Here is a 70,699-nt window from a genome sequence, read left to right as displayed (position 1 = left end):
TGATGTTTTATGTAAACAAAGCTTATTGTATGATATGTTACTCCATTGGAGCATTTGATGAGGGCTCCAATGTGGGGTTTTATGGTTATGAGTTTGTGCATGCACATGTTAAGCTTGGTGAATGAAAGAAAAAGTTTAAAGTTTTATGTATTTGTATGATCATGTATGGGATCTAACAGGTATACAGGATATATGTTAGACTTACTACGGGTCCTGGCGGCCTTAAGTCTATCTGGATCCTAGCGCCGGTAGCGGTCCGGTTTTCGGGTCGTTACAGATTGGTATCAGAGCCCTAAGTTCATATGGTCGGACCTATAGTGTGTCGGGCTTATAGAGGTTATAGAAGGGCAAGCACAATAGGAAAATCATGTCCACTAGGGTAGGATGTAGAGTCCCGTCTTGAATAATGATGTGAAATGCCATGGTTTTATGCATGTGCATTGATGATATGCTATGTATGTGATGCGGGTTCATGTGTTTCCATATGGACTATTTGATGCTAATGTTTTATGTGATGTGTGCTGTTTTTCAGTAAGCAAGATGAGAGATACTCGTCGATCTGCACGATTGACTGGAGTCCCACCGGAAAGTGAGGGCACGAATGCCTGTCCTCCTGCATTGCCTAGGGCGATGTCCTGCAGGTTTAGTAGGGAGAGAATGTCAAGGGACCCTAGAAGGTCTTTTGATATGAGCAGAAGAGGAACAGTTCAAGGTGGAGTGTCAGAAGATGTGGGGGATGATATGGATGTGGATCAAAGGAGGGATGGCAGTATTGGTGTTAGCATATCTGAAGAGGGCATGGGAGAGTCTGAAGGAGGCACTCAGGCCTCGGGATTTGTTCAGCCACCCCAGTACCCACCCTTTTCACAGAATCCTAGGTATTCGATGGGAGGTACATCGGATTACCCCAATTTTAACCCTTATCCTTCTTACATGCCATACCCACCGTACCTACAGTACCCTATGTACCCACCCCCATCCTTTTATCCCGGTACAATGAACCCTAACCCAGGGGATGTTGCACCTCCTCCACCACCAGCAGAACCTATGGTCCTAGAAACCCAAGTACCTAAACCTAGCTTATCTGGAGGGAGCAAGGTCAAGATGACCGACTACTTGAAGTTGGATGCTTCTAAGTATGAAATAGGTGATGACCCATTTGAGTACCTCAGGACGGTCAAGATGATTACAGATGAGTTAGGGGCTGATGATAGTAGAGCCATTCAGATGGCTGGGTTCACACTGAAGTGTAAGAAGACCCGTGAGTGGTTTAAAAATTATGTGAACCCGAGGTTGGATAGTCTATCATGGGAGGAGTTTGCTAATGAGTTTGCTAGATGGGCTTTCCCTGATAGCTCAAGGGAGTTGAAGATGATCGAGTTTGAACAGCTAAGACAGACGGAGGAGATGAGTGTAGAAGAATTCACAGATAGGTTCTTGGAGCTGTTGCCTTTTGCAGGGCAAACTTTTGATACAGATCAAAAGAAGGCAAGGAGGTATATAATGAAGCTTCATTCCAGGTATTCCTCCTTGATCCAATCAACAGAAAGGGAGAGCTTCCATGCCATAGTGGATATGGCCCGGAAAATAGAGGCTAGTGCCATCATTCAGGGGACAGTTAAGCAGTCAGTGGCACAACCTTCTGGTTCCAAGACCCTAGGTGGGGGAAGGTTAGACCCTTCTTCTCTACATGCAGCAGCTTCCGGCAGTAAAAAGTGGGATAAAGCTAAGTCCAAAAAGAACAAGTTCTGAAACAAGATAAAGTCAAGTCTGGGTTTAAGAGGTGGCTCGAGCTCAGGTACAAACAATGCAGTAGGTATGAAGTGTGGGAAGCCGCACAAGGGAGTATGTCGGTTTGGGACGACAGCCTGCTTCAGATGTGGGCAGGAGGGACACATGGCACGGGAGTGTCCTAGAGCAGCTTATATGGCACAGTCCCAGTAGACAGCTTCTGGTAGTGTGGCTCAGCCAGTAGCTCCAGCCACGACGCAGGCCAATGGCAGAGGCAGAGGGAGAGGGGCAGCCTCTTCTTCAGCAGGTTTCAGGGGTGAAGGTCCATCAGCTCTAGCGCGGATCTTCACTATGACTCAGCAGGAGGCTAATGCATCAAACACCGTGGTGTCAGGTAATCTCATCATTGGTTGTTCAGATGTGTATGCCTTAATGGACCCTAGTGCATCTCATTATTTTATTACTCCGAGAGCCGTTGAGAGGTTGGGTTTGATGGTCTCTGGGTTAGAGTGTCCCCTATGAGTCAGTGGAATCAAGTGTGACCTGTCAGTGGCAGAGTCAGTCTACCGGTTTAGTCCAGTGTTTGTGGAGAGTAGGTGCCTTCTAGCCGACCTTGTGGTTCTAGATTTGACGGATTTTGATGTCATTCTAGGGATGGATTGGCTATCTACCCATGGCGCTACCTTGGACTGTAGAGATAAGGTAGTCAGGTTCAGAGGTCAGGATGGGTCAGAGGTCATCTTCAGAGGAGACAGAAGGGGCACACCTAGAGGTTTGATATCAGCCCTACAGGCTCGTAGGTTGCTCAGGAGGGGTTATCAGGGTTTTCTAGCTCATGTGAGATAGCTGGATAGTCATGTTAGAGAGCCCGCCTCAGAGCCCGTGGTCAGAGAGTTTTTAGATGTCTTCCCAGACGAGCTGCTAGGTTTACTACCTGTTAGGGAGATAGAGTTTGAAATTGAATTGATGCCTGGAACCAGATCGCTATCCCTCCCTACAGGATGGCACCAGCAGAATTGAAGGAGCTTAAGGAGCAGTTGCAAGAGCTGGTAGATAAGGGCTTCATCCGACCGAGTGCCTCACCTTGGGGTGCTCCAGTGCTGTTTGTGAAAAAGAAGGATGGATCCCTTAGACTTTGTATCGACTACAGACAGTTGAACAAAGTCACTACCAAGAATAAGTACCCGTTGCCAATGATTCACGATCTATTTGACTAGCTAGCAGGAGCGGGTTGTTTCTCCAAGATAGATCTGAGATCCGGGTACCATCAGCTGAGAATAAGAGAAGAAGATGTGCCAAAGACGGCGTTCAGGACCAGATATGGGCACTATGAGTTCCTTGTAATGCCGTTCGGGTTAACCAATGCCCCTGCAGCATTCATGGACCTCATGAATAGAGTTTTTAGTCAATATCTGGATCACTTTGTTATTGTCTTCATTGATGATATCTTAGTGTATTCCAGAAACGCAGAGGAGCATGCCCATCATCTGAGGACAGTTTTGCAGACCCTGAGGGAGCATGGCTTGTATGCCAAGTTCTCCAAGTGTGAATTCTGGTTGAGGAGCATCTCATTCTTGGGGAATGTTGTGTCAGAATAGGGAATCGAAGTGGACCCCAAGAAGGTAGAAGCTGTAGCTAACTGGCCTAGACCCACTACAGTGACAGAAATCAAGAGCTTTTTGGGTTTAGTAGGTTACTACAGGAGGTTCGTTCAGGACTTCTCAAAAATTGCCGCTCCTATGACCAAATTGACTAAGAAGAATCAGAGGTTCGTGTGGTCTGATCAGTGTGAAGAGGGCTTCGAAGAGCTGAAGAAAAGGTTGACGTCGGCACCGGTGTTAGCTCTGCCTACTGGTAATGAAGACTTCACAGTGTTCTGTGATGCGTCCCGTGTGGGACTGGGTTGTGTGTTGATGCAGAATGAAAGGGTGATTGCTTATGCTTCTAGGCAGCTGAAGAAGCATGAGTTGAATTACCCTACACATGACCTAGAAATGGCAGCTGTAATCTTTGCACTCAAGATGTGGAGGCATTACCTTTATGGGGTTAAATGTGAGATCTTCACAGATCATAAAAGCCTGCAGTACATCCTGAGTCAGAGAGAGCTGAACCTGAGACAGAGAAGATGGGTAGAACTGCTTAGTGACTATGTGTAACGACCCGAAAATCGGACCGCTACCGGCGCTAGGATCCAGATCGGCTTAAGGCCGCCGGGACCCGTAGCAAGCCTAACATGTTACCTGTAAACCTGTTTAATCCCATGCATGATCAACAACATACATAAAAATTTAAAACTTTTCTTTCATACATTCTATCATACACCAAACTCAACCTGTGCATGCACTGAACATATACATAATCATAAACTTGACCCCTCTGTGGGATCTCATCAATGCCCTCAATGGGCGATATACATGCTGAGTTGGCTAGACATAGACATCAATAACATTAAGATCATGTTTCAAAAAGGGATTACATTAATCTATGGTCAAGCACACTTCTAACCTCAATATCGTTACATTACATATCTATACATCATAATGCAATCTGTCATGTCCACATTCTAACTATTACATACATGTGACTTCATTACTCTTCTTGACTTCTCTGTCTAACCCGTACCTGCAAACCTGGGGAGTTTGGGAGAGGGGTGAGCTACTAGAGCCCAGTGAGCAGAATAGTAAAGCATTTAAAACATATGATAATATGAAATGCATCACATCACAACTAATCATATCAAGGATGAACTTGTCACCATTTAGCCCTCTACATAATCCAATCATGCCAGGGGCGTAGTGCAGGCCACACCTGGTCTTTCTCTTATACATAACATAACATATCATACATAATCCATGGTGCCGGGGGCGTAGAGCAGGCCACGTCCGGTCTTTCTCTTACATAATGCCAGGGGCATAGTGCAGGCCACACCTGGACTTCCATATCATATCATCATGTCATAACATATGAGGGCTAATGGATCATTCAACATTCATCCACATCAACAACATATTATGCAATGCAACATATTCGTGATTTCTAATGCAAGCATCCTAGAATATCACATGGCATCTGTGATGCATGAACATGCTCAAAACTGATTTATTTATTTAAAAGCATAAGAGTCATTCCACTCACCTCTGGCTAGCTCTGACACTGACTGAAGCAGCTGACTCACTGCTGGGGTCCTCGGTTCCTCGGGTCCGAACCTACATAGGCGGACTCAAATGAGGGACCAACATACTAGAACATAACTCTAAAACATCCCCTAAAAACCCCTTAAAACATCTCAAAACATCCATGCAAGAACATGCAAAGGAAGGCTGGACAGGGCAGGTTCGGCGGCACATTCGGCGGCCGAAAGTCCCTCCAGAGCCGAAACCCAGGCAGGTTCGGCGGCACCTTCGGCGGCCGAAAGTCCCAGACAGAGACGAAAGTCTCTTTTCGAGGGCAACTTCGGCAGCCGAAAGGCCTGCCTCCCAAGCCATGTTCGGCGGCCGAAAGTTCCTTCGGATGCCGAACCTGGTTTCTGCCAAAGGGCAGAAACTTGGCTCCCTTTGCACAAAATCTTCTCCCATCCAATCCAACATGCATATAACTCACCAAATCATGCAAATATACATACATTGGCTCCTAGGGGTTTCAAACTACCTAAAACCCCAACTACAACACACAACAATAACACAATCCAAGCCACATTGCTCAAAACATAACATTAACTCAAAAACCTAACTATGAGCTAAACATGCATTCTATCCCATAGATCTTGCATAAAACTTACTTTAAACATAAAATGAGCTTAAGATCGGCTCTTACCTCTTGAAGATCGAGAGGGAGACGTCCTAAACTCGGAGGTGGGAGATTTTGAGTTCTTGAAACTCAAAGCTCCAAAACTTGCTCAAATCTCTTCAAAACGACATAAACCTTGTTAAAACATGAAAGATTGAAGGAAAATCATCAAAAATGAACCATGGAGGAGCAAGAACTCACCGTGGTCGAAAATGGGGAGAAAACTCACCCGTTTCGGCCATGGAGCTCTTATATAGGGGCTGGCCAGTTCACGTTCGGGGGCCGAACGTGCCCCCACATCTCATGCATGTTCGGCGGCTGAACATGAGATTCGGCGGCCGAACCTGGTTTCTTTCAAACAAAACTTTCGGAGGCCAAAAGTGCTCCCAAAACCTATCCACGTTCGGCGGCCGAACATGACCTTCGGCGGCCGAACCTGGTAAAGGTTCCATGGTCTTTTTAATTTAAAAACTCAAATTCATTCTTACTTAAAAATCATTAAAACATGAAAACATTTGTGAAAACATGATTTCACCCTTCTAGAGGTCTCCGACATCCGAGATTCCACCGAACAGTAGGAATTCCGATACCGGAGTCTAGCCGGGTATTACACTATGATTGCAAGATTCAGTACCATCCGGGTAAGGCGAATGTTGTGGCAGACGCCCTAAGCCGGAAATCACTTGGCAGTTTGTCCCATATTACAGCAGAGAGGAGGCCGGTGGTGAGAGAGTTCTACAAGCTCATTAATGAAGGTTTGCAGTTGGAGTTGTCTGGTACAGGTGCTTTGATAGCCCAGATGAGAGTGACACCCGTGTTTCTAGAGCAGGTGGCTCAGAAACAGCACGAGGACCCAGAGTTAGTGAAGACTGCCAGGACTGTTCAGTCAGGCAAAAATGAAGAGTTCAGATTTGACAGCAAAGGGATCCTCCGCTATGGGAATAGATTGTGTGTACCAGATGACGTGGGTCTGAAGGGAGACATTATGAGGGAAGCTCATAATGCCAGATACAGTGTTCACCCTGGAGCCACCAAAATGTATCAAGACCCAAAGAGAGTTTATTGGTGGCCAGTTATGAAAAGAGAAGTAGCACAGTTTGTGTCAGCCTGCGAAGTATGTCAGAGGGTGAAGCTGGAACATCAGAAGCCGATTGGAATGCTTAACCCACTGCCGATTCCATAGTGGAAATGGGAGAATATAGCTATGGATTTTATGATGGGGTTACCGGCAACGTCCAACAGATTGAACTCCATATGGGTGATTGTGGACAGACTGACCAAATCTGCTCACTTCATCCCCGTCAGGAGTGGCTACTCTGTGGATAAATTGGCGCAGGTGTTTGTTGATGAAGTGGTCAAGTTGCATGGGGCTCCTGTTTCAATAGTGTCTGATAGAGGACCCCAGTTCACCTCCAGGTTTTGGCGGAGTCTGCAGAGTGCTATGGGTACCAGGCTAGATTTCAGCACTGCTTTCCATCCTCAGACGGACGGACAATCAAAGAGGACCATCCAGACAATAGAAGATATGCTCAGAATGTGTGTGCTAGATTTTGGCGGTTCTTGGAGGCAGCATCTACCCTTGGTGGAGTTTGCCTACAACAACAGCTATCATGCTAGCATAGGGATGGCTCTATATGAAGCTTTTTATGGAAGGAAGTGCAGGTCACCTGTCTGCTGGGAGGAAGTTGGAGAAAGGGCCTTGGCAGGGCCTGAGCTAGTAGAGATCACCAGCAGGGTAGTGCCCATAATCAGAGAAAGGATCAGAACTGCTGTGAGCAGGCAAAAGAGTTATGCAGATATCCGCAGAAGGCAAGTAGAGTTTCAGGAGGGGAATTTGGTATTGCTCAAGGTGTCTCCTATGAAAGGGGTGATTCGGTTTAGGAAGAAAGGTAAGCTAGCTCCACGGTACATCGGACCCTTTGAGATCTTGCAAAAGATTGGGAATGTATCGTACAAGTTGGACTTACCTGCTTCAATGGAGAGAATCCATCCGGTTTTCCATGTTTCCATGTTGTGAAAATTCGTGTCAGATCCGAGCAAGTTTCTTAGTGAGCCTGATGTAGAGATCTTAGAAGATCTCACCTATGTTGAGTAGCCAGTACGGATCCTAGACACCTAGACCAGAAAGTTGAGGAACAAGGAAATTTCGATGGTGAAAGTCCTTTGGAATCACCACAACATCGAGGAGTGTACCTAGGAGACACGGGAGTCTATGCTCCAGCAGTACCCTTATCTCTTCTAAGGTGAGTGTTATGTGTTTTTGCATGTATATTTATGTTTTATGCTATCTTGTGCTTGTGCTTGTGCTTGTTTGGTGAACATTCGCGGACGAATGTTCTTAAGGGAGGGAGAATGTAATATCCGGCTAGACCCCCGGTATCGGATTTCCCACCGTTCGGTGGAATCTCGAATGTCGGAAACCTCTAGAAGGGCAAAATCATGTTTTTATAAAATATTTTCATGTATTTTATGGTTTTAAGTTAGAAAGAAATTGAGTTTTGAATGAAAATGACCATAGAGGGAAATCCAGGTTCGGCCGCCGAACCTCATGTTCGGCCGCCGAACATGGTAGAGTTTCGGAGTCACCTTTGGCTTCCGAAGGTAGTCTGGTTAGCCACCTATAAAAGGCTCTATGACCAAAAATGGGCGAGTTTTCTCCCCTATTTTCGGTCCACGGTGAGTCCTTGCCCTCCCATGGTTGGTTTTGATGATTTTCATCAAACCTTTCAAGTTTTAACAAGTGTTAACTTGGTTTTGAAGATTTTTGAAGCTAAGATCAAGTTTTGGAGCTTGGAAACCCAAGGAGCTAGATTTCTCCCATCTCCAAGTTAGGATCGTCTCTCCTCTCGATCTTCAAGAGGCAAGCTTAGATCCTACATTTCTTGTATGTTTTAAACAAGTTTTGAGGGGTTATGGGGTAGAAATGCATGTTTAGGTTAGTTGATTTTTGTTAAGGTTAATGTTGAGTTTATGGATAATGTGTGTTGTATGAGTTGCTATGTGTTTGTGTTGGGGGTTTAGGTTAGTTTGAGACCCCTATATGCTTATTTGCTTGTGTATGCATGTTGTAGAATAGCTAAATGCATGTTTGAATGGTTTGGGAGGCAAAATGTGCATGAGGAGGCTGAGTTCTGCCACCTTGGGAGAACTCAGGTTCGGCAGCCGAAGGACTTTCGGCCGCCGAACCTGCCTGTGGAGGCAAGCCTTTGGCTGCCGAACCTGCTTGTGGAGGCAAGCCTTTGGCTGCCGAACCCTGCCCCCGAAAGTTGGACTTTCGGCGTTGGAGGGGAGTTTCGGCCGCCGAAGGTGCCGCCAAACATGCATGAGTTTCGTCTCTGGAAGGGACTTTCGGCCGCCGAAGGTGCCGCCGAAAGTGGCTGAGTTTCGGCTCTGGAGGGACTTTCGGCCGCCGAACTTGCCGTCGAAAGTGCCCTATTCAGCCTTCCTTTGCATGTTTTCTATGATTGTTTTAAGGTGTTTTAGGGGGTTTTTGGAGAGTTGTTTAGAGTCATGTTCATGTATGTTTGGTCCCTCATTTAAGTCCACCTGTGTAGGTTCGGACCCGAGGAACCGAGGACCCCAGCAGTGAGTTAGCTACTTCAGTGTCTTTTTAGAGCTAGCCTGAGGTGAGTAGAATGACTCTTTATATTGCAAAGTAAATAAATAAATTTTGAGCATGTTCATGCATCACGAATGCTGATATATTAGGTTGGTTGCATTAGAATTCACGAATATGTTGCATTGCATAATATGATGATGTTATGGGTGGATATTGGATGATCCTTTAGTCCTCAACGTGATATGATGTGATATGATATGGTATGATATAGAAGTCCAGGTCGAGGCCCATTCTACGCCCCTGGCACTATGTTAAGAGAAAGACCAAGTCGAGACCCATTCTACGCTCCTGGCATTATTGGAAAATTATGTTATTTTATGTTATGTTATGTTAAGAGAAAGACCAGGACGAGGCCCATTCTACGCCCCTGGCACTATGGGATATGTAGAGGACTATGGGTGACAAGTCCATCCTTAATGTGATTTGGTTGTGATGTGATGTATTTCATGAAAGCATGAATTTTAAATATAATGTTTTACTATTCTTGTAACGACCCGGAAACCGGACCGCTACCGGCGCTAGGATTCAGGTCGGCTTAAGGCCGCCAGAACCCGTAGCAAGCCAAACATACATCCTGTGAACCTGTTTAATCCCATACATGGTCAGCAACATACATAAAAATTAAAAACTTTTCTTTCATTCAAACATTTCTTTGCCAAGCCTAGCCTGTGCATGCACAAACATAACATAAACCTCTCATTGGAGTCCTCATCAAATACTCCAATGGGGTAACATAACATAACATAGGCTTGGATTACATAGGCATCATAAAAAAAACATTATATCTCATACAAGACCATGTGTACAGGGAATACAACAGACTCTAGTCAAGCACATTATCAAACTTACATTACATTACATCTCATACTTTTACATTATCAACAAACCATGTCCACAGCTAAGCTATTACATAAACTTCTCTTACTCTGCTGACTTCTCTATCTACTCTGCACCTGCAAGACTGGGGTTAGGGGAGAGGGGGTGAGCTATAAAGCCCAGTGAGCAGAAACTAAAAACATTTGCTTTAATTCCACCATTTTTAGATATATTATTATTCATTTTATTATTATTATAATTCCTCCATTTTTAGGTATATTATTATTCATTTTATTATTATTATTCAACTTTTTCTTATTCATGCTTTCATGAAATGCAACACATCACAGCTAATCATATAAAGGATGGTATTGTCACCATTAGTCCTCAACATCTCCAAATGCCAGGGGCGTAGAATGGGCCTCACTGGTCTTTCTCTTACATAGCATAACATTCTAAAGTGCCAGGGGCGTAGAATGGGCCTCGCTGGTCTTTCTCTTACATAGTGCCAGGGGCGTAGAATGGGCCTCGCTGGTCTTCCATAATATATCATCATAACATAACATCAGAGGACTATGGATCACCCAACAACCATCCACATCAACATCAATTTATGCAATGCAGCATATTCGTGAATTCTAATGCAAACATCCTGAAATATTGCATGGCATAATGATGCATGGGCAATGCTTTATGATTCATTCATTTATTCATTTACTTTACTTTAAAACTTAAGGGGTTGTTCCACTCACCTGGTGACTGAAGCTTAACAATGAACTCTGAACGACTATCTCACAACCGGGGGTCTCGGTTCCTCGGGTCCGAACCTACACAGGTGGACTCAAATGAGGCACCAAACAACAAGAACATAACTCTAAACATACCCCCAAAAACCTCCTAAAAACACCTCAAAATACTCCTAGGAAGCATGCAAGAAAAGGCTGGACAGGGCACTTTCGGCGGCACCTTCGGCGGCCGGAAGTCCCTCCAGAGCCGAAAGTCAGGCAGGTTCGGCGGCACCTTCGGCGGCCGAAACTCCCAGACAGAGACGAAACTCATGCATGTTCGGCGGCACCTTCGGCGGCCGAAAGTCTCGGACAGAGCCGAAACTCCAACTTTCGGGGGCAAGCTTCGGCAGCCTAAAGCTGCCTCTCAAGCCATGTTCGGCGGCCGAAACTCCCTTCGGCTGCCGAACCTGGTTTCTGCCAAAAGGGCAGAAACTTGGCTCCCTTAAGCATTTTTGCCTCCAAACTCACCAATCATGCATAAACTTGTTCTAAAACATGCATAAACACCATACATCACACCTAGGGGTCTCAAACTATCAAATACCCCAACTACAACACTTCAACACACACAAACAACATACATTGTTCATCAAAACATCAAAACCCATAAACTCATCAACAAACCTAAACATGCATCTCTACCCATAAAACAACTTAAAACTTACTTAAAACATATAAGGAGCTTAAGATCGGCTCTTACCTCTTGAAGATCGAGAGGGAGACGACCTAAACTTGGAGATCCACGAAAATGAGCTCCTGAGTTCCCAAAGCTCCAAAACTTGGTTTAAATGCTCAAAACTTGCAATGTGAGTTTAAAACTCAAGGAAAATGGAAGAGATTTGGAGGAAGAACACAAGATTTGCAAAGGGAAGGTCGAAAGCTTGCTGTGGCCGAAAATGGGAGAAAGCTCGCCCATTTCGGCTAAGTGCCCCTTTTATAGGTGGCTGGCCAGGCCACGTTCGGGGGCCGAATGTGCCTCCGCATCCATGCAATGTTCGGCGGCCGAACTTGACTTTCGGCGGCCGAACCTGGACTTCCCTAACTCATGCTTTCGGGGGCCTAACGTGCCTCCAAAACGCATGCATGTTCGGCGGCCGAATTTGACTTTCGGCGGCCGAACCTGGGTTTTCCTCCAAAGACTTCTCATGCAAAAACTCATTTAATTTTCATACTTAAAACCATGAAATGCTTTAAAACATTTTATGAAAACATGTTTCTACCCTACTAGAGGCTTCCGACATCCGAGATTCCACCGGACGGTAGGAATTCTGATACCGGAGTCTAGCCGGGTATTACATTCTTCCCCCCTTAAGAACATTCGTCCCCGAATGTTCACCAAACAACACATAACATGGCAAACATATAACATACATATATAGCACATCAACACATAGGGATCTAACCTTAAAAGAGATGAGGGTATTGCTGGAGCATAGACTCCCGTGTCTCCCAAGTGCATTCTTTCAAGTTGTGGTGGTTCCACAGGACTTTCACCATCGGGATTTCCTTGTTTCTTAACTTTCTGATCTGGGTGTCTATGATCCGCACTGGCTGTTCAACATAGGTGAGATCCTCTTGGACCTCCACATCAGGCTCATTAAGAACCTTGCTCGGATCTGACACAAACTTCCTCAACATGGAAACATGGAAAACCGGATGGATTCTCTCCATAGAAGCAGGTAAATCCAGCTTGTACGACACATTCCCAATCTTTTGCAAGATTTCAAAGGGTCCGATGTATCGTGGGGCTAGCTTACCTTTCTTCCCGAAGCGAACCACTCCCTTCATTGGAGACACCTTAAGCAATACCAGATCCCCCTCCTGAAACTCTACTAGTCTTCTGCGGATGTCTACATAACTCTTCTGTCTGCTTGCAGCAGTCTTGATTCTCTCTCTGATTATGGGTACCACCCTGCTGGTAATCTCTACTAGCTCAGGCCCTCAAGGCATTCTCTCCAACTTCCTCCCAGCAAACAGGTGATCTGCACTTCCTTCTGTACAAAGCTTCATATGGAGCCATCCCGATGCTAGCATGATGGCTGTTGTTGTAGGCAAACTCCACCAAAGGTAGATGCTGCCTCCAAGAACCGCCAAAGTCCAGCACACACATCCTGAGCATATCCTCTATAGTCTGGATGGTCCTTTCTGACTGTCCATCAGTCTGGGGGTGGAAGGCAGTACTGAAATCCAACCTAGTACCCATGGCATTCTGCAGACTCCGCCAAAACCTGGAGGTGAACTGGGGCCCTCTATCTGACACTATCGAAACAGGAACCCCATGCAGCCTGACAATCTCATCCACATACACCTGCGCCAACTTGTCCACAGAGTAGCCACTCCTGACAGGGATGAAGTGAGCAGATTTGGTGAGTCTGTCCACAATCACCCATATGGAGTCCACTCTGTTGGATGTCGCCGGTAACCCTACTACGAAGTCCATAGCTATGTTTTCCCATTTCCATTCTGGAATTGGTAGCGGGTTAAGCATTCCAGCTGGCTTCTGATGTTCCAGCTTCACCCTCTGACACACTTCGCAGGCTGACACGAACTGTGCCACTTCTTTCTTCATCGCTGGCCACCAATAAACTTTCTTCAAATCTTGATACATCTTGGTGGCTCCGGGGTGAATGCTGTATCTTGCATTATGAGCCTCTCTCATAATGTCTCCTTTTAGCCCTATGTCATCTGGTACACATAATCGACTCCCATAGCGGAGGATCCCCTTGTTGTCGAATCTGAACTCATCATTCTTGCCTGACTGAACCGTCCTGGCAATCTTCACTAACTCGGGGTCCTCATGCTGTTTCTGAGCGACTTGCTCAAGGAACACGGGTGTCACTTTCATCTGAGCCAACAAGGCACCTGTACCCGACAACTCTAACTGTAGCCCTTCTTCGATGAGCTTGTGGAACTCCTTTACTACTGGTCTTCGTTCTGCTGTGATGTGGGATAGACTGCCAAGTGATTTCCGGCTTAAGGCATCAGCTACAACATTAGCCTTACCCGGATGATACTGGATTTTGCAATCGTAGTCACTGAGCAGTTCTACCCATCTTCTCTGTCTCAAATTCAAATCTCTTTGGCTCAGGATGTACTGCAGGCTCTTATGATCTGTAAAGATCTCACATTTTACCCCATAGAGGTAGTGCCTCCACATCTTGAGTGCAAAGATTACTGCTGCCATCTCCAGGTCGTGTGTGGGGTAATTCAACTCATGCTTCTTCAGCTGCCTAGAAGCATAAGCAATCACCCTCTCATTCTGCATCAGTACACAACCCAGTCCCACACGGGACGCATCACAAAAGACTGTAAAGTCCTCATCACTAGATGGCAGAGCTAAAACTGGTGCTGAAGTCAACCTCTTCTTAAGCTCTTCAAAACTCTCTTCGCACTGGTCGGTCCACAGAAACTTCTGATTCTTCCTGGTTAACCTGGTCAGAGGAGCTGCTATCTTTGAGAAGTCCTGAACGAACCTCCTGTAGTAACCTGCCAAACCCAAGAAACTTCTAATCTCTGTCGCTGAAGTGGGTCTAGGCCAGTTAGCCACAGTTTCTGTCTTCTTGGGGTCCACCTCAATACCATTCTCTGACACTACATGCCCCAAGAACGAAATGCTCCTCAGCCAGAATTCACATTTAGAGAACTTGGCATACAAGCCATGTTCCCTCAAAGTCTGCAAGACCAACCGCAGATGATGGGCATGCTCTTCTGTATTCCTGGAATACACTAAGATATCATCTATGAAGACAATAACGAAGTGATCCAGGTATTGGTTAAACACTCTGTTCATGAGATCCATGAATGCTGCAGGGGCGTTTGTTAACCCGAACGGCATTACTAGGAACTCAAAATGCCCATATCTGGTCCTAAATGCTGTCTTTGGCACATCTTCATCTCTGATCCTCAGCTGATGATACCCAGATCTCAGATCTATTTTGGAGAAACAACCTGCTCCTGCTAGCTGGTCGAATAGATCATCGATCCTAGGCAATGGGTACTTGTTCTTGGTAGTAACCTTGTTCAACTGTCTATAGTCGATACAAAGTCTGAGGGATCCATCCTTCTTTTTCACGAACAACACTGGAGCACCCCAAGGTGAGGCACTCGGTCGGATGAAACCCTTGTCTACCAGCTCTTGCAACTGTTCTTTAAGCTCTTTCAGCTCTGCTGGCGCCATCCTGTAGGGAGGGATAGAGATCGGTCTGGTTCCTGGCATCAATTCTATTTCGAACTCTATCTCCCTAGGAGGCGGTAAACCTGGCAGCTCGTCTGGGAAAACATCTAAGAACTCTCTAACCACAGGCACCGAGGCGGGCTCTCTGACATCTCTGTCTAGCTCTCTCACATGAGCTAGATAACCCTGACAACCCCTCCTGAGCAGCTTACGAGCCTGTAGGGCTGATATCAAACCTCTAGGTGTACTCCCCCTGTCTCCTCTAAAGACAACCTCTGACCCATCCTGACATCTGAACTTAACTACCTTGTCTCTGCAATCCAAGGTAGCACCATGGGTAGATAGCCAATCCATCCCTAGAATGACGTCAAAATCTGTCAAGTCTAGAACCACTAGGTCGGCGGATAGGCATCTTCCCTCTATGAAAACTGGACTGTACTGGCAGACTGACTCTGCCACTGACGGGTCACATTTGGGTCCGCTGACCCATAGGGGACACTCTAACCCAGAGACCATCAAACCCAACCTCTCGACTGCTCTCGGAGAAACAAAAGAATGGGATGCACCCGGGTCCATTAAGGCATAAACATCTGAACAACCAATGATGATATTACCTGACACCACGGTGTTGGATGCGTTTGCCTCCTGCTGCGTCATTGTGAAGATCCGTGCTGGAGCTGACGGACCTTCCCCTCTGTAAACTGATGAAGAAGAGGCTGACCCTCTCCCTCGGCCTCTGCCACTAGCCTGTGTTGCGGCTGAAGCTGCTGGCTGTGCTACGCTACCCGAAGTTGTCTGCTGGGGCTGTGCCGTAGGAACTGCTCTCGAACATTCCCAAGACATGTGTCCCTCTTGCCCACACCTGTAGCAGGCTGTCGTCCCAAACCGGCATGCCCCCCTGTGTAGCTTACCACACCTTGTACACACTGCATTATCAGCACCAGAGCTTGAGCCACCTCCTAATCCCAGACCTGATTTGATCTTGCTCCAGAACTTATTCTTCTTTGGTTTCTTAGTGGTACTGCCCCACTTCTTACTAGCTGAACTCAAGGATGAAGGGTCTATCCTTCCCCCACCTGGGGTCTTAGAACCAGAAGGCTGTGCCACTGACTGCTTGACTTTTTCCTCTATTACGGCACTAGCCTCCATTCTCCTGGCCATGTCTATAATGGCATGGAAACTTTCTCTATCAGCTGACTGAATCAAAGAGGAATACCTGGAATTGAGCCTCATGATATACCTCCTCGACTTCTTCGGATCTGTGTCCAGATGTTGCCCAGCAAACGGCAACAACTCTAAGAATCTATCGGTGTACTCATCGACACCCATCTCATCTGTCTGCTTCAGCTGTTCAAACTCAATCATCTTCAGCTCCCTGGAATTGTCAGGGAAAGCCCATCCTGCGAACTCATTCGCAAACTCCTCCCATGACAAACTGTCCACCCTTGGTTTCACATAGTTCTTGAACCACTCTCGTGCCTTCTTGCATTTCAGAGTGAAACCAGCCATCTGAATGGCTCTACTGTCATCAGCCCCTATCTCATCTGTAATTGTTTTGACCTTCTCCAGGTACACAAACGGATCATCACCGGTATCAAACTGGGGAGCACCCAACTTCATATAGTCGGTCATCTTGGCCTTGCTCCCTCCAGATGAGGTAGGTTGAGGTCTTTGGGTTTCTGTAACTGCGGTTTCTGCTGGTGGTGGAGGTGCGGCATCCCCTGGGTTAGGGTTTGCTGTGCCTGGATGGAAGGATGGGGGTGGGTACATAGGGTACTGTGGATACTATGGGTAGAAAGGTGGGTATGGCATGTGAGAAGGGTAAGGATTAAAACTGGGGTAATCCGATGTACCTCCCATCGAATACCCAGGGTATGGTGAAAAAGGTGGGTACTGGGGTGGTGGAACAAACCCCGAGGCTTGAGTGCCTCCCTGAGACTCACCCATGCCCTCTTCTGGCATGCTCACACCAAGACTACCATCCCTCCTCTGGTCCACATCCATCTCTTCTCCCACATCCACTGACCTGCCTCCTTGAACTGTTCCTCTTGCTGATCTGTTTCTACCCAGATCCAGAGACCTTCTAGGGTCTCCCACTGCTCTGTCCCTGTTGGACCTACTTGACATTGCCCTTGGCAATGCTGGAGGACGGGCGCTCGTGCCCTCATCCTCCGGTGGTACTCTAGTCAATCTAGCTGATCGACGAGTTCCTCGCATTCTGTTTACTGAAAAACAGCACAGATAACAAAACATTAGCATCCAATGGTTCATGTGGAAACACATGAACCCACATCATATACATAGCATATCTCATGGCATATCATACTTTCATTCTAGACAGGACTCTACATCCTATCCTAGTGGACATGATTTCCTATTGTGCTTGACTTTCTATCACATCTATGAGCCCGACACTCTAGGTCCGACCATATGAACCTAGGGCTCTGATACCACTCTGTAACGACCCGGAAACCGGACCGCTACCGGCGCTAGGATTCAGGTCGGCTTAAGGCCGCCAGAACCCGTAGCAAGCCAAACATACATCCTGTGAACCTGTTTAATCCCATACATGGTCAGCAACATACATAAAAATTAAAAACTTTTCTTTCATTCAAACATTTCTTTGCCAAGCCTAGCCTGTGCATGCACAAACATAACATAAACCTCTCATTGGAGTCCTCATCAAATACTCCAATGGGGTAACATAACATAACATAGGCTTGGATTACATAGGCATCATAAAAAAAAAACATTATATCTCATACAAGACCATGTGTACAGGGAATACAACAGACTCTAGTCAAGCACATTATCAAACTTACATTACATTACATCTCATACTTTTACATTATCAACAAACCATGTCCACAGCTAAGCTATTACATAAACTTCTCTTACTCTGCTGACTTCTCTATCTACTCTGCACCTGCAAGACTGGGGTTAGGGGAGAGGGGGTGAGCTATAAAGCCCAGTGAGCAGAAACTAAAAACATTTGCTTTAATTCCACCATTTTTAGATATATTATTATTCATTTTATTATTATTATAATTCCTCCATTTTTAGGTATATTATTATTCATTTTATTATTATTATTCAACTTTTTCTTATTCATGCTTTCATGAAATGCAACACATCACAGCTAATCATATAAAGGATGGTATTGTCACCATTAGTCCTCAACATCTCCAAATGCCAGGGGCGTAGAATGGGCCTCACTGGTCTTTCTCTTACATAGCATAACATTCTAAAGTGCCAGGGGCGTAGAATGGGCCTCGCTGGTCTTTCTCTTACATAGTGCCAGGGGCGTAGAATGGGCCTCGCTGGTCTTCCATAACATATCATCATAACATAACATCAGAGGACTATGGATCACCCAACAACCATCCACATCAACATCAATTTATGCAATGCAGCATATTCGTGAATTCTAATGCAAACATCCTGAAATATTGCATGGCATAATGATGCATGGGCAATGCTTTATGATTCATTCATTTATTCATTTACTTTACTTTAAAACTTAAGGGGTTGTTCCACTCACCTGGTGACTGAAGCTTAACAACGAACTCTGAACGACTATCTCACAACCGGGGGTCTCGGTTCCTCGGGTCCGAACCTACACGGGTGGACTCAAATGAGGCACCAAACAACAAGAACATAACTCTAAACATACCCCCAAAAAACCTCCTAAAAACACCTCAAAATACTCCTAGGAAGCATGCAAGAAAAGGCTGGACAGGGCACTTTCGGCGGCACCTTCGGCGGCCGGAAGTCCCTCCAGAGCCGAAAGTCAGGCAGGTTCGGCGGCACCTTCGGCGGCCGAAACTCCCAGACAGAGACGAAACTCATGCATGTTCGGCGGCACCTTCGGCGGCCGAAAGTCTCGGACAGAGCCGAAACTCCAACTTTCGGGGGCAAGCTTCGGCAGCCTAAAGCTGCCTCTCAAGCCATGTTCGGCGGCCGAAACTCCCTTCGGCTGCCGAACCTGGTTTCTGCCAAAAGGGCAGAAACTTGGCTCCCTTAAGCATTTTTGCCTCCAAACTCACCAATCATGCATAAACTTGTTCTAAAACATGCATAAACACCATACATCACACCTAGGGGTCTCAAACTATCAAATACCCCAACTACAACACTTCAACACACACAAACAACATACATTGTTCATCAAAACATCAAAAACCCATAAACTCATCAACAAACCTAAACATGCATCTCTACCCATAAAACAACTTAAAACTTACTTAAAACATATAAGGAGCTTAAGATCGGCTCTTACCTCTTGAAGATCGAGAGGGAGACGACCTAAACTTGGAGATCCACGAAAATGAGCTCCTGAGTTCCCAAAGCTCCAAAACTTGGTTTAAATGCTCAAAACTTGCAATGTGAGTTTAAAACTCAAGGAAAATGGAAGAGATTTGGAGGAAGAACACAAGATTTGCAAAGGGAAGGTCGGAAGCTTGCTGTGGCCGAAAATGGGAGAAAGCTCGCCCATTTCGGCTAAGTGCCCCTTTTATAGGTGGCTGGCCAGGCCACGTTCGGGGGCCGAATGTGCCTCCGCATCCATGCAATGTTCGGCGGCCGAACTTGACTTTCGGCGGCCGAACCTGGACTTCCCTAACTCATGCTTTCGGGGGCCTAACGTGCCTCCAAAACGCATGCATGTTCGGCGGCCGAATTTGACTTTCGGCGGCCGAACCTGGGTTTTCCTCCAAAGACTTCTCATGCAAAAACTCATTTAATTTTCATACTTAAAACTATGAAATGCTTTAAAACATTTTATGAAAACATGTTTCTACCCTACTAGAGGCTTCCGACATCCGAGATTCCACCGGACGGTAGGAATTCCGATACCGGAGTCTAGCCGAGTATTACAATTCTGCTCACTGGGCTCTAGTAGCTCACCCCATTCCCTTAACCCCCAGGTTTGCAGGTACGGGATAGACCAGGAAGTCAGCAAGAGTAAAGATGTAACAGCCCGGACGTGAACCCCGGCACTGTTACTGTTCACGGCCTAGGGCTATCCCTCGCCTGGCCTCTCGCCACCTCGGGCTTTCCACTGGCGTCGTGAACAGCTCTTAACATCCATTCACCCTCATGGGTTCCTGGCAGGATTTGTCCCCTTGGGTTCTTGCATCGAATGCATCCTTCCCCAAGTGGATTTGGCCCAAATTTCCCTTTGGAAATTAGGTCGCCTCCCTCACTGCCGATCTGGATCCTAGCGCCGGTAGCAGTCCGATTTTTGGATCGTTACAAAAGAAGTCATGTTTTGTGTAATAGCTAGATGTGGACATGAAAATAATATAATGTGAAGTATAGTACAGTAATGTAATGTAATGATGTGTATTGAGGTTTAGAGTTGTGCTTGACCCTAGTATGTTGGTTAATCCCTTTTTGCACATGATCTATAAAATGTTTTATTGATGTTTTATGTAAACCAAGCTTATTGTATGATATGTTATCCCATTGGAGCATTTGATGAGGGCTCCAGTGTGGGGTTTTATGGTTATGAGTTTGTGCATGCATAGGTTAAGCTTGGTGAATGAAAGAAAAAGTTTAAAGTTTTATATATTTGTATGATCATGTATGGGATCTAACAGGTATACAGAATGTATGTTAGGCTTGCTACGGGTCCCGGCGGCCTTAAGCCGATCTGGTTCCTAGCGCCGGTAGTGGTCCGGTTTCCGGGTCGTTACAAACAAAGTCATGAAAGAGAGTTTCTACGAGATAAAACTCGAATAAGATTCCAAGATTGACATCGTTGTTGCGATTCTGAAAACTCATAATAACTAGTAAACTTCTATTGAATATTACCTTTCGAAATAACCGAATCAATAAAATTTGAAGAAAAGTCAACCACAGAAATAGACACATGACTATTCCACGTTAACGAAAGGACTCTTCCCAATTTTTTTCTATTGACTAAGAAACAACAATCAAAAAGTAAAAAATTATGAAAAAATTTCATATGAGAAGTAAGAGATTTTATTTTCATAAAAAATAAAATGTCCAGCTTGTAACTAGTAACCAAATCCTTAAATACATTAATTGTTCGAGGATTGTCGAGTCCTCAGCAGTTCCAACACAGGATAATCATTGCTTTCGGCTATCCCGACTTTTAACGGGATGAGCTGCTTCACTGTTGTATGTGAGAAATATATTCTGCATATTCTAAAAATTGATTGGACTGTATGTGAGAAATATCTCCACCATACAAAAATCATAAGTGATGATTGGAATATTTTTGAAACTCTTAATAGGGACAACAACATCTTTTTTTTCATTGATAGTCAATTGACGCTGATCATTTTTCATGGGAAAGTAAAAGAAGAAATTAAATTTATGAAAGAAAAAAAGACGAGAGTATCGAACACAAATGGACTACAGAGGAAACTTGATATTTTAAAAATTTTAGTCAAATACTATATTAACATTCCATTTTAAATGATTCTTATGCTAAAATTTAATTCAATTAAAATAACTTATTATAAACGATTTTATTCAAAATGTAAATTTTAAAAACGATAAACTTAATTTAAATACTTATATCATATAATTAAAAATAAAATAACATATGTTTATATATCTAATTACCCTTACTTATAAATAAATTAATATTAATTTAAAGAAAATTATATATACACCCACACTATAAGGAGAAGAGGATCCAAGCAGTTATCTGAACCTGGGCCTGGGCCTGGGCTGAGCATGGTCTTGGGCTTGAATTCAATTCAGTTCTCCATACCAACATCTGTAGCTTCTTGTAAGTTCGAGAAGAGAAAGAGAAAGAGAGAGAAACGGAGGAGAGGAGCAGCAGAGTATCTATCATCAACAACCAAACTGAAACCTAAATATTGAATTCAATCAGACCAGAGATTGGAGAGAAAATCTTCATTCAGGAATCCATGGAGAAGCCCGCACCTCCATCGTCACCATCCACCTCCATTGATGGCTCCAGAGAACTTCAGTGCGTTGGCAGGCTCGAAATCGTCAGGCCCAAACCCGTCGGTTTTCTATGCGGTTCTATTCCTGTACCTACCGATAAATCTTTCCATGCCTTCAATTCTGCTCTCGTCCCTTCTCGCCAAACGTACCTAACTACTTCCATCCCTTTCTCTATTTTGTGCATAGGTATAATTGTATGTGTGTTTGATTATGTGTTTGTGGTTGTGTAGCGTGACTGCCCCGAGGTATCGGATGCTGCCGACGGAGACCGATTTGAATACGCTTCCGGTGGTTTCCAACTTGCCGGAGAAGGTTCTTCCTATTGGAGCTGTACAGTCTAGGACTACTGGAGGTATTTTGTTTTATGGATAATTACAAAAAATTATACCGTGGTTTAGTAAGTAGGGTAATGTACTTTAACTTGCAAAAAAACTCCTGATAAATTATAATTTGCTCCTTAATATGTAGTGAAAGCTACATTTTAGTCCCTGTATTTTTTAAATTTAGTCCTTCAAGTTTTGTTTGATTAAAATAATCTTTTAATTTAAACTTTATATTTTTAGTTAAAATTAATTCCTATAATTTTGTAAATTGATTCTAATTGTAATTACTAATGATTCCTTATATTTACAAATTAATATATTTGTTTATTAAATTTTAATATCTCATATGTGAAAAACTAAAGTATTGAATAAAAGATTTCCCATTTCCTTTTTTGTCATAATTAAATAAAAAATAAATCATTGAGAAGGGAAAAGTTAGAGAGAGAATTCTTTGAGCTTGAATTTAGATGTATATTATGCTAAACTTCTTGATTTAATTTTTATTTTATTAATTTATTACCAAATATAAAATATTAAATTTAATAAATATAGAGATTAGTTTGTAAAAAATATAAGTACTTATTTGTCAGCAAGTATAGTGATTAGGGATCAATTTGTAAGAATATAGAGATCAATTATAACTAAAGGAACTATTTTATTATAAAATAAAATTTTATAACTAAATTTAGAAATATATGGACTAAATTATAAGGATTAAAATATAATTTGCCCCAATTAAAAATTATTTTTAATTGATTTTTAAATGACACATCGAACATTTTTTAACGGTGTCAGAGAAAAAAGCTCCACTTTGCTAAAGGAATAAAACCATATTTTTCTTTTCATCACAAATTAAATCACAAGACCCTACTTGAAAAAGAAACTAGACCACATGGTAATTTTTTGTAATTATTCCTTTGTTTTATTTCACCTTTAGTTAGTAGGAGAAATAAATTTGCAGTTGTGAGGTTCTTTCAGTTTGAGGATTATGTAACTTATTATATTATATGTAATGCTGGAGGTGCATTGTTTTTTATGTGATTGAATGAAGAGTCCAATTGGGATCGTAGGTTCTTGTGAATGAATTCTCTTCAGTTTATACATTTTGGAAAATGTTTTGACTTCTAAAATACACTCTAAAGGCTAACAACTGCATGTTAAACTTTTGAATTTATATCTAATTATTTGTAAAGTAAGCATATGAAAAATTTTCCATTGCTATTCTATTACTTCATAAGATATATTGTTTGTCATACAGGATAATTGAATATATTAAAAGGAGCTTATTAAAATTCTGGAGTATTGAGGGCTCCAACTGAGTGGATTTGGTTCACCTAGTAGAGATTTTTGGTTTTGAAGCCCTTTATTGAATCTTTCAGATTGCATCAGGTTACTTGTAATGGTTTTACGAGCAGCATTTGAAAGGCTATATGATTCCGATATCTTGTATGGTAATTAGTGTAGTTACAAGGGTTTTCTCTGAAGTGCTCATGTTTCCAAGACAGACACAAATTTAGGACTAATTTTATTATTAATCTAACCCGGACAAGTGAGCTAAGTTAATTTAGGAATTCAGAAAGTGCAGTGTACTTATTGTCATCTCATCATGGGCAAGTGCTGTCAAAAAAATTGGAAGAATCCAGTTGGGAGCCACCCAAGGTTTTGCTCTATGGTCAGTGGTCACTGATTATATATATTCTGTTTGGGGAATTCATTGAGACGTTATTTTTACATTGAGGTTGCTTTCCGCTTTTTTCTAAACTAAAGCTAAATATATCATATGCTTGCAAGATGTTACACATAGTAGAAAATCCAACTTGGAAAATGGGAGGAAAACCTGTTATAGTTGGAGAATTTGTTAGTCAGTGGTTACCAGCTGGAATTAGTGGATTAGCTGGATAAATGCTGCTTAGAGACTTGAAGAAAGATATTCAAGAAAATATCGAGAATCTCCTCCTTCTGTCAATTTCTACTTTGTTTTCACTCTTCTTAAATCTACTTCTCACCCTCTTATCTATTATTCTCGAATTTTTCTGTAACAGAGGGGATTTAAAAGATTTGGAACATGCATTATGCAGAGGGGATTTAAAAGATTCAAAGAGTTCTGGATCAGAAAATGGAAAGTCATTTAGTCGATTCAAGTTGAGACTTCTTGGAGAGAGATGACTGTGAATTGGGATTACCAATACAAGCAGGAAAAAGTGATGACCTTGATAGGAGAAACTGGCACATTCTTGAACGGAAATTGGAGGATGATGAGCCCTTTGTTGGTATTGGAAAAACAGGAAGTGCAAACAGAAAATTGAAACCTCAATGCAAGGTACCCATGGTATGATTCTTGCCTTTGAATCTATTGATGTTTCCAAAAAAAAAGAGAGAGAACTAGAAGCATTTGGGGTTCCATCTAAAAAATCTGGTATGCGCAATTCATTCCCAGAACTGATTCTTTTGTTGCGGGGATTATTGGAGAGGTCCTTGAAGAAGAGAAAAATAAAAGAGAATAAAGATGTTGGGTGTTGCTAGCAAGTTGCAGTATTTTAGGAGCCATAATTGTGAGTTCAGTTCTTGTGATATTCTGATTCTAATGGAAGGTAACTGGGAGATATCAAGCAGGCCAAGAAAGAAATATTTCCCTATTGTGCAGATAGTTGTATTGAAGATACTCAAAAAAATGTCAAAATGGCAAGAAAAACTTTTATCTGGAAGTGGAAACTGCTTAGCTCAGCTGCTGCTCGTGCCAGTTTCTGTTTTCATGCTGTAAAAGCTGAATACTATCGCTAGCTAGTGTCAAGGATTACATGCTTCCTAATGGAGATCAAGAAACCGTCCTTAGGAATCAGTAACAGATCTTACCAGAGCTTACTCAAACGAAATATCTACCAACTGTAGATGGACAAATCTACCATCTGAAGCAACAAGTTATAAGATAGAACCTTCATTCGGGCCAGACTTAAAGGACAAGGATGTGCTAAATGGGAAAGGTATTGTTACATATAGGAGAAAAGTCTAGAAATTGGACGGAAGAGCTGTTATAGCTGGAGAGTTTGTTGATGGGTTACCAGCTGGAATTAGTTGCTAGAGACTTGTAGAGTGACATTCAAGAAAATACCAATAGTCTCATTTATTCTTCTCTAAATTTTTACTATCTTTCCTCTAATTTATCTCTTTCTTCTATTCTTTGCTAGTTGTCCTGTAACAGTGCTGTTAGGGATTCTAAACCCTAACAGATTTCTTATGCAATTGTTAGATTTATAAATTATACTCTTCTTTTTCCTTTTTTTTAGGTTGTTTATGCTAATCAAGAGGCCAAATATGTATCTTCTTGTTGCTTACTTTTCTCTAATCTGTGATGTTGAAAAGTATAATTTGAATGGTCATCTGCTGCAGAATTACCTTGGGAAGGAGATGCCATTTCATCAAATCTTACTAGGAAATGTGAAGCCCTTGCTGTATCTGGTTTGGTGGAGTATGGAGATGAGATAGATGTGATTGCTCCTGCAGACATTCTGAAGCAGATTTTCAAAATGCCATATTCTAAGGCTCGAATATCAATTGCAGTTCGTCGTATTGGACAGACTCTTGTTCTGAATTCAGGGTTTGTGTCTCTGTACCTGTGGCATTATTAGTTGTGTTTTAAATGTTTCAACATCTTGAATAATTCGTGATCTGCAGGCCTGATGTTGAAGAGGGAGAAAAGTTGGTTAGAAGACATAAAAATCAATCAAAATGTGCAGATCAATCTTTATTTCTGAATTTTGCTATGCATTCAGTGAGAATGGAGGCTTGTGATTGCCCACCAACTCATCACTCTTCACCAGGGGGCCAATCAAACTCATCTGTACTTCCGGGGACTGATGCATCACATTTTGGGGGGCAGAAAGATCGTTCTACTGAGAATGATGGGTACAGCCATTGTTCAGAGTATCCACAGGTTAAACAAGAGGGATTATTTTGGGAAAGCAAAAAGAATAGAAGAAATAAAGACCATCATCCTGTAAAAAAGGCTTCGCATGTTGGTGAAAAGCCCAGATGCTCAGTTCAAGAATCTGAAAAGCATAAGAGAGTCAGTAATGATGGATTTTTAAGGGTTCTATTTTGGCAATTTCACAATTTCAGAATGCTCTTAGGCAGTGACTTGCTTCTGTTTAGTAATGAAAAATACGTTGCTGTCAGCTTGCATTTATGGGATGTAACAAGACAGGTAATAGCAAAATTCCATGTTGTGATTACTGCCTTGATGCTTAGCAATTTTTTCATTGCTTCTTCCCCCTGTTTGAACAGGTAACACCGTTGACTTGGCTTGAAGCCTGGCTTGACAATATCATGGCAAGTGTGCCTGAATTGGCTATCTGTTATCATCAAAATGGTGTTGTTCAGGGTTATGAACTACTTAAAACAGATGACATATTTCTTCTGAAAGGTGTATCTGAAGATGGAACGCCTGCTTTTCATCCCCATGTTGTCCAGCAAAATGGCCTCTCTGTAATGAGGTTCCTTCAAGACAACTGCAAGCAAGATCCTGGTGCTTATTGGGTACAAAAATAATTTTATTTACACATTTAATGTCTAATTTGAGATTTTCCTCATAAAATTGTCAAGGAACATTTTCTTAATCATCTTTTTTACAGCTTTATAAAAGTGCAGGTGAAGAAGTTATTCAGCTTTTTGATCTTTCTGTTATTCCCAAGAACCATGCCTCCAAGAGTTGTGATGATAGTTCAAGCTCGCTGCCTTCTTTATTAAATAGAGGGAGAAGTAGTTCATTGTTTTCATTGGGAACACTTCTTTATCGAATTGGTCATAGGCTTTCCCTTTCCATGGTATGACTATAAGAGCCTACCCTGTTTAGTGATACTCTAATACATCGCTATGTTGCCTGTGCTAATTCTTAATTTTTCTGACACAGGCACCGAGTAATAGAGCTAAGTGTGCAAGGTTCTTCAGAAAATGTTTGGAATACTTGGACGAGCCAGATCAACTTGTATGTAGAATGAGTAGTTCACTAAGGGATTTTTAAAATTTTCCTGCTCCCTTAAGTCATTCTTTGTTGTGGTTCTTGATATTTGTGACGAATGTTGTATAAACAGGTTGTCCGTGCATTTGCTCATGAACAATATGCAAGACTCCTTTTGAGTCATGATGAAGAGTTGGAATTGAATTTAACATCTGAATCACTTCCAAGAGAATGTGAAGTGACTACTCCAGTAGAACCCCTGGACTCTTGTAGTTTCTCTGAGCCTGTTGTTTCTGAAAATTTCTCCTCACCAGTTTTAGAAGACAGATTGAATGAAGATGGAAAAAGCTTTAATAATGTAATATCAGAAATGTCAGTTAAGATGGCATTGGAATCAAATGCATCAACCTGCAGAAAGTTGATAGCTTTGAGTGAGGCAGAATCTTTTGATTCAGAAGGATCTCAGACCAGTTCCAGCGATCAGAATAATTTTGCAGTGTGTAAAATGTCCCCAGCATCTTCGTGTGTGGTTCAAACTATTGCTGATCCACTGTCCTCTAAGTTAGCTGCAGTACATCATGTTTCTCAAGCTATCAAGTCTCTCAGATGGATGCGCCAACTACAAGGTGCTGAATCAGAGTTAGTTGAACAGGTAAGTGGTACTTATGATAGGCCACCCTCATCCATAAACTTTGCTGTCTGTGCATGTGGTGATGCTGATTGTATAGAAGTTTGTGATATTCGAGAATGGTTACCAACATCAAAAATAGACCACAAATTGTGGAAGCTTGTTCTTTTGCTTGGAGAATCTTATTTGGCACTGGGACAAGCTTATAAGGAAGATGGCCAGTTGCATCAAGCTTTGAAAGTAGTAGAATTAGCATGTTCTGTATATGGATCAATGCCACAACATTTGGAGGCTACAAGGTTTGTCTCCTCAATTATTAAATATTCATCCCTGACAAAGCGCAATGACAAGAATGAGAAGACGATATCATATATTGGTGATACAAAGGAAATGAAATCCAGTTCCAGTGATCACAGTTTTGCTTTTGAGCGTTTTTCTTCCTCTTACCTCTTTTGGGCGAAGGCATGGACATTGGTTGGAGACATTTATGTGGAGTTCCATTTCATAAAGGGTAAAGAGCTCTCAACACAAGCAGACAGGAATCCTTCTGCCAAAGAATTGAGAATGTCATCTGAGGTTGTGAAGGAAGTTCAAAGGCTAAAGAAGAGGTTGGGTCAGTATATTCAGAATTGCAGTTCATGTTCTTTAGTAAACTGCAGCTGCCAGAGCGATAGAGCTAGCAGTGGGAGCAGTGCCAGCAGTAGCAGTGGAGATAAGCACTCTGTAGTTTATGGCCGGAAGCATGGTAAAAGATCTCACTTAAGGAGTACCAGTTCCTCCCTCTATGGAGACTCTGATGATAGCCGCAGTCATCAGAGAGTACAGAATAGGTGTTCTAACGGTGAATATCTCCAGCATGATAGAAATGGCAATACTTCAATAGCACCATCTGGAATAGCAGTGGATAAATTTGGAGTAAATTTCACAGCAACTGCTAATTGTAACAGTGGAGTGGAAGTGCATGAAGAAGGGTTCATGGTGCCATTTCAAAGTGAAACCTCTTCAAAAGAAATGCCAAAAATGAAGAATGGTGGGATATTTAAGTATCTTAGAGATTTTGTTGCGGGAGATGCAGAACACAATCTTTCTACTGCTCTAAGTTGTTATGAAGAAGCCAGACAAGCGCTGAATGGAATTTCTATAGGCTCAGCTGAACTACAATCTGTAACTAAAAAGATAGGGTGGGTTTGCAATGAACTGGGTCGAAATAGGCTTGGAAGAAAAGAGTTGTTAAAAGCAGAACTTGCATTTGCTGACGCCATATCTGCATTTAGAGAAGTTTCTGATCACACCAACATCATATTAATCAATTGTAATTTAGGCCATGGCAGACGAGCATTGGCTGAAGAGATGGTATCGAAGTTCGAAAGTTTGAAAGCCCACTCAATCTCCCACAATGCATGCAAACAAGCTTTGCAAACTGCAAAAGTGGAATACTGTGAATCACTTAAATTTTATGGGGCAGCAAAATCAGAACTGATTACTATTGCAGGAGAGGACAATGTGGAGTCAAAGAACCTGATGAATGAAGTACGTACACAATATGCCCATACATATCTGAGACTTGGCATGCTTTTGGCTAGAGAAGATACTACTGCAGAAGTTTATGAAAATGGAGCCTTGGAAGATGTGGGTGTTGTTCATATTAGTCCTAGTGACAAAAGAACTAGGACAGTATTAAGAAAGCATGAGATTTCAGCCAATGATGCCATTAGGGAGGCGTTGTCTGTGTATGAATCTTTGGGTGAATTGCGCAAGCAGGAGGCCGCATATGCTTACTTTCAGCTGGCTTGCTACCAAAGGGACTGCTGTTTAAAATTTTTGGAGTCGGATCATAAGAACTTGCCTAAAGGTGAAAATAGTATTATCCAGCGGGTGAAGCAATATGCTTCCTTGGCCGAGAGGAACTGGCAAAAAGCACTAGAATTTTATGGACCAAAGACACATCCCATCATGTATCTAACTATTCTCACAGAAAGATCAGCTCTTTCACTAAGCCTCTCTGGTGTCTTACACTCAAATGCGGTATGTTCTTCGAACCGACTTCTTATTTAGTGGCAATGTAGTGTTGTCATCTTTCTTTTCAAACTTGATGGATCAATGTTTGTATGTTTTTAGCAAAGATGATAGGTTGATTTTCTTTAAGCATATAATGTTTATATTTATTAGAAATAATAGACAAGGTTGCCAAACTTTAGTGTCTTCTGATAATCCAAGACTCAGTTATCATTATCTGAACTTGCTAGGTCGAACATATAATTATAGAAGCTAGATGGAGGAATAAAATAATCTCAAATTGTATATTAAGCATTTAAGTAAATAATACTCATTTCATATCTGTGGTATTCAGTAAATCAGAAAATTAAATACTGAAAATTTAAACAGCATTGGAGAAGATAAATATGAAAATTTTAAATTGTAAAGTTGTTTGGTATATGCTCAATCTAGTCAATTAATTTGATAAATGTGACTATTTATTGGAAGTCAAAAATTTTGACTTACTATTTTAAGAGAATCTTGATTTAATTGAAATTTAAGTGATACGTAGATATGAATTATCATACTAATTTAAAGTAAAAGAAGTTCTGAAATTTTTAATTTTAAATGCTTGATTATGTTATCAAATACCTCCTCAGAGTTGAAGAGTACCTAATAGATCATAAAGTGGTGAAACAATTGGCAGGTTTATTCTTGTGCTACTTGCAACTGCAAGAATCATAATTTGCATGTACTTAAAGAATATTCTACTGATGAGTAACTATTGTTCCAGATGCTTGAATCTTCTCTATCTCGCATGCTTGAGGGACGCTATGTATCTGAAGCAATTTCAGCTTCTTTTTCAAGTGACAATCCTGAGGTACATGCCAAATTTTGGGGTCATTTACAGATGCTCCTAAAGAAAATGTTGGCTTCAATGCTTTCTGCATATACAAATAGATCTTCGACTGCTGTCCAGTCAACCGCAGCTTCTAATAGGCCAGATACTGGGAAGCTCAGGGAGCTCTACAAGATGTCCTTGAAATCTACTGATTTTAATCAGTTACATACTATGAACGCTTTATGGACAGCATAATTCCACACTTGCACCTATACTTTTGTAGATTCCATCCTGTACTTTTTGCATCTATAACAGAAGGCAATTGAGCATTGCTGTGTTGAAGACTGCTTGCAGCCTTTTGTTGTCGACCAACTCTTGACCTTGTATGGAGTAGCCAGGATACACTTGAGCTGATGGATGGATTTGAAAATTTCACAAACGCCCCATTTTACTAGTTGGAACTTAGAAGATCGTGGTTATTTTTTAGGACATATAGTTTGGAAAGAATTGTTGATGGATCTTATCCAGGTATTATGTCGTTCGTCTCCCTTTTTGTCTCCCTAGATTAAATGGCTTCAACCTGTGAACTTGTATTCACTTACTATGTTGTTTGCTGATATTTTCCTACTATTTATTGGAAAGGATCATGGGTATTCTCAAGCCCTATGTTGTCTCCACATGTAGAGAAGATGCAAACTCTGGAATAGACTGAAAACCATTTGCAATTCATAGCTTGAAAGTAATCTGCAAATCACAAAAATCCCTGGTTCTCTACTTTGGGCTTGGAAAGAGACATACCATTAAGGGAATTCGACTCTGGAATTTGGGCGCTAATAGAGGGGCAATTCTAGTCGGTTGCGGGTCAGGAGAGCATCAGTAGAGTTCAATGTCTGGAAGGCTACAAAGGTAACATGTAAAAAAGTTATCTAGCTTTCCTTGATGCTTCATTTTCTTTATTTCAAGCAACCAGTCTTGATCCTGGGATTGTAACTTAGAGAAAGTTGGAAGCTCAATGCTATCAATTCCACCGTCACGGCAGAGCCGGAGAGAAGAAGTAATAGTCGGATTGTAACTTAGAGAAAGTTGGAAGCTCAATGCAGTGCATGCATGCATGCTAAAAAAAAAAATTAAAATCGCACAAACACCGACATGCAAAATCAAACAGATGATCCAATCGGGACAAAGTGAAGCACACCATCTACAAAAACAACGCAGAGGTTCTGCAATTCCACCCCAATAAAATGAAAAGTATATACTTCTAACAGGGTTAGATCCGGTGAGCTCATTCGGAGCAGTATCACCAAATGCAGCAGCGCGCTAGATACAACAGAGCTCGTTAAGAGAAGTAATACGTTTTAAACGCAGCAATGCGATTTCAAGTTATCAACATCAACGATTTTAGAAGGAATGATTGTACTTTTAAATAATAATAATAATAAACATTTTTGAGATTTTGTTTTTTAATTTAGACACTTGGATCTAATAAAAAAATTTGAAAAAGCAGTGGACCATTTTATCGACGTACTTTTAAAAAATATGGTACACAAAAAGCTATAAAAATATCATACTTTTAGCTTCTTTTTATTTTATAAAAACATTTTTTTCTCAAAAATATTTTCTTTTATATTTTTTAAATTTAAAACTCAAAAATTAACTAAAACAAATATTTTTATTCAATAAAAAATTATGTCATTTTTAATAATAATAATAATAATAATAATAATAATAATAATAATAGAAGTAATAATCTATTTCTTTCAAAAGAGAAATTATTTTCAGACTTTATTAATTTTATGAATATTATTATATATAAATTTATTAATATGCTTTATTTTTTAAATTACAAATAAATAATAAGAAATAAACTATTTATTTGTGTAAAAGATATTTTATATATTTATATATAAGTCTTTTTCAACGGAGTCATTTACCAATTCGAATTTATTATTTTATTTAACAACATTGGTTAAAGAAATAAACATTGTAAATTACTCGCCAGAAATGGACCAAATGGACAAAATATAATAAAAAGAATAAAAGACAAAGACAACCGAGCGGCAACGGAAGAAGAGCAAGAGAGCAGGCCAAGCTTGAGCATCAAAACGCGGAGTTTCCAAAACAGAAAACACTCTCTTCCATCGTTACAATAAATTTACTTCATCGTTAAGTTTCAACAAATTCTACCGACAAGTCTCTCGTCTCTATCTCTATTCCCTTCCTTAAATATCCTTCTCCTTTATAAATACTCCGCCCTTCCCATCGATATGCGTACTATCAGAACCTCCTCTTCTTCGTCGTCGTCGTCGGTGAGTTTCCTTTTGCTTGCGATTCTTCTAATCAGAATGGCTGAATCCGTCACTCCTCCCGCGGTTGACTCGTCCAAAGCGGCGGTTCATATTGTGTACACTGAAAGACCACAGGATGAGGAGCCTGAGGCCTATCATATCCGAACCCTAGCCTCAGTTCTCGGCAGGTATTTGCTCAATCCATCAATCTATAAATTTATTGATTTGGTTATTAAGTTGTCAAATTTTGTTATGTGTATATTGAATTGTGTTGTATTCACTTTTTTTTATAATTGAATTGAAGTAATGAAGCTGCAAAGGAGGCTTTGGTGTACAGCTACAAGACCGCTGCGAGTGGTTTCTCTGCTAGGCTAACCCCCGAGCAGGTTGAGCAAATCTCAAGTAAGTTTCTTCTTTTCTAATTCTTATTATTATGGTTATTATTATCATCATTTCGCTATTTCAATTTCCCATTTTCCAGCTTCTTTTTGCCTGATTATTTATCACAGAGTGACTGTCGAGCTATGTTTATGAAATCGTAATCATTTTATTGGAGTCTTCCTATGTGTATGATTTAGAGAAAATTCCTATTTAGTCCTGTGTTACTGTGGAATTTCACTGGTGAAAAAATCATTAAAATGTCACTATGTTTTAAATAAATAAAAATCTACTGTCTAGCTCTGTTAATTTTGTAATTAAGTATTTTATTATTAGTCCTATAATTTTAAAAAATTTATTAGGTAGCCCCTTAAATTTTTTAAAAGTTTACAAGTTTACAGAATAGTATTTAACTGAGGGAAAAAGTTAAAAATGTTTAGTTTCTTCTTATCCTATGGGCTAACTAGTAATTTTTTCTATTATCTATATTTTCGTTTATTATTGAACTTTTTTTATTTGCTATCCAAAAAAGAAAAAAAAAAGCTTTATAGCAAAGTAAGAGTAGGATCAATAAAATAATGAATAGAAAATTTGATAGATGATGAAGAAACTATCAAACATGCCAGCAAATATGGTACCATTGGGTTCTTACAGAAGGCAGTGTTCCTTTTCTGAGATTTTCTTTTTCTTAAAAATGAAAAAGTGTCTTCCTATAGAAATTCATATCTGCAGCTTTTCTGAATTTGTGCTGCTAGGAGATCTTATAGCATGTAAGCATGTTTTAATGGGGTGAAAAAAAAGGTATGATTTGTGCCTTTTTTTTTTTTTTTTTTTCGCCATATGAAATGGCTTGCTATCTGATTTGCATGTTACGAAGAAGTTTTGATAAAAACAGAATGAGCTTCACACTGATGCAATGTTAATGCATCCCTCCACTAAAACCCCATAAATTGATAGGAACCATTTTAAATGAATATGCTTTCCTCTAATGCACATTATACTTCTGATGTAATTGATTTATTAAAAAATTGTGATTGCATATTTTTGAAAAAAAATTACCAATTTTCCTCCTTTGTTTTCATAGAAAAATAATAACTGAAGATTTTGTGTATATTTGTTCTATCAATTGCAGAACAACCTGGCGTTCTTCAAGTTGTCCCCAGCAGGACACTTCAGCTGCATTCAGGACCTGGGAGGCTGCACTGAATCACATAAGAACTCTCTAATACTCTGTTGTGACTGAATAAATATTTTATCAATTAGTATTCCTGTGCATAAACAAATTTGTGTTGAGCTTGTGTTCCTTCTGCAATGTATTGGATTCTAAGAAAGCTTTGGATCTAAATTTCATATGTAATTTACAAATGCATCAATATTATAATGGTTCCCTTCTACCCCTTTCAGTGTGCATATACTTGTTTTCAAACGCTTCTACATGTATTATGGTCCATATATTTGGTGGTTTAGAGGGTTAGGTTTTATGCCTTATGCTATGCCCTCTGCATTTTCTAATGTTGATTTGAAAAGTTTTTTTATTTTTGGTCGTAATTTTGAGCCCTTAATTCCATTTGTGCTCTGATGAAGCTAATCAACTCTTTTGCAAGATTTTATAAGAGAAAAAGAAACTAGTAAAAATGTGGAAAAAGAAAATCCCGTTGAAGACTATAAGGGTTTTATACTTTCTTTTTAACTCTTTCCCTCCTAAAGATATCAAGTTGGTCAATTGGTCGAAAATTTTGGTTAAATTAGTTCGATATGTGTATAACAGCGACGAATTTTATTTTATTGCAATAATCATGAATATTTTATATTAGAAGTGTTATTTAACTAAAAATATTTAAGAATAATATATGTTATACAATCTTCTAAACAAGCAAAATGCATCTATTATTAAAGTTGTAAAATTAATATTATTTTTCTATTTAAAATTAATTTTATTTTTAATTTTTATATTTATATTTTTAAAAATTATCAAAATTAAATCTAAAATATAAACGTTATATATCAATTTGACATCCGAGTCTTTTCTGACCAATTGTCTAATAAAGTTTGGTTACTAGCAATTTGGTAGGCAAACAAACGCCGAAGCTCAGTTAAATGGGAAGAGATCTTCCTAGAAGTTTAACTTCTTTTTCTTTTTCTTTTTCTTTTTAATTATTTTAACTTTGCAAAATGTGCAGGTCTATGTGATAATGTAGAAAAATGCTAAAAATGTCTTAAGAAAAGACTACAAATAGATTTAACTTGACCAATTCTAAGAATTATATTTTTCTTTTTCCTTTTTTCTTTTTAACTTGAAAATGATCGATAAAGTATTTTCTTGCACATTTGGTTAAATTACTTGCCCACTATTTTTTACTATCATTTTTTGTTATATATATATATATATATAAACTATTAAAAAAAGGAAAAGCATATTATAAACCATAGGTAATTATAATAGAGAAAGTAATAAATACCCACATCAAAATTATCATGTAAATAGATAAATAATTATGGTAAAATATATATTTGTATATTTATGTTTTAGTATTTTTATTTATAAGAAACCTAATTTTTATTGTAATTTAATAAACACTTAAACTTTAAAAAATATTACTTTTAAAAATAATTTTTTTTAAAAAAATATATATTTTAAACCTTTAAAGTTTAAAAAAATTTATTTTTAAATATAATTTTAAAATTATAAATTTAGTAAAATTATATTTAAAAATAATAACTTTTTAAAATTTAAGTGATTATTAATCGCAACTGAAATTGAAATTGAGGTGTATTATGCAATTATGCATTCTAATTAATAATTATAGTAAAAAAAATAATGAATATAATAATAATAATATATAAAAAAAAGAAAATAAATAATAGATAAAGTGATTCAAGATGAGTTTTAAACTTTAATTCAGTACAGGAAAAAGGGTTATAGTTGAAAAAGAAATCATTTTTGTTAGGGATGTTATCCAGCTAATCAATAATTCATGTGATTAATACTGATGCAGAAAATATAAAGTTTTACATTTCTTTAATATACAAGACTTTTTCTTCAATGGAATTGACCCTAAATTTAACTTAATTATAAAAAAAATATAATATACTTTATAATTTTTAATATCTAATAATAATATCCTAAAAATTTTAATATATTTTTTAATATTTTAATATCACAAGTACCCTATAATTTTATTTTATCAACTCTATAATTAATAGATAAAAAAATATAATCTATGTTCAAAGTTAAAATATAATTGTATATAATTTAAAAAGTAAAGATTTTTTATAATTATATTATTTCTATCCTTTTTCACTTTTATATATAATATATATTTTACAAATTGTATTTATAAATTATAGATCAATAAATTAATGATTGTATATTTACATTATATATGTTATGAGAAATTACAAAAACAGTACCCTATAATTTTATAAATAATAATTATTTATTATTATTTTAATTAAAATATATTTATTTAAAAAATTAAAACAATATAATTCTAAATTATATAAAAAATTAAGGACATTTTGATAATTCTATTATTTCTCTCATTTAAATTATAGACTTAATAAATATACATTTGTACCGCAACTCATAAACTTAATCTGATGATAAAGTGTATTTAAATAAATATGAGAAATTTTAAATTTATCCTGTATTTTTTTATATTAGCTCACATTTAAATTAAAATGATAATTTATTGAGCATTTAAATATATAAAAATTATAAAAATTAATACAAATTAATCATTTCCTTATGGTTTATATAAAAAAACAAAACGACTGCACTCAATATTTTATTAATTAAATTTTAAATTTTTTGATAATATAAATTAAATTATTATAATTTTTATAAATTTAGATATTAAATAAATTATAATTTTAATTTGATTAATTTCAGAAGTGTAAGTATATTTTCAGCTTTATAGGATTATCTAAATGATTTGATATAATAGGGTTCGTTCAATAAATAGACAGATATGATTAACAATAACGACCGCACGTGCACACGTGCGTAACACACTAGATGACACGTATGGGCGGTCCTGCATGTTAATCCGAAGCTCTCTGTCTGGGGAGAAAAAAGAAATTATTATTTATTATAAAGAAACAAAAGAAAAGAAGAGGAAAAGAGAAAAATCCGAAAAGAATTACAGATCCTTGAAAAATGGAAGAGAGAAACAGTTAGATTCATCCAATCAAACACCCAGAAAATCATTTCAGAGATCTTGCAGAAATGAAGAAACATCATCCTTCATCATCATCTTCAACCAAGCCTGCACATACAGTTCTTCCATATCAAACCTCAAGACTCAGGGACCATTACCACATTGGCAAGAAACTAGGCCAAGGTCAATTTGGCACTACATATCTATGTATCAACAAGGCTACAAGCAAGCAATATGCTTGCAAATCAATCCCAAAAAGAAAGCTTCTTTGCAAAGAAGACTATGAGGATGTATGGAGAGAGATCCAGATCATGCACCATCTTTCTGAGCACCCACATGTGGTGCAAATCAAGGGGACCTATGAGGATTCCATGTTTGTGCACTTGGTCATGGAGTTGTGTGCAGGTGGTGAGCTTTTTGATAGGATTGTGGCAAAGGGTCATTACAGTGAGAAGGAGGCTGCTAAATTGATCAAAACTATTGTTGGGGTGGTCGAGGCTTGCCATTCTTTGGGGGTTATGCATAGGGATCTTAAGCCTGAGAATTTCTTGTTCGATACTCCTGGTGATGATGCCAAGCTTAGGGCTACAGATTTTGGGCTTTCTGTTTTTTATAAGCCAGGTTGGTTTTTGTTCTTCCCTTTGATTTTGAAGAAATGATGGCTTTTGCTTCTCATTAGATTGGATCTTGGACATGGGATTTCTTGGATTTTGTTGATGATTGACCGTTTGCAGGATTCACAACCTGTTGGTATTTTGATTGATTAAAATAATGGATGATATTTGGGCCTTTTCGTTGCTTTTCTTGTTTGTGTTTGGCTCTTTATTTTCTTTATTTTCCTAGTTTTGTTCGAGTAGATTACTTAGATTCATTTGCTTAGAGGTCATGAACCTTTTGAGTCATATTCAGATCCAATTGGCTAATGATCGTTTGGTGGGATTTCGATTTGTTCAAGATTGCCTGTCACTGGTTGCTTTCTTTCATTTTTATAATTTTATTCCAACTTTAATTAATTTTGATTGTTTTCTGGTTATGTTTCTCTTTCCTTTTTTATTCCTCCTTAGAAAATGATTTCCTTAATCAAAATTTGATTAAAATTGGTAGAATTTAAAATGAATTCTATTTGATTATATAAAAGATATCATTGGGAGAGAAATTTATAGGATATCAAATTGGGAATTCATTTACAAATAAATTTTACATTGCTAGGATTTCTGATCAAACTTAAGCGATAATGGCTGAAAATATCTCGATTTGTAGAGGTGTATCACTGCAACGGTGTCGTTTGCTGAACTCTCGTTGATTGGTTCTTTGCTAAGTATTAACTGTTGGTTACTCTTGCCCTCTGTACTTTTTCTCCCTGCAGGTCAATATTTCTCTGATGTAGTTGGGAGTCCATATTATGTTGCACCTGAGGTTTTGCTCAAGCTTTATGGACCTGAAGTAGATGTTTGGAGTGCAGGTGTTATTCTTTACATCTTGTTAAGTGGAGTTCCACCTTTCTGGGCAGGTTGAAACTGTTAATTTTCTCGTACTCTCGTCTATTATACATATGCAGCTATGTTTTGATCCCTTGTTCTTTGGTTTTTGTTCAATTTGAAATTTATTTTTCTTGTTTCTCTTTGTTGCAGAAACTGAATCAGGAATTTTCAGGCAGATTTTAAAAGGCAAAATAGATTTTGAGAGTGAACCATGGCCTAATATCTCAGAAAATGCAAAAGATTTGATACGAAAGATGCTTGAGAGGGACCCAAGGAGGAGGATTTCTGCTCATGAAGTCTTATGTTAGTTGCTCCGTTTTTATTATAATGGGAACTTAGTTATGTAGTTATTATCATAGAGGTTATAGCAATGTGCTACTCTTGTTAAAATATTTGTAAATTCACAACAATGGAGTTGGTTTATGCATCAGGTAATCCCTGGATTGTGGATGACAGAGTTGCGCCTGACAAACCTCTGGATTCTGCAGTGTTGACACGACTGAAGAAATTCTCAGCAATGCATAAACTTAAAAAGATGGCTTTGCGTGTAAGTTTTATCCATATTTCCTATTATTATTTTCTGCAACTATGGATGTTTTTGACAGAAATATGACAGTCAACTTACTGACCCTGTGTTCAAGATTGTTGAGTTATAATTGCATCATCTTATTCTTGCATGAGAATTTATGATGTTGAGCTAATACCATGAACTTTAGAAATGAACAATATTGGCTTCCTGAACGAGTCTTATTGGGAGACAGTAAAGATAAAGGGAGACAGTAAAGATAAAGTTTGGTCCATAATGTTTTTATTTTGATTCTAGGAATCAAATCTGTGGAGTTGTGATCATAACTTGTGATCCTTAAATCACTAGCTTTTGAAGCTACCCTATTTTTAAGCTTATTAATTATAGGTTATCCCTCAAAAGTGGTTCCCTGAATGACACAATCTTTATCTCAAACAAATCAATCATTAAGTAGCTTTCTGTGATGTGAAGGGAACGAGTATAGAAAAAAGAGAAACTACAACTTTTTATTTTATTTTTGGATGGAAGTTGTAAAATAAGTCTCATTATTCTGTATTTCTAAGATTGATTTTCCCTGACGCTAATCATTTTAACTACTGGTGCCTTTTCTTCGACAAAAAAAAAAAAAAAAAGAAAAACTGGTGAGGGGTATTGCGTTTGGACGTAACTTCATTTGGAAAGAAAGTATGAAATACCATCAACTTTGCCTCATTTTAGATGTATTCATTGATTCAACAGACATGCATTTTACATAATCTATTAAACCAGCTTATCTTTTTTAATTACTTCCTCTATCTCATAATTTTTGTCTACTGTACTTTTTCACACATAAAAAACAATTTTTTTTTTACCAACTTTCCAATTTTACCCATCTTAAAGACCTGAAATTTTATTAAATAGAGATGTTTTAAATACTCATTTAGAAAAATAAAAAATAATGAGAAGTTGTGTTGGAAATAATATAAAATTAAATAGGATTATAATAGTCAATTTATATGTTAACCATAATATAAAAAAAAGGTGGACAATAATTTTGGAACAACTAAAAAAAGAAAGATAAATAAAAATTATGGGACGGAGAGAGTACATGCTTGAAAAGAAGTTGTAATACTTGGTACCTCTCTTATTCACATGGTGCTCTTTTTATGGTAATAAATAGCATAAAATTTCTGTTTATTCATGATATAGAGCATTCAGTTCTTGCAACGATAAAATCATTTCGCAGGTCATAGCAGAAAGACTTTCTGAAGAAGAAATTGGTGGCTTGAAAGAGTTGTTTAAAATGATTGATACAGATAATAGTGGGACAATAACGTTTGAGGAACTTAAAGTGGGTTTGAAGAGAGTGGGTTCTGAATTGACGGAATGTGAAATCAAGGATCTAATGGAAGCGGTAAGTTATTTATTTGCAACCATAGATAGAAAGAATGGCTCTTTTTAATATGCCTAGTAAATGAGATTTTTTTTTTTTTTTTTATGTTGTTATGTTGGTTGATTTGGATGTTTCTCGCATGGGGACTTCTACAGGCTGATATTGACAACAGTGGAACAATAGATTACGGAGAATTTCTTGCTGCTACTTTGCACTTAAATAAGATGGAGAGGGAAGAGAATTTAGTTGCAGCCTTTGCCTATTTTGACAAGGATGGTAGCGGCTACATCACAGTTGATGAGCTTCAACAGGCTTGCAAAGACTTTGGTTTAGATGATGTCCAGCTGGATGAAATGGTCAAAGAAATTGATCAGGACAATGTAAGTCTGTTTGCGGGTATATATTGGGTCACATCAAATGTTTCATTTATATCCATTTATTTTCAGATATTTGTGTTTGTTCATCCCATAGAATTATGGCTCGTCATTTTTCTGCGTGGATGACTAATTGCCAATCCTCATGCTGGCTAAACCTGCTACTACATGTGGAGAAACACTAAGCTTGAAGTTAATTTTGGTTTTCCATGGTTTGATATGATTCCGAATCTGGAGAAGAAAAAAAGGGACTCATGTTGTTCTAACAAATTGATAAGATTTTTGAACTGGCCATTTACTGCTAACGTTTGCAGGCAGATATTTTGGATAACTCGACGTCTGCTTCTTTTGATTTGCTTCAATGTTTTCAGGAACGCGTATGCTTTCTATTAGAAATGAAATGTTTAAGGAATCAATGATATACATAATCTACCTATTTCAAATCGGATCAAGTCTTAACTTCAACCTGTGAATGTTATTTTTCCAGGATGGACGAATAGATTATGCAGAGTTCACTACAATGATGAGAAAGGAAGATGAAGAAATAGGAAGGAGCAGAACAATGAGAAGCAATCTAAACTTCAATCTAGCTGATGCCTTGGGAGTCAATGAGCCGACCCCGTCTGCTAACTGAAGGCGTTCTTTTGTATATTTAAGCGAAATGCAGCAATGACGAAAAGAATGCTACAGCTAAGTTAAAGCTATCTTCTGCTGAATAGGAATGATTCTATTATTCTTAGTTTTGATAATGAAGTTCTATAAAAGCTGATTTATGCTCTTATTAGAGTTCAACAATAACATCTTACCAACCCCAGATTTCGGACAGTAACGATTCATCTATGATATATACCTTGAGGTTTAACTGCAGAGATGAATATGTGACTATGACAGAAGCAGCAAGTTCAATGAAGTAAATTAAGTGTAGATGCTAACGTTGTCGATTTTCTAGCAATGGGGCCATGGTATTCTTGTAGGTTTAGTGCTTTGAAATGAATGGTCATTGTCAAATTTTGTTCATAATAAATAGCTTGTGTTATACAGTGTTATATATTATATATATTTTGAATTGGGTATTATTATTGATTCTTCACTTTCTGGAAAATTCATGGATCCAGGCCACAAAATTTGGTTGCTCTTGCATGTGAAGATAAATAGACTTTTAAAACCTTTGGAAATTAAATATTTAAATTGGTTCAATAAATAAATTGATAAAAAATTTCAACTAATTGAATGATTGTTGAGACAAGGTTCAGCATTTTTGAATCATCAAACTCGAGATAAAGATCTTTGTTAGTGTGTAGACGGATTTTTATATCTCTAATGTTAATTCAATCTCAAAGAAAAAAAGGTTTTCAAATTGCATGAGCAATAGATTTTATATGTAAATGTGACACTTATGCTTTAAAATTTTCTTGCCAAGCTACAAGAAAGACATTTCTGGAAGAATGAAAAGGAAAAAGGAAAGAACTTAAGCGGAGGGAGTTGACGGTATGGGATGAGAATAAGAAAGGCGATATGAGATCTGTTTCGCAAAGACGATATTCAAGCTTGAACATGCCTTCAAGCAATCCATTATTAATAATGAAAGAATATGCAGTAGAGGATAAACAAGATAAAATTAACTGAAGAGATAACATTAGTGTTAAACCTGTTTTACCTATATCATAAGCTTTTATTCACGTCGAGCTTTGGAGCTATAAATCCATTATGATCTTTTTGTATCAAGTCCGTAAATGCTTCTTTGTATCAAGTTTTTTTTGTTCCTTAACAATATAAGTGGCATCAATCCCAAATATATGCACAAGATTCCTATACTGCATAGTGCATACTCGAGCAGTGATACAATGAAACCCTTGCTCATTTAACAATGCACTCAGGGAAGAAAAGGGGAAGAGAAAAAAAATCTCAATGTCTTCAGTTCACCACATCAGCCTTTGCAGATTGTTACCATCCAATTCCCAGTAAACTAAATTCAAAAGGAGACCAAAGTATCAAATGCTGTTATTTTTTAGAACTAAAACACTGTTAATTGTTACATGATCACAGCAATGCCAACCAACACTGCTGTCATGGAGGATTCTGTCTGACGAGTAAGAGTATCAACATACTTTTCCTAGCTGATTTCTTGCTCCCAACTATCTAAATAATCCGTATTGGGAGATCAATGAATTAACATTAATATTAAATATTGTATATATTAAGTTATTACTAATAACAAAAAAAAAAATTATATATCTATTTTCACTTTTGCCGTCACATGGGAGAAGTAATCAACCCGTGGTTATCACAAGGGAAGGTGGTGATCAGCCTCCATGGCTCTGTTCTTTCTCAGATCCTCCAATTAGCTCAAAGTTTTAGATGCCTCAGAAGAGAGGCCTCACCACCACGGCCTTCACTCGTATATCCGCTTTCTTTTAAGGAGGGTAGGAAATATGATAATGGAGCCGATGAGGAAGAGCATCGACAAAGTTTTAAAATCGTAAAGATCCTTGACTGACTTGAGATCCCCAAGGGCAAGGCCGGCCTGATTATCATAACAACACACAAGACGAAAGTGCAATTATTAGTACAGTTACATACACAACACAGTACTTCATCCAGTTATTAATTCAAGCATGCCAAGGGCCCAACAGCCATATATGGAAATCCTTCTTAACTGGAAATCCTAAGGCTTTACAACCTTGCCTCAGAAGTCCAGAAATCTGGATCATGCAGATCATTTCTTATGCAGAGAAACAGAAAACAAGAATTTGAGCTTGATAGTGCATGAGACTATCGAAAATGCACAATTATATATCATTTGTAGGAACTGTTTCCAGGAATATAATAGAGCAACTGTATGGCATATTGATCGAGTAAAATCCCACTTGTTAGGGAGAAAAAAAACAGTCTAGTACTTTATTCTGAATATTAACATGGTCCTTAACCATGATATGATGCACATAGCAAACATCTTTTTTGGGAAAAGGCTGTTGTAAGCCCCTACACTAAAGGCTAAGGCTCAAATGAGCACCCATAAAAATTTTGTGGCCAATTAAACCTCTTTTTCTCAAACAGAACTCAAATTACATCCATAAATGAATGCCATTCATTACATTGTTATTGAAATAAGTAGGTTTGTGGGATCCAAAAAATAAATCAGATATTAGTAAAATAGAAATCCCAGATTTTCCATCACTTTCTTGGTATCCAAACATTTCATCAACAACAGACCACCCATTTTTCTCCCCCACTAAATAAAATTTTTCAAAAACTAAAGCAAAGAAAAGAGAGAGACAGAAGGAAAAAAGAAAAGATAAACCTTAGGCTCTCATATACAACAATGACATTCATCCTGCAAAAGATTATGAACAAACCATTATTCCCTACACTTAGCCTAGAAGATTATGAACATCCTACTTAGCCTATGTTTGCTTAGTCTTTCATGTTTACTCTTATTTGATGCACATCCCACTTAACCTAGAAGATCAATCCAAGATTTAGATTTGATTATTCTGCCTCGTTTTAAAATTATGATTTATTATCTTCTTGACTACCCTTATTATGAATTAAGGATATCTCATAATAGAATTAGTTAAAAGACAATACTTTGGACATTTTATTAATAGGATTAGTCTTTATTGATTGCCTGTACTGCAGTTAGCTGGTTGAAAGAAAAATGAAAATGTATGTTCTGCCTATTATTCTCTCTGTCTTCTTTGTCTTCTTCCTATTTTCTTCTATTATTCTTTTAGTCCTCCTCTATTTTTCCTTCTTTTCCTCTACCGAATGTCCCATCTCTTCCATATATTTTATTCTACATCACAGATCATGGTCAACAAATTCCTATCAAGGACAGCTTTTTGCCATCATCTCTGTTTCCTAAGCTGGCACAAGATGTTTGTAAATACCATTCACAGAGAACACATTTAAATGACTTTTTAGGATATTTTTATTTTCTCATGCTAACATGCACGGGAGGTCACTAATCTGTACCTAGCCAATACCTAATCAAGATCTACAAGGAACTTTCTCTTACAGTCTTGCTACTACAAACTAACCACTATTAACCCAAATCTCCAAGGAAGTAATATGAGATGCACCAAAAAGATTGGTCAAACCAACCAACATATAGAATGACAATTAATAATTACAATCTTTAGTTAGTACGTCTCTGAACTATCAAGCAATCAAATAATATTTTGAATAATGTGTGAGAGAGATGCAACAGATTTTTTAGAAAAATAATAAAAATTCAAAGAAAGGACAGTTAACCAATTAAGTATCTGGATGAAAAGCAATAAGAACTTTCTAAGAAAATCCTAAAAGAAGCAAATGAGAAACTTACCCTGACAGTAATGTAGGAGGCTGGAATAAGTCCAAGCAAAGTAGCCAAAAAGAAAACATGAAATGGTATGTCAACAATTGGAGATGCCAAATTGATGAAAAGGTTTGGCAAGGTTGGAGTTACTCTCAAAAAAAGCATGTAATTCAGCAGCTTTTCCCTACGCTTAGCTATCTGGGTGGGAAAAAGATGCAATGGCAGCATTAAAAGAAATGATAGGAAAAAAGAATAAGAAAACTGATTTAATAATATTTGTCAATGCTGAAGAGATTTTAAGGAAATAATACCTCAGCCTGAAAAACCCTCAACTTCTCAGGCCACAACCAATTAACTATAGGTCTGCCAATCAACTTGGACAAGAAAAAACAGGAAGAGGCCCCAGCAGTGGCATTGAAGACAACTAAGAAAAGGCCTCTAACAACACCAAAAAGAGCTCCGGCAAGCAATGACATGAAAATTGTTCCTGGAATCATAAAAGTCTGCATGAAGATATATGTAGAGCAGTAACCCAGGATGAACTGAGCTGGGTAATCTTTTGCATATGTAGCAAGATTTTCTCTGAAAAAAATAAGGGTCATAGCAGTCAGGGAAAGCACAATGCATTTGAAACAAGAATAAAAATAAACTAAAATTCAATAATGCTTTGATGCTAAACAGGTCAAATATATAATACCAAAATATATAAAAAAAAACTACAAAAGTCAAGAATTTTCATAATTGCATGCCAATAAGGTGAGATTTCTATAATTAAATGCCCTCCACTTCAGAGGCAATCTAAAACAATTGACCAGAAACAAAGTTTATAACAATTTGTGAAAGCATGACTAATCAAACTGACTTCTAGACAAAAATTAACCACTACTTCACTGAATCAATGCAATTGGGCAATCCACCATAAGCCCTTCTTCCTAACAGAAACATAAATTTCTAAAGCTAGATGCTATCCCAGATCAACATAAAATATATCCCAATATGACATTATATCACAAAAGTTGAACAATCCCTTCTAAAAGTAACATATGCTCAACCTTTTTCCACAAAAATACAACACTAGAATAATCAATCTAAGTTCTAATTCTCAGCACATGCAGCATCCAGAAATTACGATAATACAACACTATCACAATTATCACAAACAGTATTGCAACTCTTACGCAACATCTCTTGCATATTTGAATATCCTGTTTTACGATAATACCTTATGGTCAACGATCAACCCCTGATGAAAATCAGCATATTTTTCCACATAACCCAGAAAATTAATCCACTAAACTAAGGTCTCTTAATATATTAATGAATTTTCCATGGGTTTTAGTTGAAATTTAAAACATCACAAGCTTAACTACAAACACCTTAAATCAAAATCTTGATGAAAATCAGCATATTTTCCACATAACACAGAAAATTAATCCATGAAACTAATGTCTCTTAATAAATTGATGAATTCTCCATGCGTTTTTAGTTAAAATTTAAAACATCACAAGCTTAACTACAAACACCTTAAATCAAAATCTTGATGGAACCCAACTAAAGCAATGCTACCCACATATGAGCTTGGCAATTCACACAAGGCTAAACAACAGAATCCAGAAATTTTTGTAGAAGTTGAAGAATAAATAAATAAATAAAGAGACAGCAAAACACATACTTGAGCAAGCGAAGATCTGAAACGGTGCGGGGAAGCTTGAGGTTTACATAAACAGAAGTGGGCATTGTCAAGTAAATGCAAAACAAACCGGAGGAGAAGACAAAGAAGACCCCAAGAGCGGCAGCAAATTCCCATCTAGTAAAAGGGAACCTCTCCAGCTTGAGCTTCTTAGAGGAAGGCGAATCATCCTCCTTAGCATTCTCTTCGTCCTTCATTATTGGCCTATTGTTTCCTATATCTCCGATCAGAATCCTCGCTGCAGCCATCAAACTCTAATAGCGAGCTACAGAGTATAGTTTATTCTAAACGATTCAACGATTGCTCATTCCCTAATTATAATTTGCTTGAAAAATAATCAATTTAAAACAGAACTAGTAAAGAATTCAGATTTAAGAAATTTGGGATTCAGAAACTTTTGGGTTCTATTTATTTCTTGATTTTTCAGGGGAATACATTGAACCCTAGGCTAAAGGAAAGGGAGGAAGAAGAAAAGGAGATGTTTTTATCAGGGATTTTTTTTTTCTTTTCCTCCTTCAGGCTGTGGATTTGTTACACAAGTAACTGATAACGTGACCTAAATTTACTCTTATCATATTTATTTTCTTTATGTCATCATCAGATTTTGCTGCATGGAAAATTTTGTCACACACATCGAGGAATTTGATGAGGATTTTTGATAGGGAATTCATTTCAAAGTTTTCAAAATCAAGTATTTGAGGTTTGTATTTAAAACATCATAAATCATTTTTTCCTTTTTGAAATTTTTTAAAGAAATTTTTTTAACATTTTAAATATTTAGAAAAATTAGTCAATTAAAATATTTTTTATTAAAAAATTATATTAAGATAATAGACTATTGCAGATCTCACAATTAAAATATTATAATTGAAAATTTTATTAAATAGATTTTAAAATTTTTTAAATTTATTCTGATATATTTACTAAATTAAAACTGTAAATACATAAAAATTACTTATAATTTTTTCCAAGTTCATGTATCCTAACACATCTCCATGTACCATTCCCCATGGTATGTTGAAATTTCTATTTATTTTATAAAAAATATTTTTTATAAATATATGTTAAGTATTTACAGTAATAAATAAAATTATCAATAAAAATATTATTTTAATTAATTTACTTTTTCTTAAAGAAAGTTCTCTTTTTCAAAAGAGAACATTCTTATATTTACTTTAAAAATCTTATTAATATAACTAAATTTCTAATACATGAATTTTTTTATCATATTTTATTATTTAATATTGTTATTATATAGTGAAAAATAAGTTTTTTTAAAAAAATATTTTAAATAAAAAATATTTACATTAATTACTTTTTTGAAATAAATGAAACCTAATTTTTTTATAAATTTCCATAAAATCTCTCATTCTACAAAAAAAGAGTGCATCAGATATAAAATCTTTATTTATTTAAAAAATGAATTTAATAATTATTAAATTAAATATTAGTATATAGATTTATGGAAAATTAATTAAAATATATATTATAAATACGAAAATATAGTATATATATATATATATATATAATTAAACCACCCATTACTAAAACTCTAAAACTCTATTTGTTTGTAGAAAATAATTTGTATTTACAGAAATTAATTTATATTTGAAAAATATATTTTATGATTTTTTTTCCAACAAGTTAATTTATCTTTCATTACATAATTTTAATTTAAAAAATAAAATTTATTACTAAATATATATATAAAAGTCTTAATAAAAATTTTAATATATAAAAAATGCTCATTTTTAAAATGATTCGCTTTTATCTTTAATAAAAAAAATTTTCGATTGACTTATAGTTAGTAAACTCAACCTATACTATTCTAAAAAAAATATTCATAATTATTAGAGCAAGATAAAGAGAATAGTATTGCAATCAATCCAAAGGGAAGAATGCTCCTTATATTAAAAAAAATATATTTTTTCAATTTTATAATTTTTATCTATTTTTTCTTTTTTTTATTATATTAAAATTATTATTATTATTTATATTATAATAACATATAAATTAACTATTATAATTCTATTTTATTTTATTTTATTTTTAATGACAAACAATTTACAATTATGAAAAATTAAACATAATTAGACACAAGTAATTAAGAAAGGTGAATTAAAAGCTTCACCCTTTGATGACTCAAACTTGTGGGGAAGATATTCAGTTTCCGTATGAATTCTCCCCTCTTTATCACAACAAATTCATATATCTTCTTCCTCTTCTTCTTCATCGTCTTCTACATGATAATGATCAACATGGAAACTTAGCTTCTACTACAGAACTTATTATTCTATGATATGGGTATGCAACTGGTGTGCTCTCTTGTTATTATTATGAATCAGGAAAGCAACCAAGAAAATGGCTGATTTCGTAGCTCTGGGGCATGGATGGCATTGAATCATTTACTTGTGATGCAAGTAAACTATCTAAGTTTTTCCAGTCAATGAACTGGGTACTGTTGGTATTATTGCTCCTTTCTTTATCGAAATCTTCACTAGAAACGCCATTGATATTGTGGAGAACTTCTCTGGTTGCAAAGCTTGTTGAAAGTGTACTAGGGCTATCTAGTTGTGGAAGATTAATGAGCTTGTTATTCTCTAAAAATGGATGGCTGGAAACCACCTGATCTGCTGGGTCCGAGCCAAAGGGCTGCTGCTGCTGCTGTTGATGAAAACTTGCAGTTTGATTCGTTTGAATGGGCATATGTGTAGTAGCTACTGTATCTGAAAATGCTTGAGGACTAATATTGGCAGAAAAAGCAGGATTATTATTCCAAGCTTCATTATAATTTGGCCTTTGGCTAGGGATTGGTTTCTTGAATGCTCGACAGACCACCCATCCTTCTTCCTGCAATTTTCATCCAAATTTATTTAGTTTTGTTACACCGCTTACTGACAAGTAAGCTTTTCCCTACTGTTGAGACTTGCTGATTTATAGAAGTATTCTTTTATACAGTAGGGCCATAGTTGTACTTCATGAAACTGTTGAGACTTGCTGATTTATAAAAGTAGGACAGTGTGCTCTAGTCCTATGTTAATTTTTCTCCTTTTAGTGCTCCTTTTTGGCTTGTCTGAAAGGAATTAGAATGACTCTGTGTTGGCAATAGGACAAACTACTCAAAATTTCAAAGAGCTTGAAGCTCTAAAAAGCCAACCAAGTCAAGGTGGAATAATAACAGCATGCAAATAGCTATTAATTTTCATTTTCTTTCTAAAGAACCTTTAGCATGCCACCTTTCTTTTTCTTGTCCTTTTCTTTTTAATTTTGGAAAAAAAAAAAATTCAATCAATGGAACTTGCCTGAGGGGGTCCATGCTCAGATGTTTGGAGTCGATATTCATGCACGATCCAGTCAGTTTTCCTTCCATTGGGTGCACGGCCCTTGTAAAAAACCAGGGTCTTTCTCATTCCTATAATTTTGTTCTTTGAAAGCACGGCCTTGTCCCTTCCGGTTGCCTTCCAAAATCCGGTAGCCGTAGCTCTGTTAGTTCGTGTTCCTGTCGGATACTTCCTGTCCTTGTGGCTGAAGAAGTACCACTCGTTTTGTTCATCATACCCTAGCTTGCATCTTGCTGTAAGAAATCAGAAAGATGTATTCATGTCAATTAGTTTCACTGCAACCAATATCAGAATAAGTAGCAAAAATTCACTTCGACTGAGATTCAAACTCAATATCTCTAATATTGCTAAAACCCAATTGGTAGGTCGATTGCCATTAATTATTTTTTCTTGCTCCCTACCTATGTATAGCTAATAAAGTCAATTTCTATTAGGTCAATCCCACTACTCTTAAGAGTTTTGTCTTCTGCATTCTGAATTTAAAAGTTCAAATGGATAATGATTTATCTAATAGTAAAATTCTATATGTCTGAATACATAGGGTGTGCACTGAGAACTTAGCCTAGGAGGTGGGTGCAAGTGCACAATAGATAGGAAAGGAACACAATAGAAGAGCAATGTGAACACTGAGATAGGAGAGGAACACAATAGAAGAGCAATGTGAACACTGAGAACTTAGCCTAGGAGGTGGGTGCAAGTGCAGCAGCAATAGTGGGCATTCATAATCTCACAGCTAAAGGACAAATTAATGGCAGCCATTGACAAAGAAAAAGAAGGAAAAAGAAAAAAAGAAAAGAGGAAAAGCACTTTTAATTACCTTGAATATCCCATGGCTCTATCTTGTAGAGATCAATGTCAATGATAACGTCTAAATCAATCTTCAGTGAGTTAATCTTTCTCTTGAGGTAGTAACCCACAAGTTCTTCCTCTGTTGGGAAAAATCTAAAGCCTGGTGGGACGCAAGATTCCATCTCCATTGACGATAAATCTTCAGTTTCCTGAGTGATATGACAGAAATGGAATTTGCTTTATTTATGTATATGCATGTCACAATCTCAATGCAAGTTGATGAAGTGAAAGGGAATTAAATTTAGTTATTTAATCTAAGATTATTTCTCATCAGACAAAAGACAAGCTTAAAGGCTCTTTTAGCGTATGCCTAAAATCAAAGGAAGCATTTAAAAGAAAGAAAAAGGATATTGTGACTCTTGAATGTAATGAAATGGCAAGCCAGGGTTGCCCTAGGAGGATATATATATATATGTAATTTGTCATGATTAATTTATAAAAATCTAAATTTGCTCATCAACTATGATGATGATGACACTTTGTCCTGAACTGAAAGTGGTCCTGCATGATTTTCAGCTACAAAATGTTGAGGTCATTTTAGAAATAAAAATGGCAGACCATTTGTGGGAACCCACCAAACAAAACATAGATTTTTTAGCTAAACAGCATATTATTTTTTGCCCTTTTAGTTGCATGAACTTTGGCAAAGTTTATTCTACACAAAAGGTGGCCGGAAAGCTTGACTTTGCTGGCACAAGCATGTTAATGTTCCTTTGAGTGCAGTGCACTCTCTCTCTCTCTCTCTCTCTCTTCATGTCTTAATTTGGTGGTGGAAAACATTTTCACACACCCACCACTGCCGCCGGCACCACCACCACCTCCCCTACGTCTTGCTACCGAACCCAAATCAAATGTTCAATGACTTAGATTCAATAATACTGAAAAGTTAAAAACCAAAAAAAAAAAAATCGATATTGATGTTTTTGAGAAACTGGATTGATCACTCATGTATTATCTCATGTCAAAGAATTTTTCTTAAAAGATCCAGCTTTATATACCAACTTAATTAATTAATAACCTCTATATGAAGAAAACAACTCAAACATTGAACAAGAAGGAAAATCAAGAATGGAAGCTTATGAAGACTTGTTATGAGAAAAATAGATAGACATAACATTGCATGCACGAATGATACTCACAGTCAGCTTGTGCTTGAACTGATAGAAGATCAGAGAAAGAAGACGACGATGAAGAAAGAAACAAAAGACTTTGTTGATAATTGTGAATGCTTATAGTAAAGAAAGAGAGCTTTTAAATGTGAAGGAGCTAGATGTAGGATCAGACATTAATGTATATATATATATACACAGAGAGAGAGAGAGAGAGAGAGATACATGTTCCAGAAAAAGTTACTGATTGCGCGTGGGGTGGCAGATGGATGAAAGGTTTGTTTGGACGGCGTGACACCAAATTTTCACGCCACCACCCACCGCTTCTGCCCCTAAGACTTATAATTCATTTAATTTACAGCTTAACTCTTAATAGCTCTAAGATCATTTATATATATATAAATCATTAAATTCCAGCATAGAAAAATTATAAATATATTTACTGTATGTACACTAAATTAATTTTATAGCCATATAGAATTTTATTATAATAAATAATTATGATGATGAATCTGTTGTATTAAGTAAGATTTTTTTTTCATACTTATTTTAAAATTTATAAGCGTATATTAGCATAATTTCATAAAAAAATAAACCTAAGTTTTCGATCGTTGAGATATGATCCCGTTAAAATAAAAATTCAAAATTCTTGAACTTAGAAAAAAAAATATGAATGGAGAAGGAGAAGAAGAAGAAGAAAGAAAACGTGGGTGAAATGTATCTGTTGCAAAGACAAGGATACATTGATATGATTCTCAATGGCTCCTCTCTTGTGTTCTCTCCCACAATCCAGCTTCCTTTGTCTGGATCTGTGTTGGTCCGCCGCCCTCCGCCACTTGGCACCTCTCTTTTTTCGACACCTGTGATCCATGTCAGAAACCCTACCTGTCCACATCCAAAGCTAATCATTCTGTACTGTTCTTTTAAACCAGGGGGTTTATTTGTTTAATCTGCTTTACCCTTTTTCTAGCCTTGCAAAGCAATGGATAATATATATTAATTTGATGAATTCTTTTTTAATTATCAGTACAATTAGCTAGAGACTTCTTAGATCTAACTATATATAAATGGGTTTCTCAAATTCTTTAGTAATTTTCCAAAAAAAAATGTTTAGTAATTAATTCATAATAATTATACATGATGATCTGATATCCAGAAAATAGGGTTTTACAAGAGTTTTGTGAACTTAGAAAAAATTTAAAATTAGAGGAGATGATTTCCTCCTTTTTATCCTCTTTCTTTCCCTTCACGCGAGATGCTTTTTCCACTATAAAACCACTTACATCTTGGTGTAGGTTCGTACATACGGATAACCTAGGATCTTTCCTGTGTCAGGCAAGCATTTAATTTCCTTTGGCGTGCGAGTGGGCAGGACTGCAAAATGACTGGATCCACAGTCTTTTTTCCTTGTGACCGGATTTGAGGGAAAAGGCCCGGAACCTAAGAAAGGGTTGGCTTTAAGGTTGAAATGGGCCGAGCCGATTTGATTGAGTGAAATGGGGATTGCCTCAGAAGTCTAGTGGAGAATGGAGTACAATGCCTAAGAAAATCCTAGAAGACTCAAGCCCAACACAGAGAAAGCCAACCTAACCCAACTAACCAACCCATTTCACTCTGCCCACCGACGATCTTTCAAACCTAAACCATTGCTATGCAAATTGAAAAGGAAAGAAAATCTCCATACCAACCACAATAGAAGCAACGATCTGACACATGCCAAGAAAACAAAATGCATAAAGAGAAGTAAGCAAATAAGACTTGTAAAAAGTCAAAACCCCCGGACAGAGGAAGCCATCACCATTCAAACCAAATCCAACAGGATGAGCATAGGTCTTTGGAATAGAGAACCATGTAGAGAGACAATACAACAGAGCTCAAGGTTGAGAAAACCTAAAATTAAAAGAAGCCCTTTGGTAGATAAGCCAGTGCATTACTTTGATAAAATTTAGGGTATATTTATATTGAAATTACAGAGAAAATACTTTTTTAATACAAGATAATATTTAAAGAATAAATTAAAATTAATAAATTTTAGTTTTTAAATATAATAAAATAATAAAGGAGCTTTTTTATTAATATTTTTTTTCATCTTGCTGCTTTTTAATTTCCTGAAAAATCAGTTTTAGCCCTCAAACCGTACTCAACCGTCCCAGCACCCTATCATTTTTCAATTGATAATATTTTTAAAATTAATTTGGTATCGTAAAATGAAATTTATTAATAATTTTTTTATATTATAATATTTACATTATTAAAAAATTTAATATTTAATAAATTTAAAAAAATTACTATTTAGTCCTGATATGAAAAAACTTATTATTTAATCTCTCTATTTTTAAAAATACATTAGAATGTCCTTCACATTTTTAAAAGTCTATTAATTAATTTTTCTGTTAATTTTGTCATTAAAAATTCTATTATTTGTTTCCTATAATTTTGAAAATTTTATTAATTAATTTTTTAAACTTTTAAAAAATCTACTAATTAGTTCCTTCGAAATTACTACATAATTCCTTCGAAATTACTACATAATTCCTAATATAGAAAAACTTATTAGTTAGTTCCTCTATTTTAAAAAATAGATTAAAATATCTTCACATTTTTTTTAAAGCAAAACTATTGATTGTATTAATAAAATTTCTTCAAACAAAGAGAGATATTATCTCAAACAGAGAGACAATTATACCTAATAAATTCTCTAATCAAAGTATGAGCAGTTAAAATAACATTGCGACGAATCCATCTAATAGAAATATCAGTTCTAGAGTCTAACAAAAATTTACAATCATTTAAAATCAAATTATTTTATAAGATAATTTGGCAAAAATACTTCTCAAGTCTCTTCATATTAATAGCATTTTAAATTTTTTAGAGATATTTAATAGTTAAAACTAATAGAGAGATTAATTAGTAAATTTTTTAACACGTTAAAAATATATATTTTTTAAAATTAAGGAACTGATTAATATGATTCTTTATGCTATAAGTATTAAATAATAATTTTTTCATTTAAAATTAGTATAATTATAAAATTAATAAAAAAATCTCTCATAATATATATAAAAAATAATTTTCTCATTTAAAATTAGTATGATTACAAGGTTAATAAAAAAAAATTTCCCTTATAAAGGAGACAAATTAAAATCATAGGTCGAGATTATTTATTATTTTCCACTTGCAGTTTAAGAATAGGCCGGCCATGTTTTACGGTCGTAATTAATATATTTATATGGAAGTTGACAGAAAAAAAGTAATTATAACAATGTTGAATAAATTAAAATATATTAACGTGGAATATTATTTAGCTATTAATTAATCCATTAATGTGAATTGTGATTACATTTGAAACCACCTTGGTTTATAATTATATGAATTAAAAATTTTAAATCATAGGTCCAAAACCATTTGCTGCTCTTAAAATAATATTATTTTAATTAGATATTTAAAAAATTTGGTATATAAAAATATTATTTTAATTAAAAAATTAAGTTATTTTTTTAAAAAATATTTTTTTAAAATAAATTATTTTTCGACCATCAAATATATAAATTTATTAATGCGTTTTATTTTTATTGCGAATGAAAAATAAAAAAATAATTTATTTTCTTGAAAAATAAAAAAAAATATTTTTCAAAGATAAGCTGTGCCTAAAAGCACAATCTTGAAAATTAAAGAAAGAGGAAAGAGGATATAAACTTAATTTATTAAATCTAAGGTTGATATGATAATGACTTGCTGTCTCCCACGATTAATGTTATGATTTTTTTTTGGAAATAGAGATCGAAATTAAAGGAGTAGAATATGAAATTTTTAAAATTTATTTAAATATATTTATTATCAAATTAAGTATGTGAGTTTAATTAGGGATGAGCATTCAGTCAGTTCGGTTCAAAACCGAATCGAACCGAATAAATTGAAAATTAAAATTTTAGTGTTTATAAAAATCAAATCAAACCGATTTTGATCAGAAACCGAATCGAACCGAACCGGTATGATTCGATTTGATTCAGTTCGATTTGATCGGATTCGATTTTTAATAATTTTTTAATTTTTTACACTTTATTTTTAATATTTTAAAATTTAATTAAAATATTTTAATCTTATTTAATTTCTCTATATTATTAAAAAAATATATTATTATCACTAATCGGTTCAGTTCAGCTTTTTCTGATTAAAATCGAATCGAACTGAAATAATCGAAATTTCTGAAATTAAAAATCGAACTGAACCGAAATATATAAAAAACTAAACTAAATTTTTAAATTAATTCAATTCGATCGATTTTTTCAGTTTGAACTAAATACTGCTCACCCCTACTATCAATGTTATGTTATCTCCTTTATTTCTCTTTCTTTCATTTTTTTTATCATTTTTTTTTCAATTCATTATATTTTATTTTATTTTATTTGGAACAACTTTTATATTTTATTTTCTGTATGAAAAATGAACCGTGAAGTAGCAATTTTTTTTCTCTTTATTATTTTATAAGTTTCATTCCATTTTTTATTTTATATCTATTTTTCTTTTTCTTTGTTTAAACGCTAGACAACTTTGTCACTTCCTTTTTTTTAAAAAAACAAATATAAAAAAAGTGCAATCATTGCACAAAGTATTTATTTATTTATTTATATTTTTTTTAATAAATCCAATCCATATAAATTAAAATACTTTACTATTTACTATTTAATTTTTATGATATTAAATTTTTTTTATTTTTAATTTTAAAAAATATATCAAAATATTTATGAAATATTAAAAAAATATATTAATTAATCCTTTCAATTTAATTATTAAATATTTTAATATTTAATTTGAGTAATAAAAAAATACATTAAATAATTCTTCAATTTGTAAAAATATAAACCAAATATTTTATTTTTATTTAAAATATTTATTTTTTTAATAATTAATAATTAAAAATAATGGAGATATTAATTAATAAATTTTTTAAAATTTTAAAAAAATATTTGAATATATTTTTTAAATTTTATTGACTAATTATTGAATTTTCCTATATTATATCAAATAATAATTTTTCAATAAATGGCTAAAATTAATGAAAGAACTGTCTAATAAACTTTTTAAAACTCTAGAAATATTTTAAAATATTTTTTAAAATTAAAAAATTAACTAATAATTTTTTTTTATATTACGAGAATTAAATAGTAAATTTTTTTATTATGATATCATATATTGTATGGAAATAATTTAATAATAATATTATTATTATTATTAACTATTTATAAAATTATTTATACTTATATTTTATTATTAAATATTATATTTCAAGAAACATTTTATTACCTATTTTTTTATAAAAATTTTTAAATTTATTTTTGTACAAACAATTTTTAGAAAACAACTTTTAAAAAGTAAACAATTTTTTTTTAATTTTAAAAAATAAACAACATATATCCTATAATGTTATTAATGTAAAAAAAACAATAGCATAAAACAAATCATGAGCTGTCATTATAAGATACGATAATATGGACTCTATGAGCCGATATACGGTCAACACTCGTGAAAAAAAATCCGGATATCATAGCATCCGATTGCTCATCAAGACTCATCCTCTCCTTAAAGAGATCAAGTTTTCATATACAATTACCGTTAATAGGTACAATCCAGCAGATCTCTATTACACCTGTAATCATGAGATCCCTTCTCAATTAGCCGGTGGAATCTCTTATCAATTAGCTAGCACAAGGCAGACTTTTAGAAAATATTATAGTTAACTCCATTCTTTTACAATATAAAAACTAATGATCACAGAGATAAAAATACATAATTATTATACAACTACTCTTAAGTTCTAAACGATTTCTTATACTCGCCCTATTTTTTAGTTTACTGACTTGAGCGTCATAGTGGCTGTTGTAGGCACCAAATACCTCACATTCTCTTTCTTGCAGGATTGGTCAATCACAATACAACTCTATTTTAGCCACATCATTTGGTTCCGTTGTCGGAACTCCATTGAATTCTCTTTGTTCATTTAGATTAAAACTGGTCTCTTATCTACTTTCTCTTAAAAAGAAATATCTTTTTTCTCTATCTCGAAATGGTTAGCAATTCACGTGCAGCTGCAAAGATTGTTGCTACCAATGAGGACGTTATCATTTCTTTCACTCTTGGTAGTGAATAAAACACACCCTCTATGGTCAACGAAGCAAATCTCAACAATTTGAGCAATGAGCAAATACTCTAATATATCAAAAAGTTACAAGTTACTCTCAAGCAATACAAAACTCAGAGGGAGGCATCTTTCATGGCTCCCAGGGGAAGGCAGGAAGCATCCGTTGATATCTCAAGGACTAGGACTGTAATACCCGGCTAGACTCCGGTATCGGAATTCCTACCGTCCGGCGGAATTTCGGATGTCGGGAACTTCTAGAAGGGTAAAGACATGTTATATGAAATGTTTTCATGTTTTTAATGGTTTTAAAGTATGAAACTAATTGAGTTTTTGCATGAAAATAGCATTGGAGGAAAACCCAGGTTCGGCCGCCGAAAGTCAAGTTCGGCCGCCGAACATGCATGCGTTTTGGAGGCACGTTAGGCCCCCGAAAGCATGAGTTAGGGAAGTTCAGGTTCGGCCGCCGAAAGTCAAGTTCGGCCGCCGAACATTTGCATGGATGCGGAGGCACATTCGGCCCCCGAACGTGGTCTGGACAGCCACCTATAAAAGGGTCCCTTAGCCGAAAATGGGCGAGCTTTTTCTCCCCATTTCGGCCAAGGTGAGCATTCCGCCATCCTTCCCCAATCTTGAGTTTTTCCTTCCTTTTTCCATGATCTTTACAAGTTTATAACTTTGGTTTTGAAGATCTTTGAGCTTAAAACGAGTTTTGGAGCTTGGAGACCAAAAGTTGGAACTTCTCCCATCTCCAAGTTTAGATCTCCTCAACCCTCGATCTTCAAGAGGTAAGAGCCGATCTTAAGCTCCTCATGTGTTTTAAGTAAGTTTTAAGTGATTTTATGGGGTAGAATGACATGTTTAGGGTTGTATGAGTTTTTAAGCAAATGTTAGGTTTTAAGTGATTTATGAACAATGTATGATGTTTGAGTATGCTTGAAGTGTTGTAGTTGGGGTATTTGATGTTTTGAGGCCCCTAGGAACTTGTATGCATGATTTGGGTGAAGTATATGCATGATGTGAGAGTTGGGAGGCATTTGTGCATAGAGGAGCCAAAGTTTCTGCCCTTTGGCAGAAACCAGGTTCGGCAGCCGAAGGCACTTTCGGCCGCCGAACATGGCTGGGGAGGCAGGCCTTTCGGCTGCCGAAGTTGCCCCCGAAAAGAGACTTTCGTCTCTGTCTGGGACTTTCGGCCGCCGAAGGTGCCGCCGAACCTACCTGAGTTTCGTCTCTGTCCAGGACTTTCGGCCGCCGAAGGTGCCGCCGAAAGTGCCCTGTCCAGCCTTTTCTTGCATGCTTCCTAGGAGTGTTTTGAAGTGTTTTTAGGAGGTTTTTGGGGGTATGTTTAGAGCTACGTTCTTGTTGTTTGGTGCCTCATTTGAGTCCGCCTGTGTAGGTTCGGACCCGAGGAACCGAGACCCCCGGTTGTGAGATAGTCGTTCCGAGTTCGTTGTTACAGCTTCAGTCACCAGGTGAGTGGAACAACTTCTTAAGTTTTAAAGTAAATGAATAAATGAATGAATCATAAAGCATTGCCCATGCATCATTATGCCATGTAATATTTCAGGATGTTTGCATTAGAACTCACGAATATGCTGCATTGCATAAATTGATGTTGATGTGGATGAATGTTGAGTGATCCATTAGCCCTCGTATGTTATGTCATGATATGATGATGATACGGTATGGAAGTCCAGGAAGACCCATTCTACGTCCCTGGCACTATGTAAGAGAAAGACCAGGACCCATTCTACGTTCTGGCACTAATGGAAATGTAGAGGGCTATTGATGACAAATTCATCCTTTTATGTGATTAGCTGTGATGTGTTGCATTCCATGAAAGCATGAATAAGAAAAAGTTATATAATAATATACTTAAAAATGGAGGAATCATAATAATAATAAAATGAATAATAATATACCTAAAAAGGGTGGAATTAAAGCAAATATTTTTAGTTTCTGCTCATTGGGCTCTATAGCTCACCCCCTCTCCCCTAACCCCAGTCTTGCAGGTGCAGAGTAGATAGAGAAGTCAGCAGAGTAAGAGAAGTTTATGTAATAGCTTAGCTGTGGACATGGTTTGTTGATAATGTATAAGTATGAGATGTAATGTAATGTAAGTTTGATAATGTGCTTGACTAGAGTCTGTTGTATTCCCTATACACATGGTCTTGTATGAGATATAATGTTTTTATGATGATTATGTAATCCAAGCCTATGTTATGTTATGTTACCCCATTGGAATATTTGATGAGGATTCCAATGAGAGGTTTATGTTATGTTTGTGCATGCACAGGATAGGCTTGGCAAAGAAATGTTTGAATGAATGAAAGATAAGTTTTACTTTTTATGTATGTTGTTGACCATGTATGGGATTAAACAGGTTCACAGGACGTATGTTTGGCTTGCTACGGGTCCCGGCGGCCTTAAGCCGATCTAGATCCTAGCGCCGGTGGCGGCCTGATTTTCGGGTCGTTACAAGGACAGAGGCGATCTAGACATGATCCAAAGGGAAGGCCGAGTTCAAAAAAAGAAGAGTCATCAGACGATACTCCGAAGGACGTCAACTAGAAGCTGGTATACACTGTTCAAAGGTATCAGAAGGAGCAGGAAGAGGACTTGGTCTGGATGATGCCTCGCCTCTTTCAGAAGAGATCTTGGCAGAGACATTCTCGCTGAGTTCAAACTCCCAAGTCTCAAAAAGTATGACGGGACAGCAGATTCCAAGAGTCACTTGGCGATATTTAGAACGATCATGCAACTTCAGGATGTAAACGACTTCATGTTGTGCCGAATGTTTCCATCAACACTCACAGTTTTGGCTCAGAAATAGTACCAACATCTGAGCCTAAGTTTAATTCAGAACTTTATGCAATTCACTATGTTATTTAAGTCAAGGTTTATTACTTGTATACCTCCTAAAAAGCTCTTCTCTGACTTGTGGAAGATCCGCCAGGGAGAGGGAGAGTCTTTAAGGAGTTTTATCTCATAGTTAATGCAGAAGCAGTACAAGTGGAGGAATTAAATCATGAGATAGCATGCAAAGCATTGAAGAAAGGAACACACAATGTCAAGTTCATGGATTCCCTAATCAAAATCCATCTACTATGTTCCAAAAGCTAATTGATAAAGCCTAGAAGTACATCATGCTAGATAACGAAGTCCAAGCGTTGAGAGAGGACAAAAGGATGAGTCAAAAGCAAAACCAAAAGCTGAACAAGCAAGGATACAAAGGAGACCAAAGAAGTTATCTAGCCTCCCGAGAAAGGGATGACCAAAGTAAGTATAAGAATTATACTCCAGTGAATGACTCACGAACACGTATTCTAATGTGGATTCTAAAAAACAACAAGGAGGTAAGATGGCCTCCCAAGCTCAATCTTAAGAAAGCCAAAAAATGAGATAAGACCAAGTACTGCCTTTTTAGAAAGATTACAGACATACAATGGAAGAATGCCGGTAGCTTAAAGTTGAGATCGAAAGGTTAATAAGGAATGACACACTTTGAAAGTTTTCCAGAAAGAATAGAGAAGAGAGAAGGCCCGAACTCGAGATAACAACTCGTGAAACTATCCCTTACTGTGAACCTATAGGTGTAATACCCGGCTAGAGTCCGGCACCAGAATTCCTAGAGTCCGGCACCGGAATTCCTATCGTCCGGAAAAATCTCAGGTGTCGAAACCCTCTAGTATGATCACCAGGCTTAACATTGTATGAGTTTAACCCGTCTAGAGCAAGCTCTAGTAAGGGGTTCTTTAGTACAGAGAGAGTGCATGCACAGGTTAAGCCTTGGTACACAGTAAAGTTTTATATTTTTACAGAAAATGTTTGATCATGTATGGGATTTTACAGGTACACAGAGAGTATAGCAGGCTTGCTACGGGTCCCAGCGACCTTAAGTCGACCTGGATCCTAGCGCCGATAGCGGTCCGATTTTCGGGTCGTTACAATAGGGGTTATTCATATAAGTTCAGAAAGACCCAACGATGGTAAGAGAAAATAAATGAATCGTAGAAGATGTCCCTAATGTTCAACAGAAGAGTCAGATCATGTATCTCTAATGTAGGAGACTTAGCCCTTAAAAGAACAGATGTAACAGCCGGTAATGTCGGGTCTAGTACGTTGAACAAAAACTGAAAAAGACCATTTAGAGTTCCGAAGGTTATTCGCTCAAAATCTTATAAGCTAGCCAAATTAGATAGACCAGTAATTCTCCACTCCTGAAATATTTATAATCTGAGAAAATTTTATCAATAACAGTTAATGATGTATTTTTTATATGTTGTGTTATTCAATGACAAGGAACGCTAGGGTTGCCTTCTTCAAAAAGATTAAAGAGCATTCATTAAAGGTCACAAGGTGGGAATCCATCAAGTCATAATCTGAGTGTTAGTCTTGCTAAAAAGACATCTTATGCTAAGGCCACAAGGTGGGAATCTATTAAGCCATGACCGAGTGTTAGTCCCGATAAACAAAAGTTTCAAGGCCACAAGGTGGGAATTCGTTGGGTACATGACAGGGTGTTAGTCTTGATAAATAAAAGTTTCCAAGTCACAAGGCGAGAATTCGCCAAGCACATGACCAGGTATTAGTTTCGATAAATGAAAGTCTCAAGGCCACAAGGTGGAAATCCATTAGGCCATAATTCGAGTGTTAGTCCGGATAAATAAAAGTTTCAAGTCATAAGGCGGGTATCCTCCAGGCGAGCCACAAGACGATAATCTATCAAGCACATGACTAGGTGTTAGTCTCGATAAACAAAGTTCAAGGTTAAAAGGTGGATATATGCCAAGTAAGCTACCAGGCAAAAATTTGCTAGGCACATGACCGGGTGTTAGTCCTGCTTCACAGGAAGTCTCTAAGGCGCTTTATGCCATGACCACAAGGTGGGTATCTGCCAGACCATGCAATTGGGTGCTAATTTCGCTTCACAAAAAGTTTAAAAGGTATTTTATGCAAATGCCATAAGGCAGGTATTCGCTAGGCTTATAATCTGAGTGTAAATCCCATTTCACAAAAAGTTTCTAAGACTTTGTATGCACAAGCTACAAGGTGAGAGTTAGCCAGACCACATAACTGAGTGTTAGTCCCGCTTAGCAAAGAGTTTCTAAGGCATTGTATGCTCAGGCCATAAGGCGAGTGTTAGCTAGGCCACACAATCGAGTGTTAGTCCCATTGCACAAAAAGTTCCATTGTATGCCCAGGCGATAAGGCGAGTGTTAGCCAGGCTATGCAACCGGGTGCTAGTCTTATTTCACAAAAAGTTTTTAAGGCATTATATGTCCAGACCACAAGGCAGGTATTCGTGAATAAACATGACCGGGTATTAGCCTCGTTCGCAAATAAGACTTTTAGGCATTCTATGCCCACGTTACAAGGCGGATATTTTTCAGGCCGCGAGACTAAGTGTTAGTCCCATTTCTCTAAGCAATTTCATGCCTAGAATACAAGGTGGGTATCTGGGTGCTGGTCCAACTCTGCAAAATTTTTCAAATTATTTATTTTATAGCCACTAGTTAGGCCAGTGACCGGATCCCATGTCCGGTTAGCAAGCCTACTTTAATCATTTGTTGGCAGAGGCAATGTTTATCAGGTTCTTTAGTTGGGTGTTAATCTTTTAGCTCATTCTTTTTAATGATTATTTAAGTCTTGTTTGAAAGAGGGTTACAGATAAATACCGATTATACAAGCACTTTGGTAAAAATAATGGTAAGACACGAGAGGAGATATTATTGGGAGGAGGATATCTTCAGTTTCCTCCTCCCAGTCTCTGTTACATTTATATTCGCTATGTCTATTACATTTTCTGCAGAGACTCGATCGTTGTCTTCAATCCTCTCCTTTTCTTGCTCGTCCTCACCCTCCTCCTCTGAGAATATGTCATCTATCCAAGTAAAGTCCTCAAAAGAAAACTGCTTCACCAGCTCCTTCTTGACCGAGTCTTGGCCCTCGATAAACATCTCCTCTCCCGAGGCCACCCTCTCTTGAAGTTCTGCTTCTAGTTCAGCAATCCTGGTTGAGGCGGTCCAGTTCTCCTCAACCTAAGACTACAGCTCCTGGACTTAGCACTGAAGCATGGCCACTTTATCCTCAACCGTCTTTGCTCGATTCTCGAGGACTGATTTTGAAGTGTTTGTCTAGTCCAGGTCCGCCTGGAGCTTGTCCATAAACTCCAACGTCTCTTTCATTGTCCCCTCCACTTCATCAATCCGAGCCTTCAGCCTCAAGCACTCTTCTTGTAGGAGACCTTTATCTGTCTCTTGAGCCCCAAGTTCTCGCCTCAGAGCCTTATTTTGATCCTTGGCTATATGTGCACAAAGGACACTCTCCATGACAGAGTGCATGATGTTGTCGAAGAGGTTGTCCATCTCGACCATGTGTAGGCAATGACAATCCCCAAGCCTTAAAGCATACTTCATTATGAGGATTGATAGGCAAGATTCCTCAAGAAGAGAGGTCATCCGAGTCAGCACCAGCGCCAGGTGTTGAATGATATGAGGCCATTAGGATTTGACACCAGCATTCTCAACTGACGGCTCAATAGAGACTGGAGCTGCTGTAGAGTCACCCCTTGTAGATGAGTCGAGCCGAATAGGGGCTAATCCCTCTGTTACAGGAGAGGGTGGACAAGGAGGAAGCATGGTTATCTCCTCAATACGACGAGCCCATTTACGAGGAGGACTAGTCGTTCCAGCAACTGCTTTGCCCTTTCGAGCAGCTCGTGTTGCCGCGGAAAACTTATTCCTTGATTCGGCCATATTTGCATAAAACAAAAAGTGAGTAAGGCAGTCAGTTTCAAAAATAAAGGAGGAAGAAAAAAAAATACCCTACACGCTAGCATGTGACGTGCTTTCCCAAATGCTCGGAAGGCTGAGTGAGTGAGAAGCCTAAGCCTGACCAGTCTGAGCATGGCTTTGCCAGGACAGAAAAGCGTTCATCACTGTGATGGTGATATTGACCCTCTGTGTTGAGGCCATCCTCTGGAGGAAGTCCAAAGACTCCTCCTCGTCCCGCCGTGGCTGGATCCCATCCTTCCAAAACTCTATGTATACATTTCAGTCAGTTTGGAGCTGCCCAAAACCCTCAGATACTCGGTGATGTAGGATGAAAATTTTATTTTTTAGCATTTGAGGGATGAGAATATCCAGCCAAAAAGGGTTTGACGTTTTCTCCCGTTGAAGTACTAGAACCCTTCATTCTTTCGGGTTTCTAGCCGGTAAAATTGGGAGAATAAAGCAACACTCGGCTCCATGCTATTATTGAAACAAAGAAAGCGAAAAGTCACGAAGATCCTCCATTTGTTTGGGTGCAGTTGGGTGACTGCTAGCTTAGTAAAATAAAGGACTTCAATGAAGAACGAGTCGATCGAAAATCGAAGACCCGCCTTCAGCTGCTCCTCGTAGACCATGATAGTATCCTCCATAAGAAGCTGGTCATCCACACGTACACTCGGAGATGGAGTGAAGACACAGAAGATTTCTTAAGAGATGTGGTATTGATCGTGTAAGAGGTCTACATCTCTCTCAGATAGTACAGAAGGGTTTTCATTAACCATAATGCTTTCATTCTCATAGACCACTCTTAGCGAAACGATAGGAGTAGAAGCGTGAATGGAGCTGCCGGAGGAGGAGCCTGAGGCTGGACTTCCAACAGAAGTAGAAGATTCACTATTATAAAACTGAAAGTGAATATGAGTTATCTTAAGTGTGCGAATAAGAGAAGTGGTCGAGACTTTTCTAATGTACAGAATATAGTTGTAAGCGAAAATAGTATCTGGAGGAGAAGAAGGGTTTTATATGACAGTTTTGATGATAGGTTTTGAATGTGGCTCGAAGAACAGTACAGTCATCATTTATGTGTAGGAGCAGGCAAAGTGACGTGAGTAGGAAAAGACCAATCTAAATGAGCCACATGCCCCTGATCGGGAAGATAATTGTCACCTTCGAATTTGAAGAATTAAAAACTAGCGGGGGACTTCTGATGTAATACAACAATCGCCCAAAATAAGGTATGAACTGTCACCATAAGATATGGTTACGTGGCAAAAGTTTTATGAGCTGATACACGGTCTCACCCATGGAAAGAAAGCTCCGAACACCGTAGCATCCAGTTTTTCATCAAGACTCGCCCTCTCATTAGAGTTTTCATATAAAGTTACTGTTAGCAAACACAATTCAACAAATCCCCATTACGCCTATAATCATGGGATTCTTAATCAATTAGCCGGTGAGATTCCTTATCAATTAGCTAGTATAAGGCGAATTTTTATAATATACTATAGTTAATTCCATATTTTTATAATATAAAAGGTTATGATCATATAAATACGCAATTATTACACAATTACACTTAAATTTTAAGCGATTTCTTATACTCGCTCTTAAGCGATTTCTTATACTCGCTCTTGACTTAAGCGTTGGAATTTGACACCAACCACCTCACATTTTCTTTTTATTGTAAAATTGATCAAATATGGCACATCAGATACCAAATGCATTCTTAGCACTTCTTAGAAACCAAAAGTTACTTAATTAAGTTACTCATAATAAAATAAGTATTTTTTTAATAATATTATTGTATTTTAATACTGATTAAAAGTTATGTTTCTAATATTAATTATTAAGTATTTTAAATATTAACGTAACAAACTCTTTTATTAATAAATTATGAAAATATTTCATATTTTAGTTTTGAGATATTTAAATTTTTAAATTAAAAGTAAGTCCTTAATAACTAGAGAAAAATAAATTAAAATTTGAAAATTAATTTTTATTTAAGTTTAATTTGCATTGATTAATTTAATAAAATATTAATGAAATGAATAAAAAGAAATATAAAATAGTAATTAAGTTATTAATAAATTTATTAAATTAAAATTTTATTTAAGACAAAATAATTTTATTATTAATTAATTTTTAATTTCTTTTAACATATAATGGAATATCCAAAATAATTATTTTAATTAAAATAATAAATTTTTATCATTACTTAATTAGTTACTTGAAAAATAAATTTTTATTAAATTAAATTTATTATTATTATCTAATTAGTTACCAAAATAATTATTTTAATTAAAAATAAAATAATTTTATTATTATATTAAGTCAGAATTTATTTAATATTTAAATAAAAATACATAAAATTAATTATTAAAAAATATAAATCAAACTTATTTAGTTATCGAGAAGAATACAAAAATTAGTTAGACTTATTTCAAAAACATATGTAAATGAATTTATATTAATTGATACTAAAACCTCGAGATTTAGTTGTAGTTTCGATTTTAATTTTAATTTTGCTTTTATTCAATATAAAATTCAATAATCTAAAATTTTAAAGTATTTTTACTTTTTTTAATGGAAAATTTATGATTTTGATTCAAAATCAAATGGATGGATTTCAATCTAAATTTCAATATGATTAAGTCATATTCAAACCAATACCTAATTGGATTGATTCCGATATGATTTTAATCCAATCCCAATTCCAATCCAGTCATGACCCAGCCCATCTTGAATTAAGATATAAAATATTGTTCAAAATCTAATTTTTTTTATAAATAAATTTAATATATTTATTTTTTAATATAAGAAGTGCGTGCATGGCATTGAAGACAAACATGTATATATAGGCTCCATTGGATTGACGTCCTCTTCATCTTCTGTTCTGTTCATCTGTCAAACTCTAGCCAGGTGAGATACTACTCTGATTTCGCCGTTCCTTCTTTTTTTCTTTGATATTTCAGGGGTATTGAATATGCTGCTATTGATCTACTGGTGGATAATTAGGGTTTTTTATTTGGTTTGGATGTTTTGTGGATATTTGTAATCTATTAATTAGTTGATCATCGATCGTGAAGGTCTTTTAATTTAATTTATCCCCTTTTTGTTAAACCCTTATTTTGAGTTTATGAGATATGTAATTTTTATCATTGTGACTGAATTAGGGTTTGTTCTTGCTGATATGTATGCATGTTTTGCAAATTCTTTTCATAATATCATGTAATCCTTAGATCATTTATATTTTTTACAGAGAAGATGTGAAGATTTTGAAAAAAGAAATGGGATTAGGATTATTGTCTATTTATCATAAACCCAAAATTGTTGTTCATGTATCGTTTTCTCCAATTAATTCATCATTGGGGTTGGGTATTAATATTGATTAGAAAGGGTTTTAATTGTACAATCATATTAATTTTTTTTGTCATGAATCTCTTTCCAGAAGTGATTTTTTATGAACTTTTAGAGAGTTTGGGATGGCTTCAAAGCGAATTAACAAGGAATTGAAGGACTTGCAGAAGGACCCTCCAGTTTCCTGCAGTGCAGGTTTTGTGTTTACTCTTTCCTTGCAAACCGAAACAAGGGCGTCGAGGGCCATGAATTAAGTTAAATTTTGCAGGTCCTGCTGGAGATGACATGTTTCATTGGCAAGCAACGATCATGGGTCCAGCAGATAGCCCTTATGCTGGAGGTGTTTTCATGGTATCCATACACTTTCCTCCTGATTATCCATTCAAGCCTCCCAAGGTAACAAATCCAATTGATTTTTTTACATTTCAAGGACAATCTCTGGTTTCTCTGAAATGCTTGTTTGGACATGAATTGTTGTTTTCCAACAAAAATATACAGAGGAGGTTTTATTTTTTTTGACAGGTTTCCTTCAAGACAAAAGTTTATCACCCAAACATCAATAGTAATGGCAGTATCTGCCTTGACATTCTCAAGGAACAATGGAGTCCTGCACTTACAGTTTCAAAGGTGCTGATTTTGCTTGTTTAGCCGTCTTTAACCTTATATTCTATGCGTTATCTGAGTTTTATATTTGGTCGTCAATCTACCTCAATCCTCCTCCTTTTTCCTGGCTTGGGACCAGCAATATTTTGCTAAAGCTTAAAACAGGCGAAGTTATTGACATTGATTTGGAAAATTTTATCTATCACTAAGCTATATATTGCTAATGTTGCAGTGTATTTTTGCAGGTGTTACTGTCCATATGTTCACTGCTGACAGATCCAAACCCTGATGATCCTTTGGTGCCTGAGATTGCTCATGTGTACAAGACTGATAAAGCCAAGTATGAGACTACAGCTCGATCCTGGACACAGAAATATGCTATGGGCTAGTAGCACTTTATTTTCTTATGGTATAGTTGTTGGGGATACAAGGGCGGATCTTATAGTTTTTCCATTTGATAGCATATGCAAGCTAGACATTTAAATAATACCTGAGACGTTAGCTATTTAATTGGACATTGTCTTTAAGAGTTATAAGTCCAATAGATTCTTGAATTTATTTTTTCAATGATGAAATTGCAGTAGAATTAGTATCCTACTGAAGCCAATCTCTTGAATGGCGTCAATGGAATTCATTTACTGGAGCATTTGTTAGTTTGAATTTCATATTGATCTGTTATTCTGATCTCATTTGAGGGCCTATAGTTGGAAAACTACATGTTGAAATATGAAAGCGAACATCGAGCAAGTGAAAATCAGAGCCATCTGTTTGCTACAGAAACAGAGAAAATATTTACCCTCTGTACATGTTTGAGAATTTGCCTGACATGGGCAATTTTTCATGGTCCCGACCATTTTTCTACTGATTTAGACCCTCTTCATAAACCACAAAAGTATTAAATTATTTTTTGTGGGTGAGTCTTGATTGCGGGAAACAGATGATCAACTACTGTCCCAACAAACTCTTCCATCATTTTTAATCTTGCTCTGATCTTCCATCTGAATACGAATCTATCTAGGGAGTTGTATCTGATGCTTGCCCCACTTTTGTCCAACTCCAAGCTTTCTGTATAGTTCTGTATTTGTTTCAGCATTCATAGCCTGAAAGGTGTCTCTCTGAACGTCATGAAGAGACAATTTTCTGACATTTTCATTTCAGTTGAATCACAAGAAGGGCAAAAAGAGCATGGACTACATGATCTAATTAATGCAGACCATATTATTGATCCGATTATAGTAACTACTGGAGCTCTCATCTGCTAAATTAATTATAATCACCATTAGCTATGGGGAGAGCATTTGTTAATGCAGCTAATTACCCATTTAGATTCAAAGACGCAGTGGAACATTTAACACATTAGCGTATATGCCAAATTCTGGGATA

General features: G+C 36.8%; 6 protein-coding genes across 10 annotated transcripts; 4 read left to right on the top strand and 2 right to left on the bottom strand.

Moving 5' to 3' along the window:
• Positions 1-21,674: 21,674 nt before the first annotated feature.
• On the top strand, positions 21,675-32,046 carry LOC110605907. Of its 5 annotated transcripts, XR_002486455.2 has the most exons (10): positions 21,675-22,004; positions 22,090-22,211; positions 25,570-25,777; positions 25,855-26,383; positions 26,464-26,715; positions 26,811-27,002; positions 27,089-27,163; positions 27,270-29,789; positions 30,535-31,110; positions 31,225-32,046. XR_002486455.2 is itself a non-coding variant. In XM_021744589.2 (9 exons), the coding sequence occupies exons 1-9, from the start codon at positions 21,820-21,822 to the stop codon at positions 30,835-30,837; spliced, it is 4,386 nt and encodes a 1,461-aa protein (XP_021600281.1). In that variant the 5' UTR covers positions 21,675-21,819; the 3' UTR covers positions 30,838-31,316. The 5 variants fall into 5 exon arrangements, 4 of the variants coding, with proteins under 4 accessions (XP_021600281.1, XP_021600282.1, XP_021600283.1 ...); XM_021744589.2 differs by having other exon boundaries at positions 30,535-31,316; XM_021744590.2 differs by having other exon boundaries at positions 21,689-21,945; positions 30,535-31,316.
• Positions 32,047-32,617: 571 nt separating this feature from the next.
• LOC110605935 (subtilisin-like protease SBT3.17) lies at positions 32,618-34,648 on the top strand. The gene is made up of 3 exons (XM_021744624.2): positions 32,618-33,055; positions 33,172-33,269; positions 34,378-34,648. The coding sequence occupies exons 1-3, from the start codon at positions 32,847-32,849 to the stop codon at positions 34,449-34,451; spliced, it is 381 nt and encodes a 126-aa protein (XP_021600316.1). The 5' UTR covers positions 32,618-32,846; the 3' UTR covers positions 34,452-34,648.
• Positions 34,649-37,329: 2,681 nt separating this feature from the next.
• LOC110607114 (calcium-dependent protein kinase 11) lies at positions 37,330-42,234 on the top strand. The gene is made up of 7 exons (XM_021746186.2): positions 37,330-38,026; positions 38,772-38,915; positions 39,037-39,189; positions 39,318-39,433; positions 40,638-40,805; positions 40,940-41,164; positions 41,646-42,234. Exons 1-7 carry the CDS (start codon positions 37,474-37,476, stop codon positions 41,790-41,792), a joined length of 1,506 nt encoding a protein of 501 aa, XP_021601878.1. The 5' UTR covers positions 37,330-37,473; the 3' UTR covers positions 41,793-42,234.
• Positions 42,235-43,147: 913 nt separating this feature from the next.
• Positions 43,148-47,716, bottom strand: LOC110607117 (uncharacterized membrane protein At4g09580). The gene is made up of 4 exons (XM_021746188.2): positions 47,131-47,716; positions 45,770-46,040; positions 45,486-45,656; positions 43,148-43,682 (listed from the first exon to the last, which is right to left on the bottom strand). The coding sequence occupies exons 1-4, from the start codon at positions 47,394-47,396 to the stop codon at positions 43,551-43,553; spliced, it is 840 nt and encodes a 279-aa protein (XP_021601880.1). The 5' UTR covers positions 47,397-47,716; the 3' UTR covers positions 43,148-43,550.
• Positions 47,717-49,162: 1,446 nt separating this feature from the next.
• On the bottom strand, positions 49,163-52,617 carry LOC110607116 (NAC domain-containing protein 30). Its single transcript, XM_021746187.2, has 4 exons — positions 52,478-52,617; positions 51,307-51,487; positions 50,451-50,722; positions 49,163-49,998 (listed from the first exon to the last, which is right to left on the bottom strand). The coding sequence occupies exons 2-4, from the start codon at positions 51,464-51,466 to the stop codon at positions 49,483-49,485; spliced, it is 948 nt and encodes a 315-aa protein (XP_021601879.1). The 5' UTR covers positions 51,467-51,487; positions 52,478-52,617; the 3' UTR covers positions 49,163-49,482.
• A 15,521-nt stretch (positions 52,618-68,138) lies between these two features.
• LOC110605910 (ubiquitin-conjugating enzyme E2 30) lies at positions 68,139-69,962 on the top strand. The gene is made up of 5 exons (XM_021744593.2): positions 68,139-68,275; positions 68,805-68,908; positions 68,982-69,109; positions 69,236-69,340; positions 69,562-69,962. The coding sequence occupies exons 2-5, from the start codon at positions 68,839-68,841 to the stop codon at positions 69,703-69,705; spliced, it is 447 nt and encodes a 148-aa protein (XP_021600285.1). The 5' UTR covers positions 68,139-68,275; positions 68,805-68,838; the 3' UTR covers positions 69,706-69,962.
• Positions 69,963-70,699: the final 737 nt, after the last annotated feature.

The sequence above is a fragment of the Manihot esculenta genome, chromosome 18 (assembly GCF_001659605.2).
Source record: "Manihot esculenta cultivar AM560-2 chromosome 18, M.esculenta_v8, whole genome shotgun sequence".
In the NCBI taxonomy this organism is placed as follows: domain Eukaryota; kingdom Viridiplantae; phylum Streptophyta; class Magnoliopsida; order Malpighiales; family Euphorbiaceae; genus Manihot; species Manihot esculenta.
Note: the sequence above shows the minus strand (reverse complement) of the source record. Positions and strands in the feature narration are given on the sequence as shown.

Excerpts from the sequence above, each read along its gene's own strand:
- LOC110607117 (XM_021746188.2), bottom strand. The coding sequence starts at position 47,396 with ATGGCTGCAGCGAGGATTCTGATCGGAGATATAGGAAACAATAGGCCA. Across the intron at positions 46,041-47,130 it reads TCAGATCTTCGCTTGCTCAA|AGAAAATCTTGCTACATATG; the intron begins GTATGTGTTTTG and ends TATTTTTTTCAG. Across the intron at positions 43,683-45,485 it reads CCTCCTACATTACTGTCAGG|GCCGGCCTTGCCCTTGGGGA; the intron begins GTAAGTTTCTCA and ends TATGATAATCAG.
- LOC110605935 (XM_021744624.2), top strand. The coding sequence starts at position 32,847 with ATGCGTACTATCAGAACCTCCTCTTCTTCGTCGTCGTCGTCGGTGAGT. Across the intron at positions 33,056-33,171 it reads CTAGCCTCAGTTCTCGGCAG|TAATGAAGCTGCAAAGGAGG; the intron begins GTATTTGCTCAA and ends ATTGAATTGAAG. Across the intron at positions 33,270-34,377 it reads GCAGGTTGAGCAAATCTCAA|AACAACCTGGCGTTCTTCAA; the intron begins GTAAGTTTCTTC and ends TATCAATTGCAG.
- LOC110607116 (XM_021746187.2), bottom strand. The coding sequence starts at position 51,466 with ATGGAGATGGAATCTTGCGTCCCACCAGGCTTTAGATTTTTCCCAACA. Across the intron at positions 50,723-51,306 it reads AGAGCCATGGGATATTCAAG|CAAGATGCAAGCTAGGGTAT; the intron begins GTAATTAAAAGT and ends GATTTCTTACAG. Across the intron at positions 49,999-50,450 it reads CTGAGCATGGACCCCCTCAG|GAAGAAGGATGGGTGGTCTG; the intron begins GCAAGTTCCATT and ends TGAAAATTGCAG.
- LOC110605910 (XM_021744593.2), top strand. The coding sequence starts at position 68,839 with ATGGCTTCAAAGCGAATTAACAAGGAATTGAAGGACTTGCAGAAGGAC. Across the intron at positions 68,909-68,981 it reads TCCAGTTTCCTGCAGTGCAG|GTCCTGCTGGAGATGACATG; the intron begins GTTTTGTGTTTA and ends TAAATTTTGCAG. Across the intron at positions 69,110-69,235 it reads ATCCATTCAAGCCTCCCAAG|GTTTCCTTCAAGACAAAAGT; the intron begins GTAACAAATCCA and ends TTTTTTTGACAG.
- LOC110607114 (XM_021746186.2), top strand. The coding sequence starts at position 37,474 with ATGAAGAAACATCATCCTTCATCATCATCTTCAACCAAGCCTGCACAT. Across the intron at positions 39,190-39,317 it reads TTCTGCTCATGAAGTCTTAT|GTAATCCCTGGATTGTGGAT; the intron begins GTTAGTTGCTCC and ends TTTATGCATCAG. Across the intron at positions 39,434-40,637 it reads TTAAAAAGATGGCTTTGCGT|GTCATAGCAGAAAGACTTTC; the intron begins GTAAGTTTTATC and ends ATCATTTCGCAG.
- LOC110605907 (XM_021744589.2), top strand. The coding sequence starts at position 21,820 with ATGGAGAAGCCCGCACCTCCATCGTCACCATCCACCTCCATTGATGGC. Across the intron at positions 26,716-26,810 it reads AAGATCCTGGTGCTTATTGG|CTTTATAAAAGTGCAGGTGA; the intron begins GTACAAAAATAA and ends TCTTTTTTACAG. Across the intron at positions 29,790-30,534 it reads GTGTCTTACACTCAAATGCG|ATGCTTGAATCTTCTCTATC; the intron begins GTATGTTCTTCG and ends CTATTGTTCCAG.